General features: G+C 43.9%; 2 long non-coding RNA genes across 2 annotated transcripts; one reads left to right on the top strand and one right to left on the bottom strand.

The window, feature by feature from the left end:
• Nucleotides 1–2,918: 2,918 nt before the first annotated feature.
• On the top strand, nucleotides 2,919–54,219 carry LOC137518232 (uncharacterized). The gene is made up of 3 exons (XR_011020765.1): nucleotides 2,919–3,047; nucleotides 45,647–45,705; nucleotides 54,074–54,219. It is a non-coding gene; the product is annotated as an uncharacterized lncRNA (long non-coding RNA).
• Nucleotides 28,168–54,137, bottom strand: LOC137518231 (uncharacterized). Its single transcript, XR_011020764.1, has 4 exons — nucleotides 54,026–54,137; nucleotides 53,426–53,461; nucleotides 53,329–53,356; nucleotides 28,168–28,400 (listed from the first exon to the last, which is right to left on the bottom strand). It is a non-coding gene; the product is annotated as an uncharacterized lncRNA (long non-coding RNA).
• Nucleotides 54,220–72,089: the final 17,870 nt, after the last annotated feature.

The raw sequence follows: 72,089 nt of genomic DNA on the forward strand, positions 1-72,089 counted from the left end.
CCTAGCCTGAAACTAATATATGAAACAGAAATTGTTAAGTTTGATGAATATGGCTTACAGCTTATGAGAACCCCAAAATCAAAGTCTCAGATCATTAGTATAGTAGAATTACAAAATTAGAATGCTGTGAAAATGTTCAATATTCTAGGCTCAAAGTGTCAGACTCTACTCAGCCAATGAATCCAAAATACCTGCAAAGGGTTACTATTTCATATACTGTATTAGGGCAATTTTTAAAATGTTACTTAATTGCAACTGTAGTAATAGCTCACTGCGCAAAGTGGGGAGGTATCTTCAAAAGGCTCAAGTAGTCAGCTATATTTACTGTAACCACCATCGTTTACAGGTTGCTCGTCTTGTGACAACCAAAGAAGGACCTCTCATTGAGTTATCTTCATATATTCTTTTCCAACTAGAGTCTCCAACCTACTGTAGTTGTGCACAAACTTGACTTTCTTGCCTTTGATAGAGTCTCATTACAGGCAGAATATAGTGGCCTCCTGTTCCTTGGCCCCATCCAGGCCCAGATTTACTTCACAAGAGCCTTTAGACACAGATGTTCTGGTACCTTACACTTGGTCCTTCACAAACCTACAAACCCCTGCCGAACCAAACCCCAAATGTGCTGGTTGGCCCCGTTGTTACTTTTCCATTACTTGCCCTGCTTTCTGTAGGTAGCCACAGGTGTCCCTTAATACTTAGTGTACCTCTGCCTAGTGCCTACCCAAGTAGCTAGAGATGCCCCCAAGTATTCAGTAGCTACAGATACCCCTGATTGAAACATACCTCTCAACTTTTTGAGATAAGAATGAGGGAAACTTCAGTCACACCCCTGCTACACCCCTAATCAAGACATCTAGTCATGCATACCATAAAAATTACATAAGATTTTATAATAAAAATATGTTGTTTTATAATTCAAATCACACTGGTCCTTTTCATTTCCTTTCATATTAACATTTGAAAATAATATATCAGTTAAAAGGATGCTAATAAAGTTTAGGGTCAATTAAATTAAGTAAATAAATTACATATGTTTAAATAAATCTGTATAACTCTGTACATGAGTCCTGAAAGATGGACAAATGAGGAGGAAAGAGGGGAATTGGGTTCCCAAAAGAGGGACAGTTGGGAGCTATGCTGAAGGGAGATCTCATTAGTAGAATAATGAGAGCTGGGTGACTCTGCATAGGGAAAGAGGGAGGAACTTGAGGAGGGGAGTGAGCTGCCTTTCCATCATCAGGTGCCTCTAGGCGCAAGCCTACAGAGCCTTATGGTAAATTTGGCCTTGGCCCCATTCCATTCAGTTATAGAGGTGACAGGTGCATGTCCCATGACTGACATTTACTCATTGTGGAAACAGACTGGGGACGAGGCTTTGCCCAGTTAACTGATGGGGGTGATATAGACAGCGGTGGCTACAAATCGTAAATTACAGTGGTCTTGAACTATATACAGTGGAACCTTGGTTTGCAAGCACAATTTGTTCTGGAAACATGCTTGTAATCTAAAACCCCCTTTTATATCAAAGCGAATTTCCCCATAAGAATTCATGGAAACCCAGTTGATTCATTCCACAATCCAAAAAAAGGTATAGTAAAATAGTATAAAATAAATATGCACGCAAGGCTTTCACTATAACTAACAGAATTTTTGCTATCTGTTAGCTCGCCGCAACCTTTTTTTGTGTGTGGCTTTAACAAGGAACTTATTCAATAACAGTTACTTTTGAGGATTTCATGGAAATGTGACTTTGCACAGTCTCCACACTCAAATTAAGCACAATTAAGTACAATCCTGCAGCGCCAAAGGGAGAAGAACTATCGGCTCAGCTGTGATGATGTGACGCATGTATACTTTTTTTCGCTTGTATATCAAGACGTTGCTTGTATACCAAATTAAAAAATGTCACAAACAAATTTGCTTGTTTTGCAAAGCGGTCTTAACCACTTGAGGACCCACCCTTTACCCCCCCTTAAGGACCAGCGCTGGTTTGATTGATCTGTGCTGGGTGGGCTCTGCAGCCCCCAGCACAGATCAGGGTGCAGGCAGGGAGATCAGATTGCCCCCCTTTTTTCCCCCCTATGGGGATGATGTGCTGGGGGGGTCTGATCTCTCCTGCCTGCTGTGGGTGGCGGGGGGGGGCACCTCAAAGCCCCCCTCCGCGGCGAAATTCCCCCCTCCCTCTCCTACCTGCTGCCTCCCCCGGTGATCGGGGCTGCACAGGACGGCTATCCGTCCTGTGCAGCCAGTGACAGGACGTCCCCTGTCACATGGCGGCGATCCCCGGCCGCTGATTGGCCGGGGATCGCCGATCTGCCTTACGGCGCTGCTGCGCAGCAGCGCCGTACAAATGTAAACAAAGCGGATTATTTCCGCTTGTGTTTACATCTAGCCTGCGAGCCGCCATCGGCGGCCCGCAGGCTATTCACGGAGCCCCCCGCCGTGATTTGACAGGAAGCAGCCGCTCGTACGAGCGGCTGCTTCCTGATTAATTAGGCTGCAGCTGGCAACGCAGTACTGCGTCGCTGGTCCTGCAGCTGCCACTTTGCCGACGCACGTTATGAGTGTGCGGTCGGCAAGTGGTTAAACCAAGTTACTCTCAATGCAAGGTTTTACTGTATTTTTTATCTATTTTTCTTTTAGCTACTTTCGAATTATGTCAGTAGACATGACTTCAGTCTGAGTATTACAGCTTGCAGTTCAGCCATAAGCTGCCTACATGCATCAGAGAGAGAGGTCAGAGATACAGGCACCATCCAGCCGCCCTCAAGGGTTCCCATCAGCTAACTGTGAAATTAATGGGAAACTCTCGGCTCCAGTTCCTGCAGTAGAGCTGAATCTGAAGCCTTGAACAGACGCTCCCAGCAACAGTTGCTAAGCAGGGAAGCAGTTGCAATCCTGAAGTCAGCCCAGGTTTTGTCACTCGTCTGGACGTTCTCCCCCCCAGCAGATCTCAGCAGGCTTTGTCTGCATGGAATGTACACAAACTGGAGCTTACATCCGGATCAGCTGATTGTCATCTCTTGTCCATAGGTGCCTTTAAGGTGAATGTTGTTAGAGGGGGAGGTTGTAGAAAGCCCCATTTCATTCCTGCTTGTCAGGAGGTGGATTTCTTTGTCATCATTTGTAGTAACTTTCCACTTGATGTAGCCAGAAGTCAGGTTGAGACTGAGTCTGTGGATCAGATAACAGCTAGGGACCGTAGCCTGTGTCTGCCAGTCTAATTACAATGTGTCAGTGTCTGTGCTGGAAGCTGACAGAACGCAGCAATGCTCCATCAGGATGACAACATGCAGGATGAATGCCTTCATAGAAGCTTACCTTCGCTAAAATAAAAGTGGGCTTTAAAGGGGCTTCCAATTTAAACAGTTAAAAATGGAAATCCTCTCTTACTGGTAGATGTCAGAGGGACAGATTCAGACAGAGTGTGCAGCAGTTTAATGAATTAAGGTGGCCTCACATCTCTCGACTTGGTGGACTATCGACCATCCGATTCGATAACTTTTATTAAATTGGATGAAAAGAGCACGCTCAATCGCCGATGCGACCAATTTCTGCCCGAAATGCTGCAATATGTCGGGCAGTCGTGGTCGATCGGGTATGCGATCAACCGGTAACGGTGAGCAATATTGGGGACGAGCAATAAAACTCCTGTACTGTACACCCTAATCTCGAATGTACCCCTCCTCCGATGCACTATACCTAATCTATCTGTGTCCGCCACTGGCTCCGGGCTCTGTCTTCCATCCATAAATGTGCTCCACATGGTTGCCGGTGTACATGTTGGTGCGTATATGACATCACACATGCTTCCACGTTACTGCCGCATGACATTGATCGTGAATCGCCCTGCGGTGTATGGGCAGCCGACAGATCTCTCTCTAATCAGATTGGATCAGAGAGAGATTTGTCCCTTTGTCAAATCTGCCCATCATCACTAGATATATAGCTACCTTTAGATTTCCGACAGGCATCTTCTTAATATGAGATGGAGAGTGAACTGAACTACTGTTTTTAGAGCTGGGACAAGGTCCTCCAGTGCCAAGGCAGGGATGCTAAAGCGAAACCACCATCACACCTTGATTGTTTGCTTAGGCATCAGGCTACCTCCTTTCCACCACCCATCTGCTCAATCCCTACCTCAGGCTGATGTTGAGATATACTCCCTGAGCGTACATCAAATAAAGGCGCATGGAAATGTTTACGCCCAGTAATGCCATTAGTAAAATATCGGTATTAAAAAACGATATTTTACTATAAAAGTATAAAATATCAATATTAACCACTTCACCCAATAGGGGTTTTTACCCTAACGGACAAGAGCAATTTTCACCTGTCAGTGCTCCTCCCTTTTATTTGCCAATAACTTTATTACTACTTATCACTACAACATGATCTATACCTTGTTTTTCCCCAACAATTAGGCTTTCTGTGGGTAGTACATTTTGCTAAGAATTATTTTATTCTAAATGCATCTTAATGGAAATAATTTGCAAAACAGAATGAAAAAAGTTCATTATTTCTCAGTTTTCGGCCATTATAGTTTTAAAATAAAACGTGCTCCTGTGGATAAAACCCAGACATTTTATTTGCCCATTTGTCCTAACTATTAAACTGTTTAAATTATGTCCCTAGCACAATGTATGGCGACAATATATTATTTGGAAATGTAGGTGTTATTTTTCTGTGTTTTTTTTTAAGTCCGGTCCATAATTACAGGGCCCTATGAGGTAAAGTAATAGTAATATACCCTCATAAGATATAGATTAAAAAAGCTAAGTCCCTAAGGCAACTGTGTATGTATTTTTTTAAACTGCTTTTTTTTGGGGGGGAGGGGCTTTGGAAATTTAAGTTATTAATTTTATTAATATTTAATAAGTATATGTGTATTTATGTGCCTTTATGTATAATTTTACTTTTTGGCCATTAGATGGCGCTAGTGAGGTAGTGAACATTCCCTTGTTTTATAGGAAGTGTTCACTTTCTCTTTTTTTTTACATTTTACTACTTCTGACTGCTTCCTGTTTTATGAATGAACATGGCCCCTGATTGGGGTCATGTCCATTCCTTCCAAGCATTGAGATTGGGTAGAGGAGAGCTCAGTCCTTTTCCCCAATCACAGCCTTTTCCCCAATCACGGATTGCAGTGTCTCGACGGGTAACGGTGGCGGGGGGCGTGCACACGTGCACAACGGCAGTGGGAGAGAGCGACGTATTAAAACATCCTAGAGCCGTTAACATACTCAAACAGGACATTTTAATAAGGCGGCTTGTTGGGAAGTAGTTAAATACAGATATTTTACTATGGCCAAACCTAACCCTACTCTCACACAGAACCTTCCCCCCGACACCTAACCGTTAACCCCCCCCCCCCTTACAAACTACCTATCTAACGCCCAACCCTTAAACCCCCCCCTACACACAAACTACCTACCTAATGTCTGACCCTTAAACCCCCCCTCACACACACACACACACTACCTGCCTAATGCCTAAAACTAAATACTAAATACTACAAGGGGAAGACACTGAAGGGAAATGGCAAGCTTTTAAACTTATACTCAATCAATACTGTAGTATGTATATCCCATATGGAAACAAAATGTCTAGGAATAAAAAAAGGCCTCTATGGATGAATAGAAAGGTTAAAGATAAAATGAAGAGGAAAAAGAATGCCTATAAGGTCTTAAAACAGGAGGGGACCGAGGCTGCACTAAGCAATTATAAGGAATGCAATAAAAATTGTAAAAAAGAAATTAGGCAGGCAAAGATTGAAGCTGAAAAACAAATCGCTAAGGATATCAAATCTAACCCAAAAAAGTTTTACAAGTACATTAACTCTAAAAAAAGAAAGGTTGACTGTATTGGACTCCTAAAGGATGAGGATGGGAACTCAATGGTGGATGACCAAGGTAAGGCAGAGTTATTAAATGCTTTCTTTGCTTCTGTCTTCACAAAAGAAACAGCACTGTTGCAAACTACAGAGGCGGAAGAGTCTCAATCTTCTAACTGTAATATTAAATACTTAACGCAGGAAGAAGTGAAGGCAAGACTAAATAAATTAAAAATAGACAAGGCACCTGGCCCGGATGGCATGCATCCTCGGGTCCTAAGGGAATTAAGTTCAGTTATAGATAAACCCCTTTATCTTATCTTTTGTGACTCTCTTGCAACTGGCAGAGTCCCAGTGGATTGGCGTACAGCCCACGTTTTCCCATTATTTAAGAAGGGCAAAAAATCTGAACCAGGAAATTATAGACCTGTAAGTTTAACATCAGTTGTATGCAAACTATTTGAGGGGTTACTAAGAGATACTATACATGACTTCATAGTAGAAAATAATCTTATTTCTCAGCATCAACATGGGTTTACTAAAGACAGTAACATGACTAACTTTTGACTAACATGCTCAGCTTTTATGAGGTAGTGAATGCTAATATGGATATTGGGAATGCTGTAGATGTGATATACTTGGACTTTGCAAAGGCCTTCGACACTGTTCCCCACAAAAATCTGGTGCAAAAGTTGAGGATGCAAGGACTGGGGAAGAGTCTGTGTTCATGGATAGGGAACTGGCTAATGGACAGAAAACAAAGAGTTGTGGTCAATGGATCGTACTCAAAATGGGAGACTGTTAGCAGTGGGGTCCCACAGGGGTCTGTTCTGGGTCCAGTGCTCTTCAATTTATTTATTAATGACCTAGTAGATGCAGTAGTGAGCAATGTTGCTATTTTTGCGGATGATACAAAATTGTGCAGAATCATCAACTCTCAGGAAGATAGTGTCATATTGCAACAGGATCTGGATAGGATGGCTATATGGGCACATACATGGCAGATGAAATTCAATGTTGACAAATGTAAGGTCATGCATTTTGGACGTACTAATGGTCTAGCACCATACAAAATAAATGGGATACAGTTGGGGACATCAAACTTGGAGAAGGACTTAGGAGTACTCATTGACAACAAGTTAAATAATTGTACTCAATGCCAAGCAGCTGCAGCTAAAGCTAACAAAATTTTGGGATGCATTAAAAGGGAAATAAAAACTCGAGATGCTAGCATAATATTTCCCCTGTTTAACTCTCTAGTAAGACCACATCTGGAATATGGAATTCAGTTCTGGGCACCACATTACAAAAAAGATATTGCAGTTTTAGAACAGGTGCAGAGACGAGCAACAAAATTGATGCGTGGGATGGAAGGTCTCACTTATCGAGAAAGGTTAGATAAACTGGGTTTATTTAGTCTAGAGAAAAGACGCCTTAGAGGGGATCTAATTAACATGTATAAATACATCAGAGGGCAATATAATACCTTGGCGGATGAGCTTTTTGTCCCTAGGCCTTCTCAAAGGACTAGAGGACATGATCTGCGCATGGAGGAAAAACGTTCTAGCCATTTATTTAGGAAAGGGTTCTTTACAGTTAGAGTGATTAAGATGTGGAATGCATTGCCACAAGAAGTCGTTATGGCAAACTCTATACCTGCATTTAAAGGGGGCTTAGATGCTTTCCTTGCGTTGAAAGACATCCATGGCTACAATTGCTAGGTAATGCCTAATGATGTTGATCCAGGGATTTTATCTGATTGCCATCTGGAGTCGGGAAGGAATTTTTCCCTTTAGGGGCTAATTGGACCATGCCTTGTAAGGGTTTTTTCGCCTTCCTCTGGATCAACAGGGATATGTGAGGGAGCAGGCTGGTGTTGTACTTTATACTGGTTGAACTCGATGGACGTATGTCTTTTTTGAACCAAAATAACTATGTAACTATGTAACTATGTAACTATGTAACTATGTAATTCCCCCACTCGCACACCCTACCTACCTAATACCTAAACCTCAAACTCCCCCCCCCCCCCCGAACAAACTACCTGCCTATTGGCGGAAAAAACCCCATAGCTGTGGTACGATGCGATGATTGCATCAAATCCGCGGCAAAAAAATAAATAAAAAAAGATCTTGGGCACTGCAAAATATTTGCACTTGAGCACCAGCGGCGCCTGATATATAGCCACACTGTATCAGCGCGCGCTATTTACCAGGTGCCCAAATTTCCACTCTAGCTCCATAATACTGCTATTTTCTATTGGCGCCTATGGGGGCGCCCAATTAGTCTATTTGCCGCAGACATTCTTTTTTGCCACTCCACCTTCAGATCAAACAGCATGCTTACAGCAGAAGCAGAGAATGAGAGGGTGGTTGTTCTCTGGGAGTGCCTGGACTCTGCAGAGTGACACGTCTCTATTACACAGCTCTGGCTACACTGATAAAAATGTGCCTCCTTAAAGGGAGCCTCTCTCACCTCTGCCTCGGACTGGCCCTGCTGTAGGCCCTTTCTTTTATGAACAGCTCCCTTGGGCATTGGTGTCTCTTTTTCATGTTTTACTCCCCATTTCCAGCCTCCTCTTTCATACAGTATGTATGAACCTCCATTTTCAGGTGTCCCCCTGGGCTGCAGCCGCCCAAGGCCAGGGCCTTTGTGGCCTTTCCAGAAATCCAGCCCTGGTTGTCAATGAAAACATTTGATGGCTTTGCACTAGTAGTTTGGTAAACAGGAATATGCTTTTCTTGTTTTTAGATTTGCAGTATGCTTCTGTCTGGCGTACGTGAAATATGGACGCCAGGGAAAAATGAGCACGGGGAAACTGCAGATAGCACAATATCGGTACAGTGACTGATATTCTATTATTTACAGTGTTAATTTTCCATAATAAAATATCTGTAAATTTTACAGATATTTTACTATAGCTAAACCTAACCCTAAGCCCCGGTTCACATTAGCGTTTGCCATTTTGCCAATGGAACCGGCCGTACAGTTCCGTGGTCTGCTCCGCTGAAATGCTGCAGGACCCAATTTTCCGGACCGTTTCGCTTAGCGTAACAGAAACGGAAGGTTTTGCAGCATATAGGAACCAATGAAAACGGATGTTTTACAACACACTGGCTGAAAAACTGACTGTTTTCATCGGATCCAGATGGCTGGATCCGTATGTCCTGAATATATAAAGTCAGCGCAGGTCTATAGTAATACAGATTTCGTCATTTACTGGTATACAGGATCTTCGAACAAAAAGGTAAAGAAGCAAGGCTTACCAGATTCCAACAACCCACATTATAAGGTTGTAAACGAGTTTGATAGATGGTCTGCAGAACTTTCAAATGGTGTCGTTTCACCAGCGATGTTGCACACCACAAATTCCTCCGGAATATATTAGATATCCTGAGGTTGCAGAGACTCGCCAAAGCGGAGTCCAGTAGGATAGTGACATGAAAGAGATGTACGGCACATCTAAGTGTAAACCGTCTTTATTACATAACCAGTAAAACAATTTAAAAACAAGGATAAAAGAAACTCACATACGGGGCCCGTGCACTGGGAACCCCGAAAAAGTAGCGCGCATAAAATGGTCAATAGAAGACCTCAAATAAAATGGTGCCGCCTGTCGCCTTCCCGACCGGTTTCGCAATCTTGCGTCATCAGGGGAGAAAGGCGACCAGGCGGCCAGCACCAACTTTATAACATTTTTGAATTAAAAAGTGGGAGTGGTTAGGCTCCACCTTTTTCAGACTACACTAGTCAAAGGCAGAAAGCATCAAACACAAAATAAAACATTGTGACAAATTGCACAATGTTTTATTTATCAGAGGGAAAGTAGCAAAAGATCTCTTAGATAGTGTGAATAAGAAGAGGTGAATGCAATATTACCTGCATATCCTATTCGTAGTAGGCTAGTTAGGGCTAAATTAAAAGCTAGATTGATTACTCTGCCTTAGGGCATGTTCATAGTAAAGACATGCCCTAAGGCAGAGTAATCAATCTAGCTTTTAATTTAGCCCTAACTAGCCTACTACGAATAGGATATGCAGGTAATATTGCATTCACCTCTTCTTATTCACACTATCTAAGAGATCTTTTGCTACTTTCCCTCTGACACAATGCAATTTGTCACAATGTTTTATTTTGTGTTTGATGCTTTCTGCCTTTGACTAGTGTAGTCTGAAAAAGGTGGAGCCTAACCACTCCCACTTTTTAATTCAAAAATGTTATAAAGTTGGTGCTGGCCGCCTGGTCGCCTTTCTCCCCTGATGACGCAAGATTGTGAAACCGGTCGGGAAGGCGACAGGTGGCACCATTTTATTTGAGGTCTTCTATTGACCATTTTATGCGCGCTACTTTTTTGGGGTTCCCAGTGCACGGGCCCCGTATGTGAGTTTCTTTTATCCTTGTTTTTAAATTGTTTTACTTGTTATGTAATAAAGACGGTTTACACTTAGATGTGCCGTACATCTCTTTCATGTCACTATCCTACTGGATTCCGCTTTGGCGAGTCTCTGCGACCTCAGGATATCTAATATATTCCGGAGGAATTTGTGGTGTGCAACATCGCTGGTGAAACGACACCATTTGAAAGTTCTGCAGACCATCTATCAAACTCGTTTACAACCTTATAATGTGGGTTGTTGGAATCTGGTAAGCCTTGCTTCTTTACCTTTTTGTTCGAATATCCTGTATACCAGAAAATGACGAAATCTGTATTACTATAGACCTGCGCTGACTTTATATATTCATTGCTTGTGTGGACTTTTGGACATTGTCCTTCTCGGCTGCGGTCGCCTTCTGCCTTGGCGCTGACACTTGTTGTTTATTTTTGGATCCGTATGTCCTGTTCCGTAAAAAAAACTCTAATGTGAACCCGGGCATAACCCTACTCCCACACAACCCTCCCCCCCCACCACCGGCTTACCGATATTTTATATGGAAATCAATGGCAGCATCCAATTTGTCCAGGAGCCACATGACTGTTACCGTCTGTTAGGCAAATCTTCAAAGTGGTCACATTTTTTATAGTAGTTCATAGAAACCAGAATAGTTTTGTAACGATGAAGCCTGATTGGTTACTAAACCAATAGTTCCCATAAAAAAGCTCCCATTATGGTCCATTGTTCGGCATCTCTGAGGAGCGTGTATAAAATAAAAGAAGGCAGAGTTGTAGCCCGACTCTCAAATTTACGCTGCATGTTGGAAATTTGGAAACGATAAAATAGTACAGTACCAAGAGTGCTACAAAGTGGTTAAATCACTGTGCCGCACCACAAATACCACAGTCAGATTAAATTAGCATGAAGAGTGCTGAGTGCTACTGCAGAAATGATATACTCCGTGTGCCATGCACAGCAATTTGTCTGGTACAAAACAAAAAAAATTAAATGGAGTCCAAAAAGTATTCTTTGTAGCTCGTATGGTAATATAACAGCATGGTTGGTTGCGTGGGTTGTAAAAATGTACGGCTCCATACAAGCTACTTAAATCCCCAGTAGAGCTATCATAGCTAAAAGGATACCAGAGAATGTTATATTAAAAATGTGGGGATCAGGCATGTATTAGGTGCAGTTCTCATGCCCACTGCTCCCCCATCCTCCTCTGTACTGGAGCACTCCGTCATTGTGCCGTCGTGCGCACGCGCACAGTGCTCCTGGCCACATGCCTGTGCACTACCACTCGACTCCGGTGACCTGGACTGAGCTGTGGTGGAGGATTCATGGTATAGAGGACGGGGGTGGAGGAGAATGTGGGCATGAAGACTGCACCTAATACATGCCTGCTCCTCCCATTTTTAATATATCGTTTGGCTCTGGTATCCTTGAAGAATGGACCATTTAAAGGGGAACTTCAGCCTAAACAAACATACTGTCATTAAGTTATATTAGTTATGTTAATTAAAATAGGTAATATAATCTCTTACCCACCCTCTTTTAAAAGAACAGAAAAATGTTTGTGATTTCATGGGGGCAGCCATCTTTTTCATGGGGGCAGCCATCTTTTTGGTTGAAAGGAGGTGGCAGGGAGCAGGAGACACAGTTCCAACTGTCCTGTATCCTGATCACCCCTTCCAGTTGCACGAGAACAACAACATCAGAAATCCCATCATGCTTTGCACAGCATCAGAAAAAATGCACGGGCAGTTTTTTTCTGTGCAGCTAAAAATGAGGTTTGGGTAAGAAAAACAAAGTTCTGATGCTGTGAAACTGTTAAAGAAACACCAAGCCTTTTCTGTTCTGCTGAGTAGATTTTTAGTCTGGAGGTTCACTTTAAGTAGCTTTCGTGTATTTATATTACAGTTCAGTGGTAAATGTGGGTACAGGCTTTGCAATACCATGCAATCTATTCTGACAATGTCACCAAGATGTGGATGAACACAATGTAAATGTACCCCCTGTGCAGTGCCAAATCAGAGAGAGAGGTGTCTCTTGGTCAAATCTGCACATACATCAGCACCTTTACTGTTTTCCAGTCCAGCAAGAGTTAAAAAATTAGAGTTGTTACCTATGCAAATGAACTTGTTGAACCACTTGTTTATTTGAACTTGTGTTCTCACCTTGCTACCTATACTGGAAGGGGGGTCATCAGGCTATCTATATGGAAGGGGGGGGGGGCATCTGGCTTCTTATACTAGAGGGAAGGGGAGGAGGGGGGTCGTCAGGATACCTATACTGGAGGGAAGGGGGGGGGGTCATCAGGCTAGCTAAACTTTAGGAGGGGGGAAGTGTCATCTAGGTACTTATACTGGAGGGAAGGGTCAAGGGCTACCTATACTGGAGGGAGGGGGAAGGGTCATCTGGCTACCTATATTGAGAGGGTCATCTGGCTATCTATACTGAAGGGGGCACTGCTGACAGTAGCCTTGGGCGGTAAAGAGTACAAATCCGGCCCTGATTAGTTTCAGCGCCAGAGTTTTAAAGTAAACCTGTGAGTATTTTTGGTGCAAAAATTTACCTACTTAGCTCTGTAGAGGGAAGCCCTGGATCTTCCCCCGGTTTCTCTCCACCTCACTGTTCCAGTGCTAGGACCGCAGAAGGTAGCAAGAAATTTGAGTGCCTGTTAGCAGCGAAGTTGGGGGGCTGCCATAGGTGGCCATTGAAATATCAGCATTGAGGGGAAATTTGTGCACCTGTAGCCCACCTCAATTAGGGGGCGCTGAGTCAAGCCACGGACGCCCAAATTTACTCCTCAATGCTGCTATTTCAATGGACTCCTGTGGCGGCGGCCAAAAAAGAAAGTTTTATTCTATGTGCAGCGATCGGCGAGTCCGGTGGGGCGGGGGTGGTGGTGTTTAAGGTTAGGCATAGGGGGTGGTTAAGGTTAGACATCAGGTAGGGTGTTTGTTTAGGAGCGGCTGTTAGGGTTAGGCGTCAGGAAGGATGTGTGTGTGTGTGTGTGTGTGTGTGTGTGTGTGTGTGTGTGTGTGTGTGTGTGTGTGTGCAGGGCAGAGGGTTCTGTGTAAGAGTAGGGTTAGGTTTAGCTATAGTAAAATATCCGTATTTGATACCAATATTTTACACCAGTGGTGCTCATGCTCATCGGAAATTCCGGATATCCGAACTACCCAGATAATCTGAACTTTTTCCGCTTCCCGAACTCGGATTCGGATTCCGGATATCTGTGCAAATCCGAATAGCGCTATCCGAGTAAACTCGGATATGTATCTGAAATCCGGACTCCGGTCGGATACTGAGGTCGGATATCCAAATCCGGATACTGTAACTAAGGAGATGACGTCCATGACGTCATTGAGCCAATCAGAGAGCTCCCAGCCTAAGCCCTAGCAACCAATCACAGAAGGGAACCCTGGCCAGCCTCTCCTGACCTCATTGACCCAATCAGAGGGCTCCCAGCCTAAGCCCTAGCACCCAATCACAGAAGGGAACCCTGGCCAGCCCCCCCCCCCCCACCTCCCCTGTATATTAAGGAGGGGTGCCATTATGAGAAATCTAGTCCTTGCTAGTGACTGCTCACTGAGAGACATGCTCCATTGCTGCTGGCCTAGCAAGTGCTGTATACAGTGATAAACCTATAGCTTTTGAGGGCTAAACACCTTCACTACCCTATTGTTCTAGCTTGATTTCATTCAGTGACAGTCAGACTTTGTGCTGAAGCAGCTGCCTGCTAGGTCCTGTGTGTGTGCAGGCCATTGCCTGCTACTGCTGGCCTGCTATTAGCCTTAGCTACAGTATAGGTTATGGAATAGGATCACTGTGTTATTGTGTAGTTAGTACTGCAGTGCTAGTTAGTTGTTAGAGTAGTACTGTGTTAGCTTACTACAGATTACTGCAGTGCTGCTGTGCTGAGCAGTGACAGTGTGACAGTTAGACAGTTAGTGCTCGATTTACAAAGCGGTGCTAACCCAGTTAGCACGCCTAAAAGACTTTAGGCGTGATAACCATTGCACCACGCTGGTGAAAAGCCAGTTTAGGCGTGATAAGTTTAGGTGTGATAAGTTTAGGCGTGATAAGTTTAGGCGTGATAAGTTTAGATAAGTTTAGATCGCGCGCAAAGTCCCGCACGCAAAGTAGCACCATTAAACTCTATGCGAAGTGCACCAGACTATGCTAGCGCAAAACTTTTGATTAGCTGTGCACTGCGGTGCTAACCCAGTTGGTGCTATAGTTATCACGCCTAAACTTATCACACCTAGGGCTCGATTCACAAAGCGGTGCTAACCCAGTTAGAGACTTTAGGCATGATAACCATTGCACCACTCTGGTGAAAAGCCAGTTTAGGCGTGATAAGTTTAGGTGTGATAAGTTTAGGTGTGATAAGTTTAGGCATGCTAAGTTTAGATAAGTTTAGATCGCTTGCAAAGTCCCGCACGCAAAGCAGCGCCATTAAACTTTATACAAAGTGCACCAGTCTTTGCTAGCGTAAAACTTTTGATCAGCTGTGCACTGCGGTGCTAACGCAGTTGGCGCTTAAACTTAGCATGCCTAAACTTATCACACCTAAACTTATCATGCCTAAACTTATCACACCTAAACTTATCACACCTAAACTTATCATGCCTAAACTGAGTTTAGGCATGATAAAGGGCTTTTCACCAGGGTGCTAACTGTTAGCACCGCTTTGTGAATCAAGCCCCTAAACTTATCACACCTAAACTGAGTTTAGGCGTGATAAAGGGCTTTTCACCAGCATGCTACCTGTTAGCACCGCTTTGTGAATCAAGCCCAAAGTGTGCACTGTCTTCTACTCTGCTGTCTGTCACTCCGTGCTGATTTGCTTTAAAGTCCAACCCCGATTTTAATAAAGTACAAGTACCCCACATCATCTTGCTGAAGCAAGCTGGCGCTGGCAGTGGTCAGACTCGGAGCACCAGAACCCCCTCTGCCACTCCTGCTGACACTAAGGCCTGTTCAGGCAGCCAGTCCTCAGTGGCCTCCTCTGCTCCCTCCACCACTTCCCGTGCAAGGAAAAAACACTGCCAGACCCTGTTGGGTGAGTCTTTCCCTGTTGTTGGCAACAGGAAGACATGAAGTGGCTGGGAATCACTATGTCTGCCTTACCACCCTTTACCACCACCACCACAACCTCCTGGTTCCTCCTGATTGTTAACAATTACTAACTAAGCCGCCTGGTTCACAATTTTTTTACAGCCGTGGTACCAATGGTACATGCCACGTACACGTGCCACGTCCGGCATGCTCCTGGCGCATACACCTGCTGCTGCTGCATTGCCCTGCTCCTGCTGCCTGTGTTGCTTCCACCGCCAGGGTGCCACAGGCCACTGCTGCTGTGCTGACACCACCTATATTTAACCCAAAACACAAATGCTGCGTAATTTTTTTGATGTCTCAGTTGTGCGGTTGGACTTTGGACACAATGTGGGCTGCACGACCGCTGTCTGGAACCTAGTCCTGATGTTAATTTACAGCTTTTTTTTTTTTTGTATTTTAACTCCCCACATAATCAATTAGTGTTCCTCTTTAAAAAAACATGATGCTACATGCATCATTTACCCTAAAAAAAAATGTTTTGCAAGCAATTTAAAGGCCACTTCCGGTTTTCTATCCGGATGTCCGAATCAGTTCGGATCTCCCGGATAATGCATTTGGATATCCGCATGTACGCGGATACCAGAACATTCGGATTCGGATATCTGATTCGGATCTGGATATCTGGGTATTATTATTATTATTATTATTATTATAATTTATAGTACAAACAAATAATGGGGAACAAATATACATAAGAAATACAAGACACTGTACAGTCATGACATTGAATAGAATAAATACAGATACATACATAGTTGATGTGTAGTTGGTACATGTACAAATATTAAAATTACAGCAGTATGAGAAACACTAGGAGGAGGTCCCTGCCCTTGCGAGCTTACAATCTAGAGGGTAGTGGGAAGGAAACAAAAGGGTATCTGGATCCGAATCAATTCGGTTTTTAAAAAGGGGTATCCAAGCACCCCTGTTTTACACTACAGTCCTTCTTTCCTGGGCTCCCAAATTTCCAGGCAGCCTTTAATAACACACGCCCCCTGAAGATCGCGCAGGCCGAGTCGCGACAGTGCATAAGCAAGTAGTCACCACTTGGGTCTTGGTGGAAGGAGCTGTGTCCGTTTAGCTCCGAGCTAGTGCGCAGTGCAGCCGAGCTCCATCGGCAAGCCCTTGTTGATGGGCTTCGGAGGGTCTCAGTGCCGGAGTGGCGAGGTGGTGGAGGACAGAGGAAGCATCTGGAGAAGCCAGAGACTTCCCTCTACATAGGCAAGTGTCCATTTCCAAATCGTAAGTTCTTATAGCTGTAACTGCAAAAAGCTGCGGGACGAAATCTTAGGGAGGGGACAGCAGCGGCCTCAAGCATGGCGGAACTTCAGCATGGGACCTGATAGACTTATAGGGACTGGAAAAAGCCCAAGGTGAGTAAATCATTTCTCTTTTAGCTTTGCTTCATGTATCCTTTAAGGCCGGTTTCAGATCATAAACCACTGCATCGTAAACAGGCCTTCAGGGAACACCACGCCATTGCACGGTGTTCCCTGTCTGGCCACCGGCCAAGCAGGAAGTGACGTGTGCATGACGAGTGCTTGCCGTCCCTTCCTGCTTCGGGTATGCAGAAGTGTACTGTTTAAATACCCTAGTGCATGCACACCACGACATTGCATCAGCAGTTTTTAAAAATCCACGCGTCACCATAGACTAACATGACTTCCGGGCTGACACAAACCACTGAAACTCGACACAGAAGCAGTGCGGTAATGTAGTTCTTGACCTGCGTCGGGAATGTGGCAAAAACGTCACTTCTGTTGTGTTGCGTAATGTTGCAGTATGAAATCCTCCATAGGCTTTCAGTGCATGGAGGTGTAAAGGTGTGCCTCCGTGTGAAAGGGCAATGAGGGTGAAAGGTAAAAAAAATGGCTTCATGTTAAATTGTAAGACGAACGCAAACTTTGCGTAAAGTTCGCTAGAAATTGTACAGAGAAGGTTCTCCAGGAACATTTCGCCGCCGAACATGTTCATTCAACTAGTCTAACCAGGCATTCGTGGTACAGCCTGCATTATAAATGAAGCATAATTGACTGAGCAGATGACACGTCCGGTCCTCTCCCCACCCTGCAGAACAAGCTGGTTGTGGTCCTCACCGTGCATCAGAGGAGGACACCACAGGACCTTCATGAATGGCTGATCTCTTGCACAGGAGCGGATGAAGTTGGTACAAATGTAATGTGAGATTTTGTGATGCTTTCCATTCATCATCCATTTATCTTTTCAGATGAAAATACTCCTTTATTCAGCATTGACTATGGAAACGAACCACAGCCGTATATTTCTCAGTGATAACGTTGTATTGTTCTTCCCCACAACCCAGTGCGTGTCACTACTGCGAAAGTCAATTCAAAATATAGCCCATTCTAAATAGGGATGAAGATTTGTGGCTGGATGGCTGTAATCCACTGAGAAGCTCCTGGCGCTGCGAGACATCTACAGTATTTTGGAAATACATCATGTTCGGGGCACAGAGCCAAAGACGAAAATTACAAGCCTACAGAAGAGGGCCGCGCACTTTCTGTGGGATAGCGGGATTAATTCCCGGCTGGGATTGCTTAAAAAAATACATTATTGAAATGCCAGTCGTATCATTCAGACTCACCTCTCTTGTCGTCTCCGAACCTCCCCCCTCCACTTGTTTGTTTTTTCATCTCCCATTTGCTGCGACGATGCAATCAGTTTAATCAGGAAACGTCAAATTACTGGCACAGCTGTATGGATTTGGCACAGCTCCGTCCAGATCTATTTATTTTTCCGTCATTCCCTAATATTTTCAGTATGGATGTGCAACTGTTTTGCATAATTAATATTTTGAGTGGAAATAGGCCTCTCTTTCATGGTGCAGTTATTGAAAGGACCGTCATGCTAACGAGAAGGAACAGGTGTAAGTGATTAAATAGGGCAGAAAGCAGTAAATTAAGGGTAACTGTTCAAGCGCTACAGCTGAAAAGGTACACATTTTACACCTCTGAAGGATTCAGAACTTTAGGGGGCATAAAATGGTATACCGAATACCGATATATACCCAACCCCCCATTGCTTCAAACTGCTACAATTAAATTATTAATGAATGAAGAAAATAGTGATCTATTGTAGTGAAATTCATGTTTGAAATTGTAAATCATACAACCGGGGAAAATGTGAAATTTATTTTGTTTGGCCAAGTAAGGGCCAAGTCAGACGGACAGCTGAGGGCGGATTGTTTCACTGTGGCTAGGGCCAGTTCTAGATATTCTGCTGCCTGAAGAAAATTTTGGAAAGACCATCGGCACCAGTTAGCAGCAGGTGGCTGTGATTGGGGCCAGCGCCCCGTCTGATTGGTCGCGTGCCAAATTCCCCTCTGACAAGCCATGGTGATCTTTCACCGGAGATGGGGTTTTACCGTAGCATGCCTTGATAAGAGGCATTTATTGACATCACACCTGCTTATGATGTCATAGGGAAGGGCGAAATGTGCCAGCGGTCGAATGCGGACAGGGATTTGGGGGTGCTTGGATGAGGAGGATAGTGTGTGTGGCAGGAAGACGGACGGGTCAGCGGAGAGGAGGCAGGTGCCAGGTGGTCCAAATTGTTTGTTCAAATGTCGCCCCCTAGATTTTACCACCTGAACCACCTGATTCCGGTGCCTTTATGGTAGGTCCGCCCCTGACTTTGGCCACTTTTTTGCCATTGTGTAGAAAAGCATTTGGCATCATTTCCTGACAATTTTTCATTCATGGCGTTATGGGCTCCTAAGGGAATACCACAAACCCCACCAATTTGAGAAGATGTATGCTGTATTTCGGACCATTTGATCGACCAAGGCACTTGTGCGATCAACGGTAAACAATGGAGGAGGACCGCTCCTATTCAACTCACTACGCAATGGGTCATGCGGGTAAATGACAGAGACAATTGTCGGCAGCTGTCTGTCTGAACCAAGCCTAAGCTCACACTAACGGGGAATATGCCAATTTTCCATTCACTCAACAGACACAGACAATATGACAATCAGACAGACAATATAGATATAACTAGGGCTGCTCAAATCCGGATCCGGGAGACACCTGGATAGTTGCTATCCGGATATCTCCCAGTAAACCTGTGCGGGGTGGACGGGGGGGGTCAAGCTTAACTGTCTGACGTCTTCTTCGTCTGTCCCTGGCGCCTTCCATGATGCGGTCCACGTGCATCACGTGACTACAAACACTTCCTCCTTCAACCCGGAAGGAGGAAGTGTTTGTAGTCACATGACCGCCGTGTGGAACGCATCGTGGGAGGCGCCAGGGATGGACAAAGAAGACGTCAGACAGGTAAGCTTGACTCCCCCCGTCCACCCCGCACAGGTTTACTGGGAGATATCGGGATAGCAACTATCCGGGTGTGTCCCGGATCCGGATTTGAGCAGCCCTAGATATAACATTAAGAAAGATTAAAATAATGGATAGTGGTGAGTGAAGCATTCATTTTCCATGAGTTCATTTGGATGCATAGCTCGATTGGTAAATTGGGCGGTGTTATAGACCACAATGTTGTTTAGTTTTTTTTTCTTGTCTGACAGCATTAAAGATAATGACCAGCAGGCTCAAACAACATGAACACATTACATGGTGAATATCAATGATTTCTCATTTTCTGATTTCATACTTATGCAATGTATTGGTTTATTTTCCTACCCTACTACTATAATTCGGTAAAGTTCCTTTTAACTGTCAACAGACATTGACAAACCTGTCTGCCATACATATAAAAACAAGGTAAGCAAGCTGATCCTTGCAATAGAGAGAGCTGAAATGAATGCATGGGGCTTGATTCACTAAACGTCAGTGAAAAGCCCTTTAGCATGTGCAAAGTGCCTTTGCACGCGCTAATATGCATGTAAAAGTTTGCACGCGCAGTTTAGCGCTGCGCGATGCGAAATGTCGCACTGGTGCGTGCGAAATGTCGCATTGTCTGCTTGCAAAATAGCCTGATAAGCTTACTTTGCACTCGAACGGTGCGACGTTTCACACGCACCAAGGAGCGCGCGATCAGTAACAGCTTTGCCCGTGCAAACTACTTAGCAGCCTAGTTTGCACGTGCAAAGCTTTTAGGCGTGCTAACTTTGTTAGCACACTTTAGTGAATCAAGCCCATTGTGTTTTTTAGTGAAAGTGGAGTTTCCCCTTTTTAAAATGTCTTCCTTTACCAGCGTGAGGATATCCAAGATGCCATTAGGGCCGGATTTCTGGAAAAGCCACCAAGGCCCGGACCTTGGGCGGCAGCTGGCCATGGGGCGGTTGGATATGGAATAGGGATTGCTGCATATGGAAGAAGAGGTTGCAAATGGAACACAGTGGCTGCAAATAAGGAACAACACATGGAAATAGGGAGCTTCTGCCCAAGGGAGGCTGCTGTACATGAATGTTAGACATGGAATAGGGGGCTGCACAAGAAATAGGAGGGGGGCTGCACATAAAAGGGCAAGAAAGTTGTCCTAGGGGTGGAAAAAGTATAAATCCGGCCTCGGATGCCATAATAAAACCCAGATTTAGAAACAACCATTTAGTGAGTATGATTGTCAAACTTATTCTCACTCTTGAATGCCCACAGCTTCAGTAAAAACAGCCTCCCAGTCTGGTGTAAAGAAGCCGTGTGGGATGATCAAAAGTCATAAAGCCAAAGAAAACGCATCCAAGGCAGGCTTTGGAGGATAAGCACTCAAAGCACTCAAAAGAGATTTCTAACTTATTCAATTGGAGTTTCTTTTTAATGTGGTTGCATCTGAGCTTCGCACATCAATTTCCTCTGGAGCAGTAAATGATATTTTATATTGCTGTTACTTAGTTGCTCCCAAGAACCGGCCATTTGCCAATGGTGATCTGGATTGTTAACGGCTTTGACATCGCAGAATGAATGTTAATTGCCAACGCCTTTAACCTCCTCCGTCTGCCAGACCAGATTGCGGGGAGAGAAAAGTGTTGCAGTTTTCAATCGATTACACCCCTGGATGAGAGGCAGGAGTGTAATTAGAGGGGAGGAGCCCCTGCATCCACTGCAGAGCCCAGAGCTGTGTGGTGCCCAACTACTACTTCATTCCCTCCGGCACAGGGGTCCATCCTTCAGATCCGGTGTTTTGTGGCTACAATTGTTATAGGTGTGAAGATCATGATGTCCTCACTTTTTTTACGGCTCTTGCAAGACTGCCTCCCAGGCTGTGAGGGTATCAAGGGTAGGCAAGAGAAACAATGTATCAATAAGGGCCCCTTCAAAGTTTTGCTGGGGGGCCCCATGATTTGTAGTTATGCCCCTGAGGTTGTATTTGTCCAGGGGTGAAGTCTATTTATATTACATAGGTGTCACTGCTACTGGAAAGTAGAAGCTCTGGCTAAAGCGTTATGTTGTATTCAGGATTAGAGCTGCTCAAATCCAGAGCCGGGAGATACCCGGATAGTTATATCCGGATATCTCCCAGTTAACTGTGCGGGGTGGCCGGGGTGGGCGGGGGGTCAATCTTACCTGCCTAACGTCTTCTTCGGTCCGTCCCTCGGCGCCTCCCACAATGCAGTCCAAGCGGCAGTCACGTGATTACAAACACTTCCTCCTTCCGGGTTGAAGGAGGAATTGTTTGTAATCACGTGATGCGCGTGGAGCACATCGTGGGAGGCGTCGAGGGACGGACGAAGAAGACATCAGACAGGTAAGATTGACCCTCCGCCCACCCCGCACAGGTTTACTGGGAGATATCCGGATAGCAACTATCCGGGTATCTCCCGGTTCCGGATTTGAGCAGCTCTATTCAGGATGAAACATTGATTTTTAAATCATTAAAAAAATCCAGCATTTAATTTAATGTGTATAAATAATTTTCCCACCAATAAATAATAATTGCACATTTAGGAGTATTTACCTAGTTGAATCTGCAGTCCCTTAGGACTATCTCAATCGTAGCATACATCAAATAAGGGGCACCAGGAAAAAGGGTGCGGGGTATGGACACAATTTTAAAATATTGAGGCTGTCTTTCAGTTTTCTGCACACTTTTTTCTGCGTACGTTTTCTGCACACCAAGTGTGTTTTTGTATGCAGGAAACGGACATTTTTTTTTCACTGTAGCTAATATGATACAAAAAACTGATGAAATGTGCAGAGTCATCATGCAGAATGTCAGGTTTTTTTTCTGCGTGCGAAAACCACGTTAAGTGTGAACTAGCCCATTAATTAAAATGCGTTCACAGCTTTTCTGTGCAGAAAATGCGTACGATAACCGTCAAGTGTGTTCCCTGCCTGGCTATAACAATATTTTTATTGCTTCATCATCTTTATCTGAGATAGAACAATAAATATGTTAAAATAACGGTAGTAAAAAGGGCGACGGGTGAAGCCGAAATCGCTAAATATCGTATAGAACAATGAAAACAAAAATATATTTACAGTCGTAATAAGCATAGTAAAACATTGGTAAATATTAACAATATTTTACTACTACTAAACCTAACCCTAGTCTCACATAGAACCCTCCCTCTACTGATGCCTAACCCTAAGATCCCCCCTGGTGATGCCTAAACTTAAGACCCTCCCTGGTGATGCCTAAACCCAAGACACTTCCTGGTGGTGCCTAACCCTAAGACCCCCCGTGGTGCCTAACCCTAAAACCCCCCTTTTCCTGGCGCCTAACCCTAAAACCACTATCCTGATGCCTAACCCTAAAATGCTCTACGCTGCAAATAACGTTAATACAAAAAGCGATACATTTCTAAGATAATACATGTCAAAACAATAATTTTAACAAAAATATATTTCTCAGAACGAATTTCAAAATGATAAAAAGTTAAAACAATAACTTAGAAAATTATAATTGTCAAACACATGTCAATTTTTTTTCAAGCTTTAATTCTCAAAACAAGAAATTTCAGTTGGACGGACCCAGCGCCTGCTATTTATCGGACACCCAAATTTCTTCTTTGGCGCCCCAAAGCGGATATGTTGCCTTAGCGCCTCTGAGGCACCCAAATAGTTAATTAGCCCCTGGCGCCCCAATTTCCTGATTCCCTCAATCGCAAATCGTCCGCGATTTGACTGCGTCATTACCATTTTTCACTGCAGAAATTCCACCATAATTCTGCTGCATACTGACAAATGTATGGGCACACTTGATAAACTCATAAGGAGAGAAAATTCATACCATAAGTTTTGTTAAAAAAAAAAAAAGAGAGGGTAAATTTCCCCATTGGGGATACAGACAACAGTGAAAACCTGATGAGGATTTTAAACTTTCCCTATTCCATCCAAACCAAAAATAAGTTTAGGCTTGACTTCCACTATAAACCTTCTGCAATGTGTATCAATAATTGTATGCAGTTCTGGTTCAGCATCCTTAGTTTTGTATTCATGTCTTTGCCTGGAACTACTGATTTTTATTGCTCAGCAGTCCCGCTGGACCATCAAGGTGCTTCTTGCATTAGAGATCAAAGGTCCGTATTCGTTTTTACATAATTGACTGTATCTGTCAGCAAAAAGCTGAACAGTAAAAGCCATCTCAAAATGAATGTTTTATAACCTTGACAATATCGGTTAGTATAGCATAGATATATTGTATATGCTGCAAATTAGCGTTAGGGATCAATACTCACTCTAAGTTGAGTGATCTGGAAATGAAAGGGTTATCGGGTTAATCTATTAGGATCCCTGCCCGTGAGTGTAGCAGTCCTAAGTTTTTTTTTAAAACTCTTTTTCTTTAAAGCGGTAGCTTCCATTTCACGTACGCGATGAAGTCAAGTGAAAGTCATATTCATGAGGAGCTAACGCTGCACATTTTGGATTTTTGTTGGTAGAAATAATGTGAATACTTTGTGGTTTAAGAAGGCAGTTGGGATGGTCAGAAATGGCGATTACCATGTTTTCTTGGTAATTTTTTTGCATTCTCTGATTGGCCAAATTCTTCCGAGTTGAATCGGCATTCTCTGATTGGTTCAATGCTTCCGAGTTCCTTGATTGGGCTAAAATTACCGAGTTGGGGTAATGCAGTATTTCTGCAGAAATCTAATTTCCGAGGAGTGTAGTTTTGGTAATTTTTTGCATACTCTGATTGGCCAAATACTTCAAAGTTGACTATGCATTCTCGGATTGGTCCGATGCTTCCGAGTTCTGTGATTGGGTAAAAATTTCCAATTGGAAATGTGGAAATTTCATTTTCGCGGAATCCAAATAGCATCCCTAAAAGGCAGTGCCACATTTTTGAAATGAACAAACAAACAACAAACACAGAACATTTATATCATGCTTTTCTCCTGGCGGACTCAAAGCGCCAGAGCTGCAGCCACTAGGGCGCGCTCTATAGGCAGTAGCAGTGTTAGGGAGTCTTGCCCAAGGTCTCCTACTGAATAGGTGCTGGCTTACTGAACAGGCAGAGCTGAGATTTGAACCCAGGTCTCCTGTGTCAGAGGCAGAGCCCTTAACCATTACACTATCCAGCCACCATGGACATTTCTGGGGGTCATCTTGGCCCATCAGATAAATTCCAGGTGGTTTTTCATGACCTAACTACTGCCAAAACACTTCCTACACTACTGCCAAAAGCTCTACTTCTACAGAATTAAGGATCCAATTTGCCTGCCTTCAATTCATGAAGGGTCTTATCCTGAAAAAAACACCATACAACATGAAATCCATGGCATTGTATGCCCCAGGTAATATTTCATGTTTTCTGTCGCCCCATTGTTGATTATGAAGAAGCAGGAAGAGGCTGAATACCTCTGTGTGTCACTCCTGCTTCTCTCCTTTATCCACCCTTTTGCCACCCATTCCCAGCCCACTCTGTGCATATCACCACTTTCCTGTGCATCCCAGCTCAGAGTGCAGGGAACAAGCTGGGACGTGTGGCAGCTGCAAGATCGAAGAGGTAACACACATGGGGAATGGCCATGGTGAACCGCCATATTTGAAATGGAGAATTAATATCTTTTCCATAAAAAAAGAGTGACCAGGTCCAGTGAGAGCAGTGGTTTTATAAGATATTATTAATCAGGTATATATATATTTTTTAAAAGTGGCACTTAACTTCAGGTTTGCTTTAAAGAGACTCTGTAACATTATTTTGAGCCTTATTTCTTCTATCCTATAAGTTCCTATAGCTGTTCTAATGTGCTCTGTCTTACTGCAGCCTTTCCTAGATGCACAGTGGCTGTGTTATCCCTGTTATATGATCTAATCTTCTCTACTCTGTCGGGTCTGTCGGGCTCAGGCAGTCAGGCTGGAATGTGCTGTGCTGCTTGTGATTGGATAGAAGCTATGCACACCCTCTCCAGGCCCCCTGCACACCCTGTATGACTCTCACACTGAGCTACTCTCAACCTATCACTTGCTATTTCTTTTGTTTGTAAACACTGCATAAAAATGGCAATTACAAGCCAGGATTGCAGCAGGGAGTGGCAGAAACAGCACAGAGGGGCCCAGGAGAACATAATGAATAGAATAGTATGCTTTTTTTATTGTAAGAATTTTACAGTACAGATTCTCTTTCTCAGGTTCAAATATGGGCCAGGACATTATATGCATGGACTTTGCATGTTTTCCACATTTTTTGGTTTCCACCCACATTAGTATTATTTGAATTATCTCAAAAACATATCAATAAAATAATTAATCCATAATTAATCCACCCCCAAAATTGGCAAAAATGACTGTAGACTATGGTAGGGAAATTGGACTATGACTGTCGGCTCTCTGCGGGACAGTTAGTAACTTGACTATAGGCTAGGGATGACTTCATATTTTTTGCCAATCATTTTCATATTGAAATTTACATTTTCAGACTCAACATTTTGTTGAAAATGTTTTTTTTTCTCATGCCCATTGACTTCAATGCATTTGGAAAAATTGTACTATAATGAGAAATTGTGTTTTCTCATCACTGCTATGGAATCTGTAAAGCACCGCAGAGAATGACCCAAATAAAACACAAAATAAATAATAACAATGGTAATAACTGCTTATCTTAGCTGTGTGAATGTAACTGCTGAAGCCAGGGGTTTAGCTTGACATCCAGGCTATTAATATTTTTTTATCATTAGACCAACAATGGCAGCTTCCAAAATCTCTTGGTAGAAAACCACATATTAACCTCAGCAGGGGCAAGCCTCAGGGTAGTCCTCCCTCAGCCCACTGCCTCTGGACTGGGCATGCGCTATTTTTAGGGATGGTCGGAAATGCCGATTTCCGATTCCGTGGTAAATCCGCATTCCGCCATTGCCAAGTACCAATTCCGCTTTCCGCTACCGATTTCCGCATACCAATGCGAAATTTCCGCCGGAAATCGTGGAAATTCTGCCCAACTTTAACATCGATTTTCTCAAAAACTGTAAGGTCTTTTTGAAAACTTTTTTTTTGCATCTTGTTCACAAGATTCTGTTTAATAAACCCTGCAAATTTGGTGTTTCTAGGACTTATGGGGGCTTTGCTATTAACCACTAAAGTCGGCGGATTTTTACTGTAATGTAAAATGCAGAAAATAGGCAGATGCAGATTTTCTGCATTTTACATTACAGTAAAAATCCGCCGACTTTAGTGGTTAATAGCAAAGCCCCCTTAAGTCCTAGAAACACCAAATTTGCAGGGTTTATTAAACAGAATCTTGTGAACAAGATGCAAAAAAAGTTTTCAAAAAAACATTATAGTTTTTGAGAAAACCGATGTTAAACTCGGGTGAAATTTCCACGATTTCCGGCGGAAATTTCCGTGATTTCCGGCGGAAATCCGCCTACCGCACTTGCATTACCGATTTCCGCATTCCGATGCGGAAATGCAATTTCCGATCGGAATTTCGGAAATTGCATTTCTGCGGAATCCGAATAAGCATCCCTAATTAGGGTCTGTGAGTGCCCAGTAGAATAAAGTGCTAATGAAAAAAAGTCCTGCACAAGTGGCTTCATTCTACTGGATATGTGCAGACCTTCCTTGTGCATGTCCCGCCCGTATGCACTTGTCCAAGGCGGGGAGCGCAGCCAGGAGATGAAGAGGGTTCTGAATTGGAACAATAGGCTTAATGAGGATTTGGGAAGCCTTTTTTTTTTTTTTTAATATTGTGAAGTGATGTGCTTTATGCTCCTTTATCTTATTTTTTATGTTAGAGATTTAAAGAGGACCTCCAGTGAAAATAATGTAATAAAAAAGTGCTTCATTTTTACAATAATTTTGTATAAATGATTTAGTCAGTGTTTGCTCATTGTAAAATCTTTCCTCTCCGATTTACATTCTGACATTTATTACATGGTGACATGTTTACTGTGGGCAGGTTATGTAGCTGCTGCTAGCTGTTTTGGCCATTGGAGACAGCTGTAAACAGCTATTTCCTGTCTGTGAACCTTGTTACATTGTGGCAAACTGTCAAAAGTACCGCAGTCCTCAGAGCTTCTTGTGGGAGGGGTTTCACCACAAAATCAGTCATACAGCGCCCCCTAATGGTCTGTTTGTGAAAAGCAATAGATTTCTCATGTAAAATGGGGTATCAGCTACTGTTTGGGATAAAGTTAAATCCTTGGTTGGAGTTTCTCTTTAACAACATTATTACCTTAAACTGCAGTATAGTTAAACAACCATAAGATGTCACTGTGTGTAGAATGTGATGATGATCTTTACGTGACTGTTATTTCCTGTATTCTCTGTGCTCCTGTCAGTTCTAATTCCTGATGGGGGTGGATGATATCAGATATATCTCTGCATGTTTTTCTTCAGTAAACTTGTTATACTGGGTGTCTGTCTGTGTGTACAGACCCCTCTGCTCCATCAGTCTATAAGGCAATTTGTTAGGTTTTATTCAATGAAAACTATATTCTGTTACTTCCCATTTAAAAGTTTCACGAATCTTCACATAAAAAGCAGAGAGATTTGATCTGCCTCGGGGGACGTGGGAAAAATGCATTGCAATATTATTTATGGCTGCAGTTAGTCAGATGTTATGTAAGTCAATGTGGATCAGTTGTCAATGTACACCAAGAAAGTCCTATTTATTATTAGTTGTTTTTCTGTGTACAATTAGATGGCATGAGAACATCTCCCGGGCTTAGTAGTGGCTATTCATTATTCATGTTTTTCTCACAAGATCTGCAATCCAAAAGAAGAAAAAAAGAAAGAAACACAACATTGTAAGACAGAAATCCAGAGAAGGAAGTCAATTAAAGGAGAACTCTATGACACATCAAAATAAAAGAATCCTTTTTGATGGGGTCCCGAAGAGAGCATAAACTGATGAGATAATTAAAGGGACTCCGAGCTCATAAAAAAAATGAAAGTTGTACTCACCTGGGGCTTTCTCCAGCCCAGTGCTGGTCGGGAGGTCCCACGACGGCGTCCTGGCTCTTCTCCTTCTCCCCGCTCCGGAATGGCTGACAGGCCGCAGCCCGGGCGACACTCTCCCGAGTGTCGCCCGGGCTGCTCCTTCCGCGTATGACGCGGATTACGTCACACGCCGGCCGCCTTGCGTCATCACGGCGGCTGGCGTGGCAGTACGGCGCATGCGTGCTTTAATCGCGCATGCGCAATACTTTCACACCGGCCGGCGTGTGACGTAATCCGCGTCATACGCGGAAGGAGCAGCCCGACACTCAGCCGAGTGTCGCCCGGGCTGCGGCCTGTCAGCCATTCCGGAGCGGGGAGAAGGAGAAGAGCCAGGACGCCGTCGTGGGACATCCCGACCAGCACTGGGCTGGAGAAAGCCCCAGGTGAGTACAACTTTCATTTTTTTTATGAGCTCGGAGTCCCTTTAACTATAGAAATAATCCTAAACATAACTTATTTTGGAGTCTCATAGTCTTGGTGTTTATATGTAAAACCTATGTGTGTAGATTTAGTGGTCTTCTTGTGGCCCTTATTCAAATCAATTTTTCTCCTATGTTTTCTCCTAGGGAAAAAAAATGTAATCTTCTGTTTAACCACTTTCCTATTAAGGGTTTTTTCCCCTTCTGTACCACAGTCATTTTCACCTGTCAGCGCTCCTCCCATTCATTTGCCAATAACTTTATAGCTACTTATAACAACAATATGATCGATATCTTTGTTTTTCTCCCCCCCCCCCCCCCCCAATTAGGCTTTCTTTTGGTGGTACATTTTGCTAAGAATAATTTTATTCTAAACGCATTTTAACAGGAATAATAAGAAAAAATGGAAAAAAATCATTATTTCTCAGTTTTCAGCCATTATAGTTTTAAAATAAAACGTACTCCTGTGGATAAAACCCCCACATTTTGTTTGCCCATTTGTCCCGGTTATTACAATATTTATATTTCCCTAGTACCATGTATGGCGACAATATTTTATTTGGAATTAAAGGTGTATTTTTTCCATTTTACGTCCTTCACTAATTAGATGCCCATATTTACAAAAATAACAGTAACATACCCTCACTAAATACATATTAAAAACATGTAAGTCCCTAGGGCAACTATTTTTGAAATTTTTTACTATAATTTCTTTGTTTAAACATGCAAATGGTTGGATTGTGTAAATTTGGGAGAGTGAGGGAGGTAAGGGGATGTATATATATATATATATATATATATATATATATATATATATATATATATACACATATATATACACATATATATATTACATATGTGTGTGTGTGTATGTGTGTGTGTTTTTATAAAAAAAAATAGGTATGTAGGTGTAATTTTACTATGTGGCCACAAGATAGCCTCATGTGTATGTCTACACTTAAAGTGAGCCTCAACCGAGTAAAACTATTTAAAATCAACACATGATGTACCTGCAAATGAATATTACGTACGTACCTTACCATCAGTTCCTCTCAGAAGCTCACCATTTACTTCTAACAAAGATTCCTTCCATTTCTGACAAGATTTTGTCAGAACTGAAATATATCAGTAGCTGTCAGTTATGTATCAGTTGCTGTCAGTTATAACTGAAAGGACAACTGATGGGCAAAGTAATGTCCATGTTTCCCTATGGCTCACTTGGCTGATATTACAGTTTAACAGTGTGCTGACCCGGAAGCTGTAATGAAGTAATGTCCATTTTCAAAATGGAGGACGGTGAATTTCAATAATCACAGTGGATATACAGCATGCAGGAGAGGAGAAAGAGATTGAGGAGTAGACAACACAGGAGGTAAGTATGATGTGTGTATGTTTATTTTGACTTTTAATTTTCAGTTCAGGTTTGAACTTTAAGGTATGTATGTACTTAAAGGGATACTGTAGGGGGGGTCAGGAGAAAATGAGTTGAACTTACCCGGGGCTTCTAACGGTCCCCCGCAGACATCCTGTGTTGGCGCAGCCACTCACCGATGCTCCGGCCCCGCCTCCGGTTCACTTCTGGAATTTCAGACTTTAAAGTCTGAAAACCACTGCGCCTGCATTGCCGTGTCCTCGATCCCGCTGATGTCATCAAGAGCGCACAGCGCAGGCCCAGTATGGTCTGTGTCTGCGCAGTACACTCCTGGTGACTTCAGCGGGAGCGAGGACACGGGTGTGCAGGCGCAGTGGTTTTCTGACTTTAAAGTCAGAAATTCCAGAAGTGAACTGGAGGCGGGGCCGGAGCATCGGTGAGTGGCTGCGCCAACACAGGATGTCTGCGGGGGACCATTAGAAGCCCCGGGTTAAGTTCAGCTCATTTTCCCCCGACCCCTCTACAGTATCTCTTTAAGGTTGCCATACACTGGTCGATTGCCACCAGATCAACCAATAGATCCCTCTCTGATCGAATCTGATCAGAGAGGGATCTATTGGCTGCCCATACACTGCACACAGATTTTGAATTGATTTTAGCATGAAATCGATTCACAACCTCTGGACCTGCTGCTGCCTCTGCCTGCCTCGCCTTTTAGGGAATATCTTTCTTGTACCTTAGAGCCGAGATGCAATGCCAGGTTTCACTTGCTAGGTGGTGCTGCAGGAAGAATACATTTTATTTGTAAGATACAGAGTGAATAGCTACTTTTTAGGACCACCACACAGTATCTTTATCAAGACATGAGAAACAAAGCAAGGTCCCTTTAAGTAGGAATGGTGGAATAGCCCAATTTCGATTCTGACGGAATTCCAAATTCCATTTACAGAGTGGAATTTCGTGGAAATTTCACAGGAATTCCACTATTTATACTACCGTCAATACAGCCGATTTTGGCACCCAATTGTGAATACCCTATACATGCTTTTGTCACAAAATGTACTAGGTATGTTAGGGAGAATAGTGGTAACTTCAAAAAGATTTTGTAGTTTTTGAGAAACTCATAAAGTTACATTTTGCTGCAGTACCATTTAATATACACCAAGTTTCAAGTTTTATATACATTACATACATTTTTAACAAGGGGACTTTCAGAATTCCTAATTCTGATGTGAAATTTGAAATTCGTAAACCTGTGGAATTACATTTCTTATCACAATTCTACAGAGGAACCAGAGAGTAACTATAAATCATGGGGGTCCCCCAGCAAAACTTTGATGTGGCCCCCCAATGCTATCATCCTTTCACTTGATCATTTATTCTGATTTGTGTCTTGTGGGCTACAAAGTATGGCCTGTTTGCTTGAAATTCCTCACGAGGGTACAAAGAAGACTTAAAGGACCACTATCGTGAAAAAAGTAGGGAGTTAAAATCTGACAGAACTGACAGGTTTTGGGCCAGTCCATCTCCCCATAGGGGATTCTCAGGGTTTTCTTTGTTTTCATTTGCATTTCCTGAACAGCAGTTGGAACTGCCAAAATATTCAAACACTGAAGGTCCAAAGACCAGCCCTATAGGTATAGTAATAAAAGATTGGTACTCTTTATTGTAGAAAGTCAGTGACTAAAAAATAGAGCAGTGTATGTATCAACACATAACTCTGGCAAATGCATGTGCATGTCTGAAGGAGTAAATATTCAAACAATTGCTATGTATAGGACTCCCCAGGTGTCTTTGCTGCTCCCCCTCCGCTCATAAAAGTGGGGTGTAGCTAGCCCACGGATGTCCAATGTTGGTGTGTCTGGACTCAGAGATGTCAGTATATGGGAGAGCTGATAGTGTTGCATAGCATATCCCTCTGCTGTAGCAATGACGTATCAAGTCCAGACAATCACCACTCAGACATGCACAGCAAACGCGGTGGGGTAGAGGAGAACCCTATATACAACAAGTGGTGCTATACTGTACATATATATACAGTGCTACTACAATATTGACCTGTTTAACTGCCAAAATAGTAAGATACCAGCCAGCCTCCCTAATCACGCGCACACTATTTTGTTGATGTGCAAGAATTGCTGTTGAAAACAAAGAAACCCCTGAGAATCTCCCATGCAGAAATGGACTGGCCCAAAACCTTCTGTCAGTTCTGTTGGTTCTGTCAAATTTTAACTGCCTACTTTTTTTTCACGATAGTGGTCCTTTAATGCTTTCTAAATGTCCAGCATCCCTGTTCAAGATGGATTTACTGGCATTTGTAGCTGGTTGGGCTCATTGTAATATACATTAAGCTTACCGGCCTGCCTAACGACAGATTAGACGTGGTTTCCGCTAATTCCCTGTTTGGCCGCTGTAACTTCATACTAAAACTGAGAGAACAAAGATGATTGCTTGTAATGAACATATTGCTGCTCTCTTGATGATTGACAGAAGCACATGTGGCGTCTTGGGGCCGAGGGAGCTATTCCATCAGGCTCTGTGCTTCTCATGATACACAGAGCAAACATATCAGAATGCGAGAGAATGCTGAAATCTGCGCACAGCTGCCTGTGGGAACTAACACCAAGAGGCACAAACTGGCACATCTGTCACGATTAGACCAGAATGTACCTACTTACATCTCTCCAACTTCAAATACACTTTACTTGCAGAGCTGTTACTCTTTCTTTGACAGCTAGGGATGAGCCAGATGTTCTGCATGAACTGGATATTGTTGGAAAACTGTCTGTTATGATTAAAATGATATCAACACAAAAATTACATTTTCGCATAGACTGGTCCATTACTTAGGACACGTAACATGCATACTAAGGACTAGAACCTGTTAGTGGTGCTTTTCTTGGCGCTTGAAAAACTCTTGCTAATGTAATGCTATGGGTGTGATCCCACTTGAGGGATGTGATTTTTTTTTAAAAACATCACCCATAGCATTATATTAGCAAGAGCTTTTTATATCACAAGCAATCAGAGCTGGATAAACCACAAGGAAACCCAGGCAGGTGCCTGGAGCCTAGTGGGTGTCAAGGGGCCCAACAGCCACCTTCTCTGACCCCTCTCCACCTCAACCATAGGACCATAACGGGCGCCGAAGCTACTACCATGCCAAGGGCCCCATTTCTTCATAATCCATCTCTGCAAGCACTTAGAAAGATGCTGCTAGTGGGTTCCAGGCCTTACAGAGTATGGCCCATTTGAGGCAAACCATTGGTAAGGATAATTGTTACATTCAATAAATGCACACTCATCCTCACCAGAGCATGATTAAGACCATACAGGTCCCAGAAAGGGCAATTCATCTGCCCTCCCCCCCTTCCCCCTTTGGTCTATCTGTTGATAGGTTTCCCAGGCAAGTTGGAAGACTTCAGTCCAAGCAATGGGAGACTCCTAAAATGATCCTCTCCTACATACACCACAGCTAACCCTTACCTTGCCCTGCCTATGTCTAACACTAACTTCTTCTACCTAACTCTAACACTGAACCCCCCCGACAGCAAATTACTTACCCCTGCATTATCTCCAATGCTATTTGGAAGCACCGCCACTATCTGCACTGCTTTTTGGAGTTTATGTAACTTCTGCTGCTATTTAAAAGCACCACCCCTATCTCTCTGTGTGCCACCACTAGATCCCCTCTGACAATAGCTGGAGTTTGGCTACATTATAGGAAAGCTCCTGCTGCCACACTGTCCACTATACGTTATGTGCCCAAATTAGACGCTTTAGAGGAGGGCCCTGCATGGCACCCTCTAAGACTGAACCGGGAATGCGCAGGACTCTCACGCCAGCCAGGGTGATGATGGTAGCCAGCCAGGGTGATGATGCGTTGAATGTACGTCGGGGACTCACACGGGCGACTTTAGGCCGAAGTTGCCACTTAACAGAGCCGCCAGTGGGACTGAAAGAGGAGCAAGGAGGGCGTCGATTGGACCTCACGGCCTATGAGGGGCTGGAGGAAGCCCCAGATAAGTGCAAATTCCTTTTTTAAAAAGGAGCTCAGGGTCCTTTTAATGTCCAGGGAACCTGGTGCAGATGCAACCTCTGTATGCCCTATTTCTATGCTACTGGTTCATAGGTTTAAAACCACTCATTTGTTCTTTTTAAGTGGTAAACAAGAACAGAACTGCTTAGAGGTTTCAGCTAAAAGTCAAGGATGTCGGTGATTATTTTTTTGGTGGGTCTGAGTTAAAGAGAATCTGTACTCTAAAAATCTTACAATAAAAAAGCATACCATTCTATTCATTATGTTCTCCTGGGCCCCTCTTTGCAGTTTCTGCCACTCCCTGCTGCAATCCTGGCTTGTAATTGCCAGTTTTAGGCAGTGCTTACAAACAAAAAACATGGCTGCTAACCAGCATGTGATAGGCTGAGAGAAGCTCAGTCTGTGACTCATACAGAGCCTGGAGGGGGCGTGGAGAGGGTGTGTATAACTTCTACCTATCACAGCAGAGCAGCACATTCCTGCCTGAGCCGACAAAGCTGACAAAGGAAAGAAGATTAGATTATATAACAGAGATAATACAGCCAATGTGCAACTAGGAAAGGCTGCAGTAAGACAGACCACATTAGAACAGGTATAGGAACTTATAGGATAGAAGAAATAAGGCTGAAAATGTTGCTACAGAGTCTCTTTAAAGCCTCCATAGTAAGCCCAGAAAGAGGCAGAGAAAGGTCAGAGGATATGATATTTAGCATAAGAGGTGTTTCTGAAACATGATTCCAATCAAGAAATTCTATAAATGGTGGGTAATGCAGCTGCATAGTTACTGGAATCAAACAATGCTCTTTCAAACAACACATTTTCTGCATAAGGTCAGACCAGATAAACTACTATGCAGCATAGAAGACAATTACCTCCCTAACTTTTGCAAAGGTTGGCAAAATATCTGGGCACTTCATTAGATAAATTAGTGGGTGGCACAGAAGTTTCGACAATATCTGGTATACTCAGAACAGACAACGACAACATCTAATCCAGGATAACATGGTCACAGGATGGTACCTATGACAACTTCCTGTGTCTAGCCAAATAGTAAGGAGAGGAGCTGCAGGCCTTTGCTGCAAATGTCAAAGCCAGAGTGGGGGTGCTACAAAACACACCTGGTGGTCCTCATGAATAGCTTTTGAAAATATATCTGTGAATTCTGGAATAAAAGAATAAGAGGCAGCTACAAGATGGTGGAGATGCTAGCACTGTAAGGATCATAGGAGCAAGGGACGGAGCACCTGACAGATATTTGATATATGTAAATTCTCCATCTTAACAGAAGGCACTTGCCATGATTCAGCTTTTTGAGCAACTGTGGTTTCCCATGATGCATCACTCCTGAATATGCAAATCCTCTCTTTATGCCCCTGGATGCAAGGTTGCAAATCCAGAACCGCTGGTGTATAGCAAGCCTATAGCTAATACATTTTGCACCAAGCCAACATGCAGACAGCCTGTTTCTGACTTCTTGGTCCTCCTTATCAGCGCATGACATGAATTGCTATGGCTCTATAGGATAGGGCTTGGACCAATACTAAGGAATACCCAGGCAGCTCAAAGTATAAAGGCTAAATGAGACCATGCTATGCATGCACTCATGAGGACCAAAAAGCCCAAAGCGGACTTTATGCATGTTGGGTTGATGTGGCTCTGTAAAAGGTATTAGCTACAGGCTAACTATACTAGGGATGCTCATTTAGATTTTGCGGTAATTAAATTGGAAATTAGATTTCCACGGAAATACCACATTAACGCAACTTGGTAATTTTAGCCCAATGGCATAACTCATAAGCATTGGACCAATCAGCTGTTGCTGAGGATTCCCATTGGACTTTTGCATCCCAATGGAGATCCCCATGCTTCTGCCAGCCACCAGGCTGTGTACAAGGCCCCAAACGGCGAAACACGTAGGCTGTAGCCCGGGGCAGATGCGATACCCCATAGGCTATATGGAGAAAGGCATCTGTCTGCCCGGGATTATTGTGGACTGCACAGAAGTTACTGCAGAGCATCCCACGGATCTGTTGCAGAATGACAGGTGGGAACGGCTTTTATACATAACATAGGAGCCATTCACTGTCATTAAAGAGAGACTAAAGCAGAAAAAAAATTATGAAATAATGATTTGTATTGTAGTATAGCTAAGAAATAAAACTTTTTCCAGTACAGGAAGGGTTAAGAAACTCCAGTTGTTATCTATGCAAAAGAGCCATTGAGCTCCATGACGTTCAAAGTCGCAGAGAGCTCTATCTTCTTAAGCTTGTTATCTCAACCGTCAGTCAATGTATTTTCTTTTTCTCTGCAGAGGACAGAGGTCAAAAGTTTACCAGCCTACACTGTAAAATCATTTAGAATGCTGAGTAGTGTGTAAACTGCAAATATTAGAGAATGATGCAATGTTATAAAAAAAAACACTGTATAACAGAAAATAAAAATATGAGAATATTTTCTTTGCTACTAATGTTCTAGTAATTATCCGTACTACACAACCAATTCATTATATCATAATTTTTTTTCTTTCCGCTTCAGTGTAACGATGAGCCGAGAACGAACAAAAAATGTCCATTCCACACTCAAGTGGGAACACAGCCTAAGTGGATTACTTATATATATAAGAAAAAATCAATATCCATTTGAAACTGCCTTGTTTTTTAAATTAAATAGCACTTCATATACTACATGTATATATTTAATGTGAATTATTTACACATTGATATTGTTGATTAGCAGCAGAACATGGCATCTATAAACTGGAGTACATTTTCTGGTCATTTCTATGTAATTATTATAAAAGGCCTAAACAATAAAAAAAAACAGCTATATATTGTATTTCCATTCCTGAACTGCACATTCGTCTGGTAGCATCTGGACGGAGCTGCCAAAGCAGGAAAGGCGATAGGATCCATAGCGAATTGCATTGGCAGACTCAAACTTGCCTGCGGCCTTGTCACATTGTCAGAATGTGCGCTGCTGCTTGGCGCGCCTCTCTTCCTGCATACAATTTTCTTCTTTGTGCTATATAATGTGCACAGATTTCACCCATTCATTAGTAGTGTACATTTTCATAACCACCATCCCACAGTGTCAGCAATCCCGCTACATCCACAACAATCACATATCATTTTATCAGGAAGTTCCATGAACTGAACTGTCAGCAATATGACTTTTTAAAATATATATTGAGTTTGGTTAAAGTCCAACTCTAGGATGTGCTTAAAGTGAACCTGAAGTGAAAATAAACTTACGGGATAATGAATTGTATGTGTAGTACGGTTGATAAATAGAACGTAAGTAGTATAGAAAATAATTTTCAGTTTTATAGCTTAATTTTTAAAGGGAAGGTTCAGGGAACTCTTGAAAAAAATAAAAATCCCTATCCACTTACCTGGGGCTTCCTCCAGCCCGTGGCAGGCAGGAGGTGCCCTCGCCGCCGCTCCAGAGGCTTCCGGAACTACTGCGCCTGCGCAGTACAGCCCGGAGGACGTCCCATGACGTCAGCGCGCCGGTGTGGGACGCAGAAGAGCCCGGCCATGGAGCGCAGAAGAGCCCGACCTGGCAGCCGGCCTGGCCAGGTCGGGTCGGCCACCGAAGACGACCGGAAGCCTCTGGAGCGGCGGCGAGGGCACCTCCTGCCTGCCACGGGCTGGAGGAAGCCCCAGGTAAGTGGATAGGGATTTTTATTTTTTTCAAGAGTTCCCTGAACCTTCCCTTTAAGATTGCATCAGACTGTCACGGCTGCGGTTTAGAATCGACCTGATGAAGGCGCAGGAAGCGCTGAAACCAGTAGTAAGGTAGAGGCATTTATGTGAGCGGTCACGCCCCCTCCTTCCCCTGCTGGTGACACCGCAGCCAGCGGAACGTGGAACAACAACGTCGCATCTCTGGGGTCCTGGCCAGACTGCAGCAGAGGGTTACGATTGTGAGCAGGCCACTACACACTGATTTTAAAGAAACCTACATGTAACCTACATGTAAGTGCAATTTTATATTGCGTATCCTCATTAAAAATGTTAATGCACTATTGGAGCGCTTCTTTTTTGTTTTCTCCATACACTTCAGTACCTGGAATCCACCCAGTGAGAAGCAGCACCAAAGTGCACCAACAAAAAGGATAACACCTGTCATTTTTTGCATAAGTGACTTTAGCCTAGCTAGTTAGCGCAGGGCATTTTTTCTTTGACAATTTAGAATCCACACTCTGCCTTTTAACCAGTTCGGCCTATCTGGATGACCTTACTCATCCAGATAGGCTCTGCTGCTGCCGCTGCATGGTGCGCACGATCGGACCCGCTCCCGCGTGTGCTCCCGCCGCCCGCCGCTAGCTCCCCGATCAGTGAATGGGAATATAATTCCCATTCACCGATCTAACTTCCCTGCAGAAAAACTGACGCTTTCTATTGAGAGAGCGCTGTATTTCTGCCCCCAGGAAACTTCTCCGTCTTCTTTTAGTTCCTGGATGCGAGATCGTTCGCATCCAGGACTTTTTTGACTGTGGCCATCTTGCACCCACACACATTTTTCATTAAACAATTATATTATTTTACATTTAAAATGAGCTCTTTCCCTCCCACACCAAAAATGACCCACATACATTTTTATTAAGAAAAAAAAATACAATAAAAAAAAAACAACAACATAAATAGTTACCCAAGGGTCTGAACTTTTTAAATATGCATGTCAAGAGAGTATGTTATTATATTATTTTAAATTATAGGCTTATAAGTAGTGATGGATGCAAATTGAAAAAATGCACCTTTATTTCTAAATAAAATATCGGCGCCATAAATTGTGATAGGGACATAATTTAAATGGTGTAATAAGCGGAACAGATGGGCAAATAAAATACATGAGTATTAATTACGGTAGCATATATTAATTTCAAACTATAATGGCCTAAAACTGAGAAATAATGCATTTTTTTCATTTCTTTCTTAATCTTCCTGTTAAAATGGATTTAGAAAAAAATAATTCTTAGCAAAATGTACCACCCAAAGAAAGCCTAATTAGTGGCGGAAAAAACAAGATATAGTTCAATTAATTGTGATAAGTAGCAATAAAGTTATTGGTGAATGAATGGGAGGTGAACGTTGCTCGGATGCATGAGGTTTTCGACACTGCAGTGCTGAACCGGTTAAAGTGTACCAGAGACTAATAGTGAACGTTTTATACATACCTGGGGCATCCTCCATCCCCATCCGCACGGATCACTCCCATGCCGCCGTGCTCAGCCTTCTCCATCTCCGGTACCGGGTCCCGTAACTTCAGCCAGTCGTGGCCAGCCCGAGCATGCACACTGCGCTCTCTCCATCTCTCTCCGGTGCAGAATGGTACTGCGCAGGCCGCGACTGGCCTAAGTTACAGGACTCAGTACCAGAGATGGAGGAGGCTTTGGACTGCGGCATGGGATCTGTGCTTATGGGGCTGAAGGAAGCCCCAGGTATGTATAAAATTTTCATTATTGTTCGTCTCTGGTTTCCTTTAAGCTAAAAAAGAAGGTGAAGTAATGACTCTTTGAAATGAGTACGTAGTTTCTCAGCAGCTGTCAGGTGGGTGCAAATATTTTCCCCTACTGATTACCTAATCTGTCCCTCTGGAGTCTGGAGGTGGAATTGCAGATTCGGCTATTGCTGCCACACAAATTACAGTGCTTTCAGTGAAATTCCCCCCAGTGCTGCTATATCGGTAATTAACATTACAGTCTATGGTGCCGACTTAAAGCAGGCACTGCCTGGCTCTGGATTGAGTGCTGAAAAGACCTGTTTCACTTTGAACTTTCCTGCACTAAAACCTTATTATCTGTCTTCTCCCTGACAGATAACAGGCTTTAAACTTCAATTTACTTTTCAAGAAGCCAGACTTAATTTTACAAGCCGTTCTACAAGCTCTTTTGCATAGATAACAACACAAGTTTTTGTTAACACTTGCTGTATTGTATTTTCGTAGGACTAGTGCTACAAGTTTATATGGTTATTATCTCATCATGTCACATGCCACTTCAGGTAATCTTTAATAATAGTATCCCTGAGTATAGTAGTTATAGTAGTTACTATGTTTTGAAATACTAGACAGAATTTCTATTTTCCAAAAACACAATATATCAAGGAGTGAGTTTTAGTGGACTTTCTGAAGTAAGGATGAGCCTGCGATGATGAAATTGGTGAAACTGTACCGGCGTGTTTGTGGGTGCGGACTGTGGCAGAGAGTGATACTTACCCATGGCCGATGCGCTGCATCCTGCTCTCCATCTTCCCAACACTTCCACCTTCCCAACTGAACTTCCAGTTGTGAAGGCTGAAGTGTAGGAAGATGGAGAGCAGTGAGGAAGCAACATATGTGACTGAACATTCTTAGTCTTGGCACTAGCCCACCAACATGCAGGTTCCGTTTTAACACAGGCAAAACTGACTTACATGCTCACTGGCTTTTCCTTATAAACATTTTTTTAAAAAACATCCCATGGTGCGGCAATGATGATAAACAGCTTCTGCCAAGTATTGCAATGTGTTTAATGATCACACTGTTGTCCTTTTATGCCTAGTACACACAATGCAATTTTTCGTCAAATTGATGGTCAAATCTATTATTTCCAATAGGTCTGATCTGATTTCCAATCATTTTTCTAAATGATTTGATATAGAAGTGATTGGAAGACCGATCAGAAAAACAATTGGAAATCAGATTGGACCTGTCAGAAATAATCAATTTAACCGTCAATCTGACAGAAAATTGCATAGTGTGTATTATGCCTAAGCTGTAAAGCATATCATTTGTTTCTGTGCTTATATCTCAACAGATTCAGACAGGTGAATCTGCTAGCTGGCTATACAAAACCTTAAAAAGGGGTTGTCAGCCACAAAATCAAATTCCATTTACCCACTGCAATGTGTTCATTATGCAGCCTGGAACCTTACCCTGCATTGCAAGCACTCCAATCTATTCAGAAATGTTTCTGCTGTAACAAATCTTATCTCAGTCAGCCTGGCTCTATTTTCGCCATTGCCGACAGAGAGAGAAGCTTGTCATCACCCCTCCCACATTCCTGCTCCTCACTGATTGGCTGGGGTAAGTTCAGTGGTGCTGAAATCTGATCCATGCTTGTGCTCTCACATGTTTACAAAGCAAGCTAGCTATGACAGTGCAGATTCTAGGAGAAAAGAAAAAGCGTAAGGGAAGAAATGACATCAGTACTGGCTTCAGTCAGAGGAAACTAAGATGGCAAATGCATGAAACAGAATCTTCTTTATTTACTATAGAAAATTCACTAAAATCAGAATGTGGACAGTACAATACATCTCTTATGTAAGTAGAACTACTCTCCTTATATATGTGTTTTTTTTCCTGGCATAGTATGGCTGACCCTGCTGCTTTAAAAATATGTGAAGGCCTAAAAAAGGTATAAATTATGAATGTTATTCTTACCGAATATTGCTTCTCCTTTCCACACTTGTACTTAAAGTGTACTTGAACTCTGGGTATTTTTTTAATTAAAGCAATTTGTACATTCTGCACTGAATCAGGATTACATACTTGACCTCGTTTCTGCAATGTGCCAGTTCTGAGATACCCTTGCTTCTAATGTCCTGTTTCTTTTTATATCCTTTAAAAGACTATGGGCTCGATTCACAAAGCGGTGCTAACCCAGTTAGAGACTTTAGGCATGATAACCATTGCACCACGCTGGTGAAAAGCCAGTTTAGGCGTGATAAGTTTAGGTGTAATAAGTTTAGGTGTGATAAGTTTAGGCATGATAAGTTTAGATAAGTTTAGATAGCTGGCAAAGTCCCGCACGCAAAGCAGCGCCATTAAACTTTATGCAAAGTGCACCAGACTTTGCTAGCGCAAAACTTTTGATTAGATGTGCACTGCGGTGCTAACCCAGTTGGCGCTTAAACTTATCACTCCTAAACTTATCACACCTAAACTTATCATGCCTAAACTTATCACACCTAAACTTATCATGCCTAAACTGAGTTTAGGCATGATATAGGGCTTTTCACCAGCGTGCTAACTGTTAGCACCGCTTTGTGAATCAGGCCCTATGAGTCTGAAGCTCGCCCTGGCAGTAGTATCATCATGTACAGGTAGCGCATGTCAATAGTACTGGGAATAGCACCGACAGACTACCATGCATTGCACTATTAGCGCAACCCACAGTACATGGGTAATGTGAGTTATGATTTTTGCTTAACCCTTTGGGGACCGGCTGCCTTAAGGACCAGGCTATTTTATATGCAGGGCGGATCCCCAGTGTGGCTTGCTGGGCATGGTGTCCCCCCTGTAGCCAGATGTCCCCCCTGTAGCCAGCAGCCTTTACTCACCTCCCAGGCTCCAGCGATGAGCAGCTGTGGACACCTTAGCTCCGGCTGGCATCCCCACTCATACTGCCGCTAAGTTCCGGGTCGCGACTTGATGACGCCATCAAGCCGCGACCCGGGACTTACATCAGACCGAGCGGGGATGCCGGCCGAAGCAGAGGGGAGCGCCGATTGCCAGGGGAACGTCAGGAAGGTGAGTGAATCCTCTTCTCCCCCCCCCCCACTACCGCAGCTGTAACAGTGATCACTATGATCTGCCGGCGATCATATCTATCACGTGATCAGAAGCCAGACGCGATACGCGATGGCTTCTGATTCTGATCACTGAGGGGAGATGTAAGCTGTCATATGACAGCTTAATCTCCCCTCTGGGGTGCTCACGATCACGTCGGGAGTGGAAACGGCGGGCGGCGTAAATCCTACGCCGCATCAGGTTATAACAGCCACAAGTGCAACATAGGTTTTGCGACATGAACTCCCCAATAGGAACTGTAACCAAGCATTTAACTTCATCTCAATCAGTAGTTGATACCCCCTTGCTCACAATAAATGTATACCTTTTCTCTATTAGATCATCAGGGGGCACTGTGTAGCTGATATTGTGGTGAAACCCCTCCCACTGTGTGATGTCATGTCCAATGTCCTGACAGTTTTCTGTCTGTGAACCTTGTTGCATTATGGGAAATAACAGCTGTTTCCAAGCAACCAGTATCTTCCTCTGTGCATATGCATAAAAAAACAACTTTTTAGCCTATCACAATGTTGGTGGGCGTGGTTAAAGATAAAGGCAGCTGGTGTTGTCTAGTTTTTTTTTCATGTCTTCCAGCAGTAAAAATGATTATGTGCAGGCTGCTTGTGGATCAAACCATATGGACACATTACTTGTCTAATATTAATCATTTCTTGATCTCTCTTCTATTTTTTTAACTTCTCACGCAAATATGTATTGATTTTTTTCCCCCTTTACCATAAAGCTCCTCTTTAACATGCATTACCATGGCAATGATCGCCTTACCTATGTACCGTGGGACGTGCTGTACTCTCAAGGGCAATATTTCTGCTGTATGTGCATCAGACCCTATGGGAGGTAATGTAATTTTCAGAATTTGCAGACAGCAAGATGGCAGTCCTCATGAGTGACACAGACGCCATACATTATGTGGTACTGGCCAGCGAGATTAGATGCCAATGTGCATTACTGATGCAATGTAATTTAGGTACCGTATATACTCTAGTATAAGCTGAGTTTTTGGGACCAAAAAAGTGGCTCAAAAGTGGGGGTCTCAGCTTATACTCAACATGTGTTTTAGACCCCTCCCTTGAATGTCCCCCGGTATATGTCCACTTCCCAAAAGTGCCCTCTCCTCCATATGTGGCTAAATTTATGCAATTTCAGTGCACAGTGTGGTGTCTCTCCTATTCCCCTCCGATCAGAGAGGCATATAAATTGCGGCTGTGTACCCTCTCCTCTCCGGAATAGGCAGAGTAGTTGCAGCTGTGTCCCCAATCCTCGCTGGCATATGCAGTGTGTGCACAGAGGAGCTATCACTTATGAGTCCATGGCGCCAAAATTCCTCGTCAGCTTGCGTGTCACAGTCTCTTTTCTTTGACACCCTCTAGTGGCGCCTCTCATCACATGTGCCAGTGCAGGGCATCATAGAAAATATATACGGTAGGTTCATAATGCTAGATTTCAGACCAAGGGATGTAGAAGTATCTTTCATATACTTTAGTTAGGCTAAAAAAGTGGAGTGCACCAGGCTGGATGCAGCCAATCAGTCAACAGTACATTGGTTAAAAGGAAATAAATACAGTGTGTCTGCACCCATATCCCTCTGACTTCAGGTGCGCGTTAAGCTGGTACTGGTTAAAAAACAATCCTCTTTTCACCTATTTACAAGGGAGGAGGCAGAAATTTGGGAATCATTCTATTGTTAAAGAGGGCTACCAGATTTCACTATAAGTACACCCCCCTAATCTACCGCCACATGCCTTGAGGTCATAATGCCCATCTTTCTTATCATAAGGTTCAAGAGGAACTGTAACCCAGGATTGAACTTCTTCCCAATCAGTAGCTGGTATCCCCTTTTCGCACAACAAATCTTTAAAGAGACTCTGTAACCTCAAAAACATCCCCTGGGGGGTACTCACCTCGGGTGGGGGAAGCCTCCGGATCCTAATGAGGCTTCCCACGCCGTCCTCTGTCCCACGGGGGTCTCGCTGCAGCCCTCCGAACAGCCGGCGACAGACCCGACTGTAAAATCAATATTTACCTTTGCTGGCTCCAGCTGTCTGCAAATTCTGAAAATTACATTACCTCCCATAGGGTCTGATGTACATACAGCTGTGGCTGCTTTCCGCTCCGAACTACATGGAAATACCCGATCTCAGTCGGGTCCGCTCTACTGCGCAGGCCCCGGAAACTTGCGCCTGCGCAGTAGAGCAGACCCGACGGCGATCGGGTATTTCCGTGTAGTTCGGAGCCGACAGCCGTCAGAGCGCCTGCGCAGGAGCCAGGGAGGTAAATATTACGTCACGGCTGTACAGAGGGCTGCAGCGAGACCCCCGTGGGACAGAGGACGGTGTGGGAAGCCTCATTAGGATCCGGAGGCTTCCCCCACCCGAGGTGAGTACCCCCCAGGGGATCTTTTGATGTTACAGATCCTCTTTAAGCTTTCTCAAATAGATCATCAGGGGGCTCTGTATGGCTGATATTGTGTTGAAATCCCTCTTACAGTGTGATGTCAGGACCATGGCCCTGACAGTTTGCTGTCTGTGAACCTCATTGCATTGTGCATTGTGAGAAATGATCTTTTCTCTCTCTCTCTCTCTCTCTCTCTTTCTCTTTTCATGTCTACCAGTAGTAAAGATGAGTACGCACAGGCTCACTGTGGATCAAACAACACAAACAAATGGCATGGTGAGTATCAATCGTTTCTTGATCTACCCTCTATTTTTTAACTTCTCACTTTATAGTGTAACCCCCCCCTCCCCCCACCCTCACTATCTTTTGGTAAAATTCATTTTTTAAATAGACTCAGAGATGAGTCCTAAGGCCATTTTTTTATTTGTTTTACTTACCCGGGGCCTCCTCCAGCCCCATAAGCACAGATGCGTCCCTCGCCATCCTGCTGTCTCCCATTCAGTCACAGTGAGCCGCAGTGACAGACTCAGTGACATCAGTCCGGGTCTACTGCGCATGCGCTTCAACTGAGCCTGTTACCGGGGCTCACCGTGGCTGAACAGGAGACAGCAGGAGGATGGCGAGGGACGCATCTGTGTTTATGGGGCTGGCAGAAGCTCCGGGGAAGTAAAAATGGCCTTATGACTCATCTCTGAGTCTCTTTAAGGCCTCTTTTCCACGGACTGTTGAGCTGTGTGCTCAGCAAGCAGTTACCAGGCAGCAGTGAGCAGATACCAGGCAGCAACAAGCAGTTACCAGGCAGCAGTGAGCAGTTGTGAGATTTTGATAGGCATTTCACTGCCTATCAACAGTCCATGGAAAAGATTCCTAAGTCTCTTGGTCACACTCACAACATCAGACAAGTGTGTTCTGCAAAAGAGGGTGGGTGGAGCTTTGCCACACTCCTCCCTTCTGCAGGGTACCCACTAATGTTATAAAGTAAAATTGGACTTCTACTGTTGAGATTTCTCAGGGGAGGAGCCCCATGTTATTAAGCTCCGATTATCATTGGAAATGCTAGCTTGCAAAGAGGACAAACAGTTAACTGGGCTTAGGAGGAAGGGGAGGACATGGATGCAGTAAACTTAAAAAAAAAAAAAACAACAACCCATTACTTGAAAGTATTATAAACATTTTCGTAACAAAATATGTCAATGAAAATGTTTACAATACAGCCCTGCATGCTATAGATGGATTAGCAGCAGGTGAGGACTGCGCCATTGGCTATGGCCAGGATACAGTCAGTTACGTGAACTCTTGTAGCCCATCGTGGGACGTGCATGACGGCACATGTGCAATGCCAATTTTTGCTTTGTGAATGTGTGAATGCCAGTTTCTGCCAGTTGCACCTTTACACAACGTCGACTCTCCCTCCCCATGATCCCGAACCACCTGCCAACAGCTGGAACTGTAACAGTTACATTGCCGAACTTCTCCAAAATGATTCTGAACTAAGTGTTTGTATTACAACTGTTCCAGAACCTCGTTAACCTTGTGTACTGTACATGTGAAAACAGATAAACAATCTCTGGTTTTTGGCATGACTTGATGCACAGTCCACACCTCGGGTAGCTTGATGAAGAGATAAACATTTACAGTTGTGGATTAGGCTTTGCTCAGCTGTTTCTCGGACACACTTTATCCTGTCTGGTGTAGAAGTTTCACCAGCATATCAGGAGGACACCATATATAGAAGAATAACATCCCAGTGTTTGTTGTGTTTGAAAAATATGATGTATCATGCATATAACATGACCAAACACAAATTTAGCTACAGATCATTGGTCCTCATTCCCAGCAGGGGAGGCTTTAGGTATTATGGGGGAAGCAGGAAATTTGGGCGCATGAGGCTGGTGGACAAAAAGGGCACCGCCATTCACTCCTATAATAAATATCGTTTAATGGGTGCCCAACAGGAAAAAAGGGCGCCGGAGAAAAATAACGTTTTACAAGCGGCGCCCGGAGACTTTTAATGTTTTATAACTGCTTCTCATGATTACACATTATTTAATGATTTATAATTTTTTAAACATTATTTTAAACAAAAAACAGTACAATATTTTTCAAACATTATTTTTAAACGAAAAACAGCACAATATTTTTTTAAAATGTTATTAATGCTTATCACAGGGGGGGGGGGGGTCTTAGGTTTAGGCACCACCAGGAGGGTCTTAGGTTTAGGCACCACCAGGGGGTCTTAGGTTTAGGCACCACCAGGGGGGTCTTAGGTTTAGGCACCACCAGGGGGATCTTAGGTTTAGGCACCACCAGGGGGGTCTTAGGTTTAGGCACCACCAGAGGGGTCTAGGGGTTAGGGGTAGGTACAGGGAGGATTCTGTGTGAGAGTAGGGTTAGGTATAGTTTTAGTAACATTCTTATTAATCTTTTATAAAACGTTATTATACATTTCACTTTTTAAACAGGGAAGATTAACGTTTTTACAATTCCCGATTTCATACACATTATTTAATGATTTATAACTTTATAAAACATTATTTTTAAACGAAATATAGCACAATTTTTTTAAAAGTTATTCATGCTTATCGTTTTAAACCCTGCGCCCTTTTTTAACGTACGCATTATGGGGCCAAAAATGAATTGGGGCCCCTTATCTTTTGGTACTGTGCTGACAGTGACATTGGTGTGATTGTTGCAATCGCTGATGCTGGGGTCCCTTAGGAGATGGGTTCCTGGGCAAGTGCCCACTTTATCCATGTTGAAGTATAGGCCTTGGAGTTGAAGTGTTGGAATGTGTATTTAGCAAGTCTATTATGTGTACATCTATTAGGTAAGATGCATTACCAGCTATAGCCAGAGGGTGGCAGTGTGTTTTGGTAACAAAGGTTTTTCTACATCCTTTGTCTACAAAAGCATATTTTGAATAAATGTGTTTGTTTTATTGGTGTGTTTTAGCCAAGAGCCATTAGCTATGAGGCTGATTAACCTTTTGTGGACCACGGACGTTGGATCGACGTCCAGCAGGTGGTGCTACCGTTCTGACCGGATGTTGATTCATCGTCCGCGCTGAAGAACCGTCCCGACGCGATCGTGCGCAACCGAGAGGGGAGATTAAGCTGTCATATGACAGCTGACATCTCCCTTCAGCTATCACGTATGGCTGATGATCACGTGATCACTACGATCGCCGTCGGATCGTAGTGATCACTTTGACAGCGGCGGCGGCAGGGGGGGGGGGGGGGGGGAGAAGAGGATCCACTCACCTCCTTGCTGTTCCAGGGACAATTGGCACCCCCCCCCCCTCTGCTCTGGCCAGCATCTCTGCTCCGTCTGAGGTCAGCGCTGAGTCCCAGCTTGATGACGTCATCAAGCCGCGACCCGACCTGAGCGTCATTTGTAGCAGAGATGCCGGCTGGAGAAGAAGGGGGCTACTGCGGCTCATCACTGGAGCCTGGAAGGTGAGTGATGGCTGCTGGCGTAAGGGGGGACACTTGCCACCATGGAGGGGACACTGCCCAGCCAGCCACAGACGGGATCCGGCCGCCCGACCCCCCCAAACGCGCGCGCCCCCTCTCCATGGCAAAATGCCTTGTCCTTAAGGGGGGGTTAGGCGGCCGGTCCCGAAGTGGTTAATATCTGTTTCACCTGCTTCTACATTTCTGTGTGCTAAGAAGCTAGTTTATAATAGCTGGGTCCTTTTGACCTTCCTCCTTTTCCCCTCCCGGAGAAATGAATGCACATGGTGGTGAAGCTTACACAGTTTATGCAGTTAACATTAAAGCTTTCACTCAACACTCACACTTTCAGCAATGCATAACACACAGCAATAAAACCTGCCAAACAAAATGGAGAATCTTAGTTCTTCAAAAATGCTTCAGCATTCTTAAATTAAGCCAACCCACCAGAATTGTCCAGTAAGGATGGTAGAACACGTTCGCCGTTAAATGGCTCTTGCTGAATGTGCACTACTTGCGTGCTCACCTCATACTTTCCCTTATTGCCATTTTCACCCCTTTTCCCATAGTCATGTGGGACAAGATGGCCAATCAGACATGATCACCACCTTGGCCACTCCCCCTATAAAAGGCATAGTGTCAGTGGCCGTTTTTATTTAGTGTAGGGAGAGGAGTTGCTACTGCAGATGGAAGGACAGTGAGAGATAGGCTGTTTTGGGGATTTCTGTGAATATTGTGCTGTGTAGCTGCTTCCTATGTGCTCTGCTACTTGAAGTTCACCAGCTAGGGACCCCACAATAGTCCTTTTGCGGACTCATCCTGGTCACAAAAGTCCTTTTGAGGATTGACAGTGATATTGACCCTGCTGTACTTATTATGTGTTGCTTCTTCTGTGTGGTGCAGGGGTCTCAAACTCGCGGCTCGCGGGCCATTTGTGGCCCTCGATACAATATTTTGTGGCCCCGCCAGCAAAAGCTTCCTTATAATTCGCTTCAGTGCTCCCAAGTAATCCGCCGCATCCCCGCCGCTAAACAAGGGCTGCAGAGCCCCCAAATCGCCTGGGGGGCAATCCGCATTTCCTGGAAGGGGCAGAGCTTTCAGCTTCAGCTCTGCCCCTCCTGACGTCAATCGCCGCACAGATCGCCGCCTCTCCCCGCCCCTCTCTGTGAAGGAAAAGTGAGAGGGGCGGGCAGAGGCGGCGATGCGCCGCGATTGTGAAATCCCTTATGCGGCCCAGCCTCATCCTGGCTTTGCCTCCTGCGGCCCCCAGGTAAATTGAGTTTGAGACCCCTGGTGTGGTGTGTTGTAGCAACAAAACACCCCCATTTACAATATAGTGTTTGGCTGGGTCACTGTTATAGCCCACCATCATTGTGCAAAAGTAATCTAGAGTCTGACATTTGTGGTACGATGTGTGCTCTTTTACCCCCACACAACATCACAGCAACACATGTGTGACCGACTGTACTGTGTTATATCAATTGTTATTACAAATCCTCATCACTACAGCAACTAGATTATCTGGCTATTTATGGTAGATTTCAGCAAATGCAGGGGCATTCTCAAAACAAGAGATGACTAAGACCTTTTGCACATGGTTTGCAAAATAAGTTTGCCAGTAGCTGATCTTAAAGTGGACCAGACCTCTGAAATAATAATAATAATAATAAAAGGTGGATCCAGGGATGGCCGAGGCAGAGGCAGGAGAGGCTCCAGCCTCAGGGTGCAGTGTAGGAGGGGGCGGGTTAATAAGGAACATAGGGGTACATTCACTAAACTGTGTTATACAGAATAAGGTGCGTAAAGACTTACCGTATGTAGAGCATATATATTACATGCAATAACATACACTGTACTTATCATGCGCAAGACTTTCTGCATGTTATTCTGCTTACCACAGTTAGTTTATATACCCCATAGTATTGGTTGTGATAAATATTATTTTGGGGTGTGATGACTACACAATGAAATGTCACATGCAGTTAGAAATGCTGCTGACAAACCCACAGGGGGGTTCAAGAAATTGTTCATTTTCGGTTCTGAGAATTCCAGTGCCAGAGGCTCAGTGCCAATCCTCCCCCACCGGAAGCCAGCCTGGCAGAATCTCAGAAGCCTGGAAGCAACGCCACCATGGATGGCGTCCAATTAGACCGTCTCTTCCTAGGTAGGCTCCTTCCTTCTATTTTCCATAATTCTTTGATAAATGCATTCATTGACTTTAGTGTCACCTACGGTCACCTTTGCATATTGATGACTGCCGTTTTATTTAAGCCACATAAATGATGTTAGTTTATTATGTTGTTTTCTATCTGAGCCTTTCCACAAATAACTTCTTGTTGATTTTCTCTTTTTTTTGGTCTTTAAATATAAATAAGCCTAGAGAACAGGGCAATTTCCACTGTTTGCTTGGCTGGTAAAATGCAGGCAAATTTGCATTACTCTGGAGGACTGCTATTGGTTAGCTGAAGGGAAAATGGATATCAATTATACATCATCTTAGAAGTGCCTGCATTATAATCAGGCCCAGCTGGGGCTTTGGGGCAGCTCAGTTATTCTGCGGTAAACACAAAAGCCAAGATAGACTTGTCAGTCAGCGGCGGTGGTAGCAATTCATTCCTTTTAACACCTTCGCGTTCGCTTTGCTTCAATATGCAAACAAGGCTGTTTGGGAGAAAGTACATCCTGCACTAATTAGCTCCCTGCACTAACCCACATGAACAAGGTTCTCTTCCACAGCTGTTCTTACATCATTTCCTTTGGACATGCTCAGGTAGAAGGGGCAACATTTTTTCGATTCCTATTTTAATCTTGCTTAAAGGAACACTTACTGGAGTTCGGTCAATTTTTTTTATGTAGGGGCAAGGTAAAGAAAAGGTCAGTTATCCATTCTTCTTTTGATTTGCACTGCAACCAGGCCCGAATTTGCATCACAGGAGTGTATAGGCAGTTAGGCACAGATGTCCCGGCACCCTAGACTTTGCCCTCCACGAACCTACAAATTCCCACCGGACTACATAGGTAGCTACAGGTGTCCGTTAGTATTAGGTAGCCAGAGCTATCCTCAGTAGTAAGTAACTAGAGGTGCCCCCAAATATAAGGTAGCTAAAGATGCCCATGATTGAAGGGAAATCTAGTCAGTGTAATGCCAAGACCCTGGTAAGTTACTTCTCATTTACATCTGCTCAGGACTTTGCATTGGCAAGGCAGCAAGGAGGCACATGGGAAGGGGAGGGAGCTGCCTTTCACATGCCTAAAGTGCCTTATGGTAAATCCGGCCCTGATCGCAACTGTGAATGCCAGTCCCTACCTGAAATGTACCATTTATTATTTGTTAACCTTGTGACCTTCAGGTCACTGGCTGCTATTGTAGCAGGTAGAATAGAGAGCATTGTTTTTTTTATTATTGCCTGGTCAGCAGCCCAGGTGCAGAGGTGCTGCTGACACAGGGTGTTATTTACATTGAGGACACTTTGCCCATACTTGAAATGGCCACTGCTGTGTGTTTAGGCAGGGCTGATGGCTATGCGGAGGGAAGCGAGTGCACGCGTACATATTGCCCAGACAACCAGGACGCGTCGGGTAAGGCTCTCATGCGTAGAGCCGGCCGCGTTCATTACGCATGTGAGGAGGGAAGGTTGCTTAGCAACCAGTCGCGCGCGAGAGAGCCGTTAGAGTTATAACAGCTCTCTGAGGAGACGGTGTGACGCAGTTTGGAGCGGGCAGAGGATGAGGAAGGACGCAGCAGGCTGAGCTTAAGGAAAGCAGGCCAGAAGCTGCAGCAGACGACATTGTGAGAGAAAATATTGCTCGGCCATGATTCTTCAATCCCTCACGTACAGCCATCAGTCCATCAGAGCTGACAAGGAGTGGGGAAACACGGAGAGAGATTGCAGACAGATGCAAAGAGCCAGACAGATGTATAGACAGTGATTCCTGACACAGAGGTGCTGGAAAAGAGATCATTCAAGATAACACGTATGAAAGATGATTAATGTATTGATTTATCAGCATGTCACAAGGAAGATTTTTGAACATTTTGATACAGTACAGTTGGCTCTAGAAATGTTCCCCAGTTTTGAAGCATAGCGTCAGAATACTGAGAATTCAGATTGATCATTCCCCCTGTGATGAATATAATCTCAGTTGCATTTTTATTATTATAAGTGTGCCAGAAAGGTTGCCGAAGTGGGGATACAGTTATGTTATAGTAGGCAAAAACTGCATATTACCCATATACTAGGCATGAGAATATGAGATAGTGGGATTGAGAGGGAAGTGAATGAACTTAATGAAATGAGCTATTGCCCTGTCCGCTAGAGGCCTATCTTATCCTTTTGTAGCCTACTGACTTTACCAAAGCAATATATGCAAGAAGCCATTTTTGTTGTATTTATTGTGTGTGTGATGCACAATACAGTGTGAAGTTATATTGGAAGAAAATACTTACCTATGAGAAGAGTCATCCGGCTGGATTCCTGTAAAAGAACGGAGAAATGATTAATATGTCAATTTACCAGTAATATTGAAAGATTTCGAAGAAGTACCTGTTAATAGACTGTTTTTCTAGCAATAGACTGATCCTGAAAAAGAACAGAAGAGATTACATACAGGAGCGACAGAATTTGAGATTTACAAAGACACTGTTTTAATTTTTATGTTTCTGTTTCTTTTTGCAAGCATATTAAGTAGTTTTGCTCATAAGAATGTGACGGAGTCAAAAAAAATTTTCTCTTTATTTTATTCTAGTAACCTTATTAATTTACTAAGAATTTTAGTAATTCACTAACCAATTTTTTATTTTTTATTATTTATCATCAACTTATTAACCAACCACTTTATTAACCTTTAACCATCTAATTGATACATTAATTATTCTGTTTTTTTCCTAGGAAACGGGCTGATCTATTGAATAAGTAAAATAGCCAGAATAATTGATCAGACTGAGAGCAAAAAGAAAGAGTACTCTATTTACTATTGAGTTATGAAATATTTTGCTGATCAGCAAACGTAGAGTTTAAATTGCTCTATAACTGCCTTCTCAGTGAAGCATTAAACCAAAATTACTTTGGTACTCAGGGTTTTTGGGAACCCAAATAGGGTCTATTTCTCATTAGGGAGGGTGGATACGCTCAGCAAATACTTACCGGGTGGAAAGGTTTTGTGTTATTGTTAACCAGTTGTTTTCCTTCTAGCTTCCGGAAGTGTCCTATAGGAAGAAGACCAGAAGATATTAAGAAGACTGTGATATTAGATTGTGTTGTGTGTAATTCTCATTGGTTATATGGAGTAGAAGTTGTATTATTATTATTTTTTTTTATAAACATTTTGAATTTTACAACCTGCATTGGTGTTTGTGGAGTTCTCCTTCAGTTGGCGGTTTGAAACCGTTTACACTATCATCACATGTGACCTCACAAGTGAACTCTTTACCAGTGATGATCCTAATCAGCTAATTAAGATTTTGCTAAATTTTGCATACATTTTCGCATTTACGCTTATATGTGATTGTGATTTTTAAATTCAATTGAATTCATATAGTACTTCATAATTTCACCTAAAATTTTATGTAATTTTTTCTAATTTCGTGCCGACTTTGGCGGAGAATAGCAAAGCCCCCATACATGGTAGTGACACTGTGACCATGTAGTTTTTGAGAAGATCGATTTTAAAAATGCAAAGAAAAAATGTTTTTTTAACAAAAATTAACAAGTGTAAAAAACATTTTTCTTTGCATATTTAAAATCAATTTTCTCAAAAACTACAAAAAATATATTTTTTTGACTTGTACCCAATATTCTCCTTTACATACTGTAAGTAGCAATTTTGGTAGCAATAGCATGTATGGGGGCTTTGCAATTAACGGCTAAAGTCGGCACAGAATTTCGCGAAATTACGCAAAAATTACGTGAAAGCTAAAATAAAAGTTTTATACATACCTGGGGCTTCCACCAGCCCTATGCGCATGGATCGCTCCCACCCTGCCATCCTCAGTCTTCTCCCTCTTCGGTACCAGGTCCCGTAACTTTAGCCACTCATGGCCAGTCTGCGCAAAATAAGTGCACCCTCTACGTATCTCTCTGGCAGCCGGAGGGAGAAGACTGAGGACGGCAGCGTGGGAGCGATCCATGTGCATGGAGCTGGAGGTATGTATAACATTTTTATTTTAGCTCAGTTCTAGTACACTTTAAATTCCATAGCTTTTTAGCAGTTTGCTGTTATCAAATGGAAGTTACAGTTGCCCATCACCTGCTACTTCCTGTCAACGTCAAGTCCCACCTCCTGACTTAAAGGACACATGGTGCTTACAGTAATGCAGAGATGCGGAGCCTTGTAGTTTGGTATGCATTATGTTGCTACTGTACATTAGGAGATAACTGGTTGAAAGAACCTGGCCTAGATCTATTTAAAATAGTTTGCTATTAGGCAGCAAAAGTTGACAATCATACTTTAACCATTGTTAAAATTGCTAAAAGTTTTGTGTGATTGCAGTCACAAGCGTGTACCCAAACCAAAAGGCCTTTTTTTCTTATGTTTTTCTTTAGATAAATCCAGGCTGTTCTGCATTGCTTCTTGATGTGGCCAACATACTAATCTTGATGTAGCCAACGTACTAACCTTTGAACAACTCTAACTAATGTATTTCAGGCAGCAATGCTCGAATGTACCCAAATTCGATTCGAGTACATTCGAATTCGGGTCCCGCTGTGATCACGACCATAGAATTCGATTTGAATTCGAGTCGTGATCAGTAATTGAATTCCGGTAATAGTCGTGATCACGAATTCGGATGGCCTTAAAGCAATTTTTTTTAAAGGGAAATCACAATGAAATAGGTGTAATTAAAAAAGATGGTGGAAAACTTTTTTTCTGCATTTGCTTGTTTATTCTTCTTCGCCATCTTCACCTTCTTCTCTCCATCTTTTTCTTCACCGTCTTCTTTTTCTGTTTTACCTTCTTCTTTTTCATCACCATCATCTTCATCATCTTCTTCTTCACTGGCACCTGGTTCTTCTTGTTCTTCCCCTTCTTCTTTTTCCCCTTCTTCTTCTTCTCCCCCCCCCCCTTCTTCTTCTTCTTCTTCTTCCCCTTCTTCTTCTTCCCCTTCTTCTTCCCCTTCTTCTTCTTCCCCTTCTTGTTCTTCTTCTTCTTCTTCCCCTTCTTCTTCTTCCCCTTCTTCTTCTCCCCATTCTTCTTCTTCTTCTTCCCCTTCTTCTTCTTCTTCTTCCCCTTCTTCTTCCCCGTCTTCTTCTTCTTCTGCTGCTCCTTCTTCTTCTTCTTCTTCTTCTTCCCCTTCTTCTTCTTCTTCTTCTCCTTCCCCTTCTTCTTCTTCTTCTTCCCCTTCTTCTTCTTCTTCTGCCCCTTCTTCCTCTTCTTCTTCTTCCGCTTCTTCTTCTTCTTCCCCTTCTTCTTCTTCTTCTTCTTCTTCCCCTCTTCTTCTTCTTCTTCTTCCCCTGGTTCTTCTTCTTCTTCTTCCCCTGGTTATTCTTCTTCTTCTTCACCATCTTCTTCTTCTTTTTTTTTTTTTTTTGTTCATATTCTTCCTCTTGTACCCAACTTAATTTTTTCCCTTACAGAACTCAACTGTTGTAATTTTTTTTTCTTCAACAGCATAGCTAAATTAGTGGCATAATAGCTAGTGGCGCATGACAGCAGCACATAATTCTGTGGACCCTGGCGGTGGGAATACAGACAACAGGAGGTTAAATGCAGCAGCAGCAGGAGAAGGAGGAGGAGGAGTGATGTGTGGCAGCAGGCAATGTAAAAGGCCATGGCACCTAGCGTTGGTACCACGGCTGTAATAAACACCAACAGCAGGATGTTCCAGACAGCAGTGGTGAAGCCCACATTGTGTCCAATACACAACTGGGACAGCACAGTTTTCAACCCAGACACCTCAGAATTTTTTTTCTTTACAAAAAAATATAGCTATTGTAGTGGCGTAATAGCTAGTGGCGCATAACTCTGTGAACCCCGGCGGTGAGAACACAGGCAGCATGAGGTTAAATGCAGCAGCAGCAGGAGGAGGAGGGACGTGTGGCAGCAGACAATGTAACAGGCCATGGCACCTAGCGTTGGTTCCACGGATGTAATAAACACCAATAACAGGAGGTTCCAGACAACAGTTGTGAAGCCCACATTGTGTCTTATACACAACTGGGACAGCACAGTTTTCAACCCAGACACCTCAGAATTTTTTTTTGACAAAAAAAGTAGCTATTGTAGTGGCGTAATAGCTAGTGGAGCATGGCAGCAGCGCATAATTCTGTGGACCCTGGCGGTGGGAACACAGACAGCAGGAGGTTAAATACAGCAGCAGCAGGAGGAGGAGGAGTGACGTTTGGCAGCAGGCAATGTAATGGGCCATGGCACCTAGCATTGGTACCATGGCTGTTAATAAACACCAACAGCAGGAGGTTCCAGACAGCAGTCGTGAAGCCCACATTGTGTCTAATACACAACTGGAACAGCACAGTTTTCAACCCAGACACCTCAGAATTTTTTTTTGACAAAAAAAACGTAGCTATTGTAGTGACGTAATAGCTAGTGGCGCATTGGAAGCAGCACATAATTCTGTGGACCCTGGCGGTGGGAACACAGACAGCAGGATGTTAAATGCAGCAGCAGGAGGAGGAGGAGGAGGAGTGACGTGTGGCAGCAGGCAATATAACGGGCCATGGCACCTAGCGTTAGTACCACGGCTGTAAATAAACACCAACAGCAGGAGGTTCCAGACAGCAGTTGTGAAGTCCACATTGTGTCCAATACATAACTGGGACAGCACAGTTTGCAACCCAGACACCTCAGAATTTTTTTTTTTTGACAAAAAAATGTAGCTATTTTAGTGGCGTAATAGTTAGTGGCGCATGGAAGCAGCGCATAATTCTGTGGACCCTGGCGGTGGGAAGACAGATAGTAGGAGGTTAAATACAGCAGGAGGAGGAGGAGGAGTAACGTGTGGCAGGCAGCATACAGACAAATTAGCAGGGGAATGAAGGTTGATGTTGTGAAAAAATGATTCCGAGGCACCTCATGTCCTCCTCTCGCCAACAACAGGTGCCTGGAACCTGCCTTTAATGCAGGCCTGGTTGATCTTAAGGAATGTGTATCTGTCCACGGACTCTGGGGATAGACGAGAGCGCTTCTCGGTGACCATGCTACCGGCTGCACTGAAGCACCTCTCGGTCAGCACGCTGGAAGGGGGGCAAGACAGGACTTCCAGGGCGTACTGCGCCAGCTCACTCCAGATCTGCAAGCGCTCGATCCAGTACTCCAAGGAGTCCACAGGCTCCTCACCGGTGTCAAGCCCACTGAAGGACCCCATGTAGTCGGCCACCATCCGGGTCAGGCATTGGCTGTGACTTTGAGAGGAGGATGCTGCTGCACGCACCTCCTCTCTCAGCTACTCTACCGTCATGTAGAGTGCCTTTGTCAAGGAAAGCAGGTCTCCTGGGCACCTGATGCTGGTGCTGCCGCTGCTGACTGCAGGCACCGGCTGCTGTCATGACTGGACAGGGACAGAGGGGGTGGAAGGCTGGGGGAAGGCTTCCTACAATCGCCGAACAAGGATCTGCGGCAACTCCCTTGTTCGCTGCTCAGGGTCTCTAGCAGGCAGGAACTGACCCACCTTCCCCTTCAGGATCATGCTTATCGACTACTGCTTATCTCCAGCAGGCAGGAACTGGCCCACCTTCCCCTTCAGGATCATGCTGATGCAGGCGTCCTCCTGAGCCCGCATCTGCTTAACCCTGGGGTCTGTGCGCAGGCACCGCAGCATGTGTGCTGCCATGGGGAACAGGGTGGACCGTCCAGCAGAGACATCAGGGGTCTGTGGCCAAAAGTTCGCTGTCCTCCTCCTCTGTCCCCTGAGCCTCTTCCTCCTCTCTCTACCCTCACACGACTGCAGCAGCACTCCGCTGTTCCCTCTCAACAGCAACGTCCAGCACCACCGATTCCTCCTCCTCCAACAACTCAAACTCCTGCGCAGAAGTGGACTGTGCAGGTGGCTGCTGTTCCAGCTGGATCAGGACCTCCTCTCCCACATCCATGAGATCACACAGGGCCCTGTCCAGCAGACAAACAATGGGCACCCACTGGTCGAGAGATGCCCATTCCTTGCTGAGCAGGTTGGTTCCCTGCAGGAAGGGAGCCAACACCAAGCAGACCTGCTGCATCTGCCCCCACTGTGCATTGGAGAGGAGCTGGAGTTTGGTGGTGCCGGCAAGAGTGGCCTCAACGATGTGACGGTTGACAGCCCTCCTCTGCTCAACCAGCCGCTCCAACATCGCGAGGGTGGAATTCTAGCGAGTTGGCACATCGATGACATGGCAGGCCCTCACGCTGCATGTCGGCCAGGTTTGCTGCGGCAGCGGCTGAGCGGCGGAAACTGCGCACAATTTTCCGAGCCGCTTCCAAAAGATTGTCCATCCCCTGGTAGGTGCGCATGAACTCCTGCACCACCAGGTTCAGGACGTGGGCCAAGCAGGGGACGTGGGTCAAGTGTCCCCTGGTGATGGCAGCCAGCAGGTTGGCCTCTGGGGGTCAGCCACGTCTTCTCCTGCTCCCTCAGGTAGCGGAGCATGTTGGCTGCCGTCAAACTGTTCTTCCCCAGGCTTCTCATCTCCAGCAGCGCTTGGCAATGGCGGGCCTTCACACTGCTGTTGAGGCTAGGTCTCTTGGTGGCGGGAGCTGCTGCTTCTCCCCTGACCCCGTGTGGTGGCACCACATAGTGGACAACTGGTGCTGCTGCTGCTGCTGATGCACCCGAAGATGGACCTGCTGCTTCCTCGCTGGCGCATTCCACCAGGCTGACCCAGTGAGCTGTGAAGGACAGTCAGCGCTCTGTCCCGAAACAGCTGCTCTAGGAGTCCATGGTGATGTGGATCTGCTAACTCACGGCGTGATCGAGCGAGCAGCCCACATTCGTCATAGCGAACCGGTGCAGTGCTGGGATCGCCGTGCTGTAGAAATAGTGACGGCTTGGAATTTGCCACTCCGGGATCCCATACTGCAGGAGCGTTCTCATGTCACTTCCCTCCTGCACAAAGGACTATGGCAGGAGCTGGGAGCACATGGCCCGGGCAAACAACCCGTTCAGCACCCGGATGCGCCTGTTGGTGGGAGGCAGAACCTTGGTCACACCAGGAAATGACTCACTGAGAAGCATCTGGCAGCGTTTGCCTGCATGGGAGGAAGAGGAGGCGACTGTGGAGGGAGCAGATGGGGCCACTGAAGACTGGCTGCCCGGGGAGGGGGGGAGGAGCAGTGAGTTTCTGTGCTACTGCTGCTGATGCTGGACGAGCAGGAGGGGGGATGCTGCTGCTGCTGATGCTGCATATATATGTGTATTAGTACTAAAATGAGACTGACAGTTATGATACTTACATAGTTACATAGTTATTTTGGTTGAAAAAAGACATACGTCCATTGAGTTCAACCAACTTGTGTCAAGTCTCTCCCCATACTTGTATACATGTTATTTGGAGACCTGTTGATCACTGGTTTACAAGACTACAATCCAGCTGATTGACCAGTGACTCCTTACGTCACTTATTTTGTACATATAGGTTAGGTCCCTTGTTGGGACATAGTTTGTGAACAAATATTACCTGTACTCCCATTCGGTTTGATTATACCTGCTCACAGTGCCAAAACCACTGGTAAATGGTTTACTGACCATGGTATTACTGTGCTCAATTGGCCTGCCAACTCTCCTGACCCGAACCCCATAGAGAATCTGTGGGATATTGTGAAGAGAAAGTTGAGAGACGCAAGACCCAACACTCTGGATGAGCTTAAGGCCGCTATCGAAGCATCCTGGGCCTCCATAACACCTGAGCAGTGCCTCTCAGTAATAACTAATTGGCACTAATACTCTGTGTAGATAATAAACAGTTCTGAGAAGGGAAAAGTTAGGGCACTTTCACATCTAACAAAGCCATTCTCCTGCACGCATTGAATAGCCTGCGGCGTGTCGTCGGGATGCTGCGGTGCTACGCAATCAGCGACGGTAGCTATAAATTCACCCGTCGGGAAAACGCCAGCTCCCAAAGATTAAAAGTTCCTGGGTGCATTGAACCACAATGTACCAAAACACAGCGTCGGGTGTGAAAGGTAAAATGAAAGTCGATGGACCTTCATTTAACCTTGGTTTTCGCAAAGTTTTGACTTTGCGTCAAAACGCAAGAAACGGGCTCTGGTGTGAAAGAGCCCTAAAAAAAGTTAAAAAGTTCAAACTTTGCTCTGACTCAACTCTGACTGGATTAGCCAGTGTAGCCACATGCTTGTTTCAGGGTTGAGACACTTCAGATGTCAGAACATCACCAGGATTGCCAGGCAACTGGTATTGTGCATTATGGGTAATGGTTTTAGCACTGATGACTGACCACAAGTTTGTGTCAGTCAGGGATGCAAGTACATGATTCCCGTTGCAAACACTCGAGCCACCAACACATACCTTATCTTTCGACATACAAGACATACTTTTCTCCCCAAAACATGTCTTATATGCCAAATACAGAGAGTCCCCGACTTATGGAATGCCCACTGGTATGAATCGCTGACCCACCGCAACATTGGGGACTCCCTTTATTGTCTCCTATTTCCCAATACATGCTTCTGTCTCCCGCTATTCACTCATATTGTATAACCCCGCATTTGTCTCCCACTACACCCCCATGTATAACCCACCCCATGTCTCCTGCTCCCCCAGTGTATACCGTCACCACGAGAAGCGGCAGCTTGGCTCACATCATCCATTGGCGATCGCAGACCTCTTCTCGCCTTCATGGCTTCCCTAGTGCTGGCTTCTGCTGAACACGTCATCATCAGAATCCGGTACTAGGAGAGCCGTGAAGGAGAGAAGAGGTCTGTGACCAGTGCTGGAGCCACTGGATGAGGTAAGCCAAACTGCTACTTCTGCTGGTTACGGTATTCACGGGGGAGTGGGAGACACAGGGAAGTTATACATGGGGAGATTGCGGGAGACACATGCAGGATTATACATGGGGGGAGCGGGGGAAACAGGGGGATTATGCATGGGGGGGTAAGCAGAAGACACACGGGGCGGAGGAGCATACACAGGGGACAGAGAAGTACACATGGGAAAAGAGGAGGAAACACTGAGGACAGTAGCGGACACACTGGGGACAGAAGGGGACACATTGGGGACACAGGAGGACACATGAGTAACAAGGGGGACACAATAATTCGGGGAGAACATCTACAAGACGCTCCAGGAATATGAACACACCAGGTGCAGTATATTTTTTTTCTTAGGTGCGTCTTATAGTCTGGAGCGTCTTATATGCCGAAAAATACGGTAAGTAGAATTGTTCTTTAAATGTAAACACACAGAATTAATAAAGACAAATTTATATAAACTACGATTTTAATTTCCTTCAGCAAACTGAACAAATTGCCTGGGATAGGGACTCTTTGTTTTATAGAGTCATTTTCGATGTAAAAAAGGTCTGTTTACATGAGCTAATCAGGTCCGTCAACGGAATATGAATATACCTTAATTTCAAATAGGTGATTGTGCTGTCTGATAAGTAACAATGACAAATATTCACCTTATAACAGGGAATGTAATTTATTATAAACCCCCTATTGGAAGGTTGACGGGAAGAGAAATGAAGAACCGCCGTCCTCACTTAAGCATGTAATTAAATCTCGCTGTTGTTGGAGACTCGTTTGGTTATATTCAACATTGCTTTAAGGAATAAACATAGCTAGAGGGAAAAGCAATTATCTTTAGCACTTCTGACTTGGCGAGCTCTCCAGAGCCACCTCCTGCTCGGTTTTTCAATAGGTTCCACCTAATAGAAATAGTTGATACTGAACAAGGAAGCGGAGGTGATTATATCACATTTAAGCAATGGCTCCTTCATTAAGTTCCTTATTAATATGTAGAGATGGACTTCAGCAGTTTACACTGAATATTGTTTTCATACTTTCTGTCTCAGCACGGCGATTCAGTGAAAGAGAGATGTGAGAAAGTGCAGTGATGGCTACCTCCGCTCCGTTCACCTTCAAGGGAGTTTGAAGTGAAGCTGGAAAAAAACAGATACTCACCAAAGGAGAAGGAAGGCTCTATAGAGCCTCCCCGTTCCTATTCTGGTCCACGCATTCCCCCACAGGTTCCCCGTTTAGCAGTCTCTGACCAATTGTTCGGAGACTGCTCTGTGCCACTGCACAAGGCTTCAGAAGTCTTCGGGGGCCACTCCGTACTGCCCATGCGCAAGCACGCTCCATCGTGCACGCACAGTATGGAGCTGCCCATCTTCAGGAGCACTCGGCTTCCCAAATACTTCTGAAGCCTCCGATGGTGGGGACCCATAATTATTATGCATAATTAATAAAATAAATATTCTTTTAAATACATATAAAAAAACCTGTTCCTGGGCTGGGACTTTAATTCCGCAGGCATTCAATTTCCGTGCAATTTTTGTACCAAAAGCGGTACATTTTTAAAAAAGTGTTTCTTTATATAGTAAGCATTTTTAGCTTGCAAACTGTCCGCAAGCATGTGTACATTATAAAGCAAACTTTTTAAAACGTTTTATTTTTTTATATTTTACTTTATTATATGCTGCTATGGACAGTAGTGCTGTAAAAAAAAAAAAAAAAAAAGCTATGGACAGCACTACTGTCCATAGCAGCAAATAATAAAGATAAACATAAATATTAGATCCAATACCAAAAATTGCAATTTGTCGCCTGATGTAATGATGCTGCGTATGACGGACACCAGTGAACGCACGCAGCATCATCACAGGGACACTGGGGATCATGATCACCATGGACAGGAAGCAACGAAAGCAGAAGAAGAGGAGATTGCCACCAGGAATCGCACAGAAGAGGACAGGAATATGCAGGCACGGACGCCACGAGGTGTCGGCGAGGGATCCCACATGCATGCGACGCCGCAGGTGAGTAATTGCAATAATTGGACGAGCCTGACTCGTCCTTACCGATAGTAGCTATTTTATTTAGTATGAGTCAGGCTTGTCCATAACTCTAGGAAGGTTAAATGACTAAAATAATTTACAAGTAATGTTACTGATGATCTGTTTACTGCACACAAGTCACCTCTTCATTGATACTGGGTATAACGTGTGCTCCGATGTGTACAGAGCTAGAAGGTCTGTGAAAGTAGTGAGCAGAGCATCCATCATTGCGGAGACAGCAGGCTTTTCCCGCAGGGAGTTTGGCCTCCTGCCAGTCTTCAGAATCTTGGAACTGGAGATTCAGCTGGTGCAACTGTTTCCATGCGAAGCAACGGCAATAAACATAAAACGTAATCCTCCCAGAATTAAATGCACAATTATCAGTAATCCCTGTAACAGTACCTCTCTTACCATGGCAGCAAGAAATCTTCAGAACATGACATGTTTACTTGGTAAATATGTTCTGTACCACTGGGACAGCATATGAAATAAATCCAGCTTTTTTTTTGTTTTGTTTGGTGAACATATCTTTCAGCACCATAACATATCAAAAGCGCAAAGACCAAAATGGAAAAATGAAATCCATCAGGTTTTTTTTTCTTAAATGAAATAAAATAATTGGCATATTAATTATAAGGCAGTATAATAGTAATAGTGAATGCAACTAAGACAGGAAGATGTACAAGTATTCGGACAATAAATTCAATGTAAACCATGGTCTCTGAAGAAGCAGGTTTTTTCCCGCGAAATGTGTCGGGCCTAGGATGCAACCTTTTGCATTACACTCTTCCCAATACAATCTGGATGGATCACCTGCTTTGACCCACCAGGTGATCCTTGGTTTGACACCTCCTACAGCGGGTAGATGCAGAATTCTCTCTTTATTATTTGCATTTTAAATATGCATTTCCAATTTTCTTCCACTAGTAATTAAATGTATTATTTAATTTTGCACTGTTGCCGGTATACACCATAGGGCAGAGGTGGGCAAAGTTTTCCTTGATCAGGCTGCATTCCTCTAGAATGCAGCCTGCTCCTACTATGCTTCTCTTTCTCCCTCCCTCCCTCAGGAATCAAGCGCGCAGGGAATGATTGGGTGTAATTGGCCCAATCACTCATTCCAGCAGTGATCTGCATTGTGACGGTGGTGTCATGTGACACACTGGTATGTACTGACGGTCACAAGACGTATGTCACAAGAAGCCGCTGTTGCTATGGAAATTGACGCTGAAACAAGTGATTGGGTAAGTGGTGCCTTGTGTTGTTGCATGATGCACGCAATTTTAAAAGAACGGCGGAAGGGAGGGGATAGGAGGGGAGCCGTAGTGTGCCCACGGCTGCCCCAGCATGTTCTTGGCAGAGGTGAATGATCAGGGCTATCTCTGCTATTAATATAGCACGTGTGCAGCTACCTTGATGCATCTCATCAAGAGATCCAGAGTGCCGGAATATCTCAGGCAAGAGAATTGTTCCCCTCCTTAAGGACCCTCCCCACTGTGTGCCGCTTTGTTGTTCACCACACAATTGAGCCTTCACCTCAATAGCAGCAGTATGTGTTTGCAACTTGGCTGGAAACTGTCACGGGCAACAGTCTTAATGCATGTGTACACTAGGGATGGCCCTGATTAGGAGAACTCATGGAGAAGCATGTGATCAGTTTGATCAGCTGATAGATTTGTAAGGTCCTGATTTGCTGTGATGACTTCCTGGCTTAACACATGATCAGGACCAGCAAATCAGAACCTTACAAATCTATCAGCTGATCAAACTGATCACATGCTTTTCCATGAGTTCTCCTATGCAGGGCTATCACTAGTGTACACGCATTAAAGGAAACCAGAGATGAACGATTCACACAAAATAAACATACTATTCTATAGTTTGTAAAGAATAAATGCTCTACCTGATAATTTCGCCAATCTGGTGTGCCTTTTTGAGTGTTTTTATCCATTATTGCTCCAGGAAAAATCCAATATGGCCACCGGCTCATATCCCTTCTGCTTCCAGGTTATGAGCTGTTCTGGATGTGCTGTCTAGGCTCTATGCAACTATAGTCAAACAGGGCTGCTGCTGCAGACTTTCATCTGTGTGCTTTCAACTTTATTATGCTGGCATGCTGTGTGGCTGCCTGTATGGAAGTGTCTCTCATAGAAATGAAACTGCATACAGTAGATCATAATGATGACTGGCTGCACAGTGTACACAGATCACACAGCCACACTTGTCTGTTTCAGAGCTTCTTTCTGCAGGAGCAGCCCCCCCCCCCCTCCCCTTACCATATATCAGCTCTGAGTATGCAAAGCAGGAAAGCTGAGCCAGGAGGGGGCAGGCTTGGGCTTGAAAAGACTCCACAGAAGACTGACTCAGCTATAATCATTCCAGGTCAAACCTAGACTGAATGCTCAGTCGGGGATTCTTATCACAGCTAATAACAGACAGATTAAGCAGAGAAGAATGAAACTAAAAGCAGGGTAGGTGTTTACTGTCATGTTCCCACTGATAAATGTAATAAAATACATGAAGGTGCTTTGTCTCTGGTTCTCTTTAAGGTTCACTGCAAGAATATTTTGCACGTCAAAAGTAGACATAAGATGCAACAGCCCCAATCCATTTTTGTGTATCAAGAAACACTTCTTCAAGCATCTACAAAAGTATTGTATGTGTAGTAAGGCAGAAGTACCAAGAGTTTCTCTCAGTGTCGCTGCATAGTGACCAGGCAGCAGTGTATAAGGATGAACAATGCCATGAGGGCGCATACAGAGGATGTAAGCCAGCAAAACTCATGGAACAGAGATAAAAAGATTCTGCAAGCTCTGACCAACATAGTGAGGTAACACTGGGCACTAGTAAAACAATATAATTTAAAGAGGGATTAAAATCTGTTTATCAAATAACAATAATAAAAAAAAATTCTACATTAATTAAAATGCATAGAAATCATTTCCCCTCAATAAGGTATTATTACAGAGCTAGAAGAATGTACCTGTTTAAACCTGCAGTCCATTATTTCCTAAGTAGAGAAAGAGGAAGTCGTTTTTCCTGCATTTGCAATTTTTGAGTAATTTCTGGAGCGATTGCAATTTTTGCAGTGACTTTGGAGCAATTTTGCAGCAATTGCGTTTTTCATGTGGAAGTGAACTCAAGATGGATGCTCACCCATTATTGACGATTCCCATTTTTAACTTAATTATCCTGTTTTTAGCCTCAGAAATACTTCCTATACCTATATTTTGCTGTACGTATGTAGCCCCGCCCTCCCAGTGATGTTTAGCCTAGGCTATGATGTCATGCAGCCTTCTCCCCCCAGAGCACTCTGGGAGATCATGTGATGTTTCTGCTCATTCATTTCACATAGGAGAACAAATGACATTGATTTACCCTGACAGCAGTATATATGACAGTATCTTTGATAAATGCAAGAATGTAAATCTGGGTGTGGTAAGATTTTAGAATGGGCAAACACTAACTAAATCATTTATAAGTGAATATAGTAAAATAATTATGCAATTTTATTCATTAAAGAGTAACTGTCAGGCTGAAAAAGCTAATTTAAACCTCTATTCTCCTGTGTTAAACAGTTTAGAAGGAAGCCAAAAAGGCAATACTGAAGTTAAAAATCTCTCTTACTTTGATGTTTGCTGAACAACAAGGCTCGTTATTCCGAAGCTCCTAAGGAGGCCGGCAGGTGCATAACAGATACTGCAAAGCATTCTGGGGCTGCTTCTTCTCCTCACTGCACTCCCTTGGTCCTCCCCTTCATTTCCCTATCCCGCCCTAAGGCTGCTTTCACAGTGAGAAGTTACAGGCTCATGTTACCGCAGCTTGTAACGCAGCCCAGCTCACAGCACTGAAAAATCAATGTGCTGTTCACAGGGCACATGTTCCGTTAGAGTATACTGCATCCGCTATTGTTCCTAGCCACATGGCTAATTAATATTCACTGCATAGTAGTGTTGTCCGGATCATGAACCATTAGGATCTTTGATCCTGATCTTTTTTGTGAGTCGAATCATCAGGAAGCAAGGTAAGGGAGGATATTGCATCACAATTAGCTTCATACAAGACAGACAAACATGGAACCTGCCATGAGCTGTCAGGAGCATCAATCTCTGCAAATACTATATAAAAATTCTGTGAAATCCAAACGTGGACAGTGGAATGCATGTGTAATGTAAGTACAGCCAATATTTAGCTACTGATATATGTGTTTTTTGTCTCTGAGACCCTATACCTAACAGCTCCTCTTTAAACTATATACAGTAAAGTTCCTCTTTAAGTCCCTTTTGTTACATAAATCTGACTTTTTATGTATGAAATGGAGAAGGGGTTACTTTAACATATAACAAAACATAATCATTTAGGAAGAGTAATAACAGTTTTACAGACCAAATTCTAAATATGTGGTCTGCACAGTGCTTGCACTAACTCCCTTTTAATTTAGAAAGTCATCAAACATTATTTTAAAGCATAATTCTAGGGTTTTAAAAAGTTTGGCCAAAGCTTTCCCATCCTTCAATCATCCTAGCAGTGCCTTATAAATGTTAAAATAATTCCTAAGGCCCAACCAGCTGTCCAGGGCTGTGGAGGGGGTGCAAAACTCATCCGACTCTGACTCCTCAGTTTACGAAACCAATAACTACGACTCCAGGTACCCAAAATTGCTCCTACTCTGAGTCCTCCACTCCTTAGTCTAATTTTTACAAAGGCCACCAAATCCGACTCCAAGTACCCAAAATTGCTCCAACTTCACAGCCCTTTCACCAGCTGCTGGTCGTGCCAAGTGCTCAATATCCGAATGGTGGACTGTCCTGTTCCCCTTTGAACAAAGCATGGCTGTCCAAACTACATCACTTTCCCATGAGGCTTTCTGCATTATTGCCCATCATCACTAGTGCTTGCTTTTTAACAGCCAGCTCCTCCTTTCAGCAGTATAGCCAGATAAAAAGTATACTTCCATTATAAGACAGCCCGCATGATTGAGTCCACCTTGCTATTAGAGAGGGCCTGAACCTCCGATTTTAGGTTCGCGAACCTACGCAAACGTTCGCGAACGTGAACTTCCGCAAAAAGTTCAGTTTGCGCAAACTTTTCGAACCGTAATAGACTTCAATGGGGAGGCGAACTTTGAAAACTAGAAACATTTATGCCGGCCACAAAAGTGATGGAAAAGATGTTTCAAGGGGTCTAACATCTGAGTTTTTGCATGGATGAGTGGGATAGATGCCAAAAGTCCTGGGGAAAAATCTGGATTTGAAGCAAAGCAGCGTTTTAAGGGCAGAAATTGCATTGCATGCTAAATTGCAGGCCTAAAGTGCTTTAAAACATCTTGCATGTGTATACATCAATCAGGGAGTGTAATTAGAGTACTGCTTCACACTGACACACCAAACTCACTGTGTAACGCACCGCAAACAGCTGTTTGTGTTGTGATGGCCGTGCTGGACTGGTTCTAACCATGGCGAGTGCAGGCGATAGCGGTTTTCCAGCCCATATGGTCGGGCTGAGGTAACTCAATGACAGAACAACAGTGACTGTCCAGCTGATCAAATTTGGTCTGTCCACAATGAAGCAACAACCTTATTATCTTTGGTGTGCCACCCCCCGACACTCATATAGCCGGCGGTCATTGCTTCATTGTGATACGCAAGCCCCTTCAAGGTAACGATCCCGAAGGGGAATTGACACATGTACATGCCTTTTGTTTTGTTGTTGCAGCCGCAGTGCAGCCAGAAAAATTAGGCAGGCATGTACACACACCAGAAAATTTATTATAGCAGCCGCTGCTAGCAGGGGCCTTAAAAATTCAGGAATCCGTGTCCTGGACCCTGTTGGTGGTGGCGGAAAAGGCAGTCAAGCGGCCTGCAGGCATAGATGCTGTGTGGAGAGCGACTTAGTCTTGGGGCAGGCAGTCAACCACGTCCTGACAATCTTGGGAGTTGATGGGACATGCCTTCTTCTGAGCACTGTACTTTAGGCCAGGGCCGCACGAAATCACATCAGCACGACCTCGAACAGACCTGCCGGGTGACCTGCCTCTAGGTCTGCCCATGCCTCTGCCTCTACCTGTTTTGTCCATATCGGGGGGGATGAAGTGAAAGGTATGCACTGACTTGACTAAATGTATGCAGTGACTGGTATTACAATACAATGTGCAGCTATCACACAGGTGCAGTTAAAAGGGATGCTCGGAGTGGTATATTACACAGCATGCGGTCACACAGAGGTAGTGTGAACAATTATGCAATGACTGGTATTACAAATGTGCACCTGTCACACACAGACAGGTACCGGACAGGCACAGTGACACTGCGTGCGCTCACGTAGGTAGGTGGGTGAACTGAAGTAAGCAACAGGTAGGTATATGCAGTGATGGGTATTACAATGTGCACCTGTCACACACAAACAAGTACCGGACAGGCACAGTGACACTGCATGCGCTCACGTAGGTAGATGGGTGCACTGAAGTGAACAACAGGTAGGTATATGCAGTGATGGGTATTACAATGTGCACCTGTCACACACAGACAAGTACTGGACAGGCACAGTGACACTGTGTGCGCTCACGTAGGTAGATGGGTGAACTGAAGTGAACAACAGGTAGGTATATGCAGTGAGGTATATGCAGATTTATAAACGACATGTACTGGATATTGCTGTTCGGTGCAAGAACATGCTGGCATAGTATGGTGATAGCATTGGCCTTATTTCATAGCTTAGCAGCCTGTGGTTCTCCAGCTGCTGAGAAGATTTGCTTGGCTGAGCTGGAGTTTCTGGTTCTATGACAGCTGCTGCACTCTCTGGGTAGCCTTCCCATGTTGTATCATCTTCCTACATGTAAATAGATTCCTCAGACAGAGAATTTTGGGGGCTGTTGTGATTCAATGAGAGAAAATTGATTCCAAGACTCAATTTATAAGGCTGTAAAGTGACCAGTAATTTAGATGTATTTTGGCTTGAGTCTACTTGGACCTTCTCCTAACATTGGTTACCCTATCAAAGATACTCTACTCTCTAATGGCGATGAGAAACTCATAATAAGGAAAACATTGTTATGGATCAAGTAACCATTTACGCATTATGGCCAGTGCAGATCTTGGTTAACAAAGGATATTTTTTCCACCTGTTTAGAAAGAGTTATTTTGCAGTAAAAGTGGTTCAAACGTGAAATATCTCACCACCAGTAGGTATGGCAAATGTTATACTTTCATGTAAAGTGGTATTGGGTGCTTTGTTTCTTTTAAGGACATCCACAACTATGATTTCTAAAGTAGGAAGATGCAGGGTCCATTCTAGGTTCAATGGGGCTCTGGGCAACAACAACATAGGCCTCCCTCATCCCCAAATTTAGCCCCTTTGTTTTGGCCTCCCCCCAGGGCCCCTAAAGCCGGGTAGCGTACCCACCTGGTCTCCCCCCATCCAAGAGGTTAACTTGATAGCGGCATGGCTTATGGCATCAGTATAGTCCAGGACAGCTATGTTGCCCGAAGGATTTGGTCCCGATCAGTGACGGGCAACATCAGTCAGCATGTGTACGAGCCTTAAAGTGAACCAGAGATGAAGCACCCTCATGTATTTTACCATATATATATTGGTAGGAACATTAGAGAAAACACCTACCCTGCTCTCTGTTTCATCCTTTACTGCTCAGCCTGCTTGTTACAGCCGTTATAAAATCCCTGACTGAGCATTCAGTCTTGCTTTGCTCAGGAATCATTATAGCTGAGTCATTATAACAGAGCCAGAAGGGGGAGGCTTGGGCTTGAAAAGACATCAGAGAAGACAGACTCAGCTATAATGATTCCTGAGCAAAGCCAGACTGAATTCTCAGTTGGGGATTTTATCAGAGTAGTCAAAAGGTTGGTCAGCACACCAGCTTCTTCAATGAGCGAAATTTAATCAATCACATGTCAACACTCAGGTTAACAATTGTTTCGGGGCCACAGAGGGTCCCCTTCATCAGAACAGTGCAGACAAACAGTGTTAAAAAAGGTTGCACCAAATATATACACCTAGTGACTAAGCAGAACAACCCCTAATCATGAAACACACCCCTCCCTCATCACAATGTAAACATCACATTTCTGTCCCCTAAATCAACAATCAAAGTTCCAACATATGCATATGAGCAATAATCACAACATAGACAGATGAATTGCACGAGACATAAGTAGGTATAAATGCATAATCCATGTATATACCCCTACAACATCACCTGTCAATAATGCGTGATCTTAAATCCATTGGCTCCAGGAATCGCGCC

This window comes from Hyperolius riggenbachi, chromosome 5 (assembly GCF_040937935.1).
Source record: "Hyperolius riggenbachi isolate aHypRig1 chromosome 5, aHypRig1.pri, whole genome shotgun sequence".
NCBI classification, from domain to species: Eukaryota; Metazoa; Chordata; class Amphibia; order Anura; family Hyperoliidae; genus Hyperolius; species Hyperolius riggenbachi.